The sequence below is a fragment of the Diabrotica undecimpunctata genome, chromosome 9 (assembly GCF_040954645.1).
Source record: "Diabrotica undecimpunctata isolate CICGRU chromosome 9, icDiaUnde3, whole genome shotgun sequence".
NCBI lineage: Eukaryota > Metazoa > Arthropoda > Insecta > Coleoptera > Chrysomelidae > Diabrotica > Diabrotica undecimpunctata.
In genome coordinates this window covers 58,158,037-58,230,125 of record NC_092811.1, presented here as the reverse complement: position 1 = coordinate 58,230,125, position 72,089 = coordinate 58,158,037, and the positions used below count along the sequence as shown (strand labels likewise).

At 33.5% G+C, this 72,089-nt stretch overlaps 2 protein-coding genes across 2 annotated transcripts; both read right to left on the bottom strand.

Annotated features, from left to right (window-relative positions):
• Window positions 1-44,101: 44,101 nt before the first annotated feature.
• On the bottom strand, window positions 44,102-45,989 carry LOC140450873 (uncharacterized). The gene is made up of 2 exons (XM_072544554.1): window positions 44,937-45,989; window positions 44,102-44,662 (listed from the first exon to the last, which is right to left on the bottom strand). The coding sequence occupies exons 1-2, from the start codon at window positions 45,987-45,989 to the stop codon at window positions 44,102-44,104; spliced, it is 1,614 nt and encodes a 537-aa protein (XP_072400655.1).
• A 17,204-nt stretch (window positions 45,990-63,193) lies between these two features.
• Window positions 63,194-66,115, bottom strand: LOC140450872 (protein FAM200B-like). The gene is made up of 3 exons (XM_072544552.1): window positions 65,909-66,115; window positions 65,168-65,597; window positions 63,194-63,342 (listed from the first exon to the last, which is right to left on the bottom strand). The coding sequence occupies exons 1-3, from the start codon at window positions 66,113-66,115 to the stop codon at window positions 63,194-63,196; spliced, it is 786 nt and encodes a 261-aa protein (XP_072400653.1).
• Between the last annotated feature and the right edge of the window lie 5,974 nt (window positions 66,116-72,089).

Here is a 72,089-nt window from a genome sequence, read left to right as displayed (position 1 = left end):
TTGGACGTTCTATATATCTAAGATGTTCTCTTAGTCTAATATTGAAGGATCTGAAGGTTCTACCAATATAGCATGCATTGCAGGTATGGCAGCTCAACTTAGATACTCCGCTATACTCAAGTGAGTTACGTTTATCCGTGTTATTCAAGAAAGTCAATCCTAAATTAGAGGCAGTTTTAAAAGAGATGTTTATGTAGTCATCAAAGACTTTTGCAATCTTATAAGAAAGTTCACGTATGTATGTTAAAGATCTGTAAGGTTTTTGTTCCACCATTTCATTAGAATGTTGTGTATATACTTGGTGTTCTAACATTCTATTTGTCTTTTTATGTAAAATTTTATTCACTAGATTAATTGAATAACCATTATTTATAGCTATTTGTTGAATAATTTTTAATTCTTTATTGAATGATGTTAAAGTTAATGGTAACGATGTTAAACGATTAATGTAACTGTAGAATGCTGCCATTTTGTGTTGAACAGGATGGTGCGAGTCAGCTGGTATAACTGTACCAGTATGAGTTGGCTTTCTATAAATATCAAGGATAATCGTGCTATTGTTTAATGTTAATGTTAAATCTAAGAAATTTAAGCTATTTGAGTCATCTTGAATCTCCAATGTAAATTTTATGGTGTGGTGTAATTGATTAAGGTAATCTAAGAAAGAATGTAGATTATCAAGAGAACCACCCCATACAATAAATGTGTCATCTACGTATCTCGAGTAGAACTTGATGTAATTAGTAAAAGGATTGTTATTCATTATTTTGTTAGATTCAAGATCATTCAAAAAGATATCTGCGAGAATTGGGGATAGAGGGGAACCCATTGCTAGTCCATCTGGTTGGACAAATGTCTCATTGTTGAAATTGAAGAAATTCTGGCTCAGGCAAATATTCAAAAGCTCTGCATATTCAATTATTTGATTAGGAGAATAATTATTATTCCACAAGTCCATAGTAATTATACTTATGACTTCTTGTGTTGGGATATTTGTAAATAAATTAGTGATATCTAAGGATATCAACATGTCACCTGTGGAAAACTTTAATGAAGTTAATTTATTGGCTAAACTTAGATTATTATTAACTATATATTCAAATTTATTATTGTATAATGTTTTAAGGAATTGATTTAAATATGTTGCTAAGGCAAATGTTGGAGAGTTTGAAAAAGATACAACAGGTCTAATTGGGATGTCTTCAAAAATGTTTGTTTTATGTATTTTCAATAGTCCATATAATCTAGGAATAATTGATTTGTTTGGTGAAAGTTTCTTTTTGGTGATAGCATCTAGTACTTCATTACTGTCATTGATTAAGGTTTTAACTTTATTGGTAAAAGATTTAATATTGACTGCTTTAGTTATGAACTTATTGTCATCAATGAATTTCAATACTTTTTTAGTGTAAGCAGAGGTATTCAAGACAACTACTGTATTACCTTTGTCTGCTTTTGTTATTGTTAGATTATTCTCTGTTATTTTTTGATTAATGGATTTTATGACATGTTTGAAGTTGTTATTAAATCTGAAAGCAGCTCTGTGGTTATGAGTATTGTTTGATTTTACCATATCTTTTCTAAATAAAACCTTTATTTATCCCTGATTTCTTCTGTGTGGTCATTTGGGACTGATGTTAAGATACTTTCACATTCTGCTCCAAGTAACTCTAGATTTTTTTAGGTGTTGTTTTCTAGAATCTAGGGGGGGGGGGGTTAAATTTAAATCCCTTTTGGAGCAAGTTGGTCTCATTGGTTGAAAACACAGTTGTTGAGTAGTTAATGAATGGTGCATAAAAGGAATGTTGTGCAGAGGTTGTTGAGTAATCGCCTGGGTCAGAAGAAAAAGATGTATTTGGACTAGGGGTTTGATTGGGTGTTTCGTTCAGACTAGAAGTAGAAAAGGAAGAAGAAAAGTTATTCATTATTTGTTCTGAAAGATTTGAAACAACTATAGAGTTATTATAAGAGCTAGGTATATGTGAAGAATTGTGATTAAGATTATTTGATGTTAGGTCATTATTAGTTTGTGTACTTAAAATTCTATTATTATTGTATTGGTTAGTTTTGTAATGTTTATTTATTTGTTTATTTATTAATTCATTACAGTTTAATAGACTATGTTACCAATTTGTGGGTCTTACCTTGTCTGCTTAAACATTTTATTCATTTATAAAACCACAGACATGTAATATTGGCATAATTACTGTAATTTATATTATTTTATATCACCTACCTATGTTTTATCTTTATTAGACAACACCCTAATATGGGATTATTATTTTCAGCATTTTAACTTTGTATCGTGACCTGAAGATGCTTTGCATATTATAGAAAGCGAAACCGGTCGTCCGATTAGTTAAATTAAATTGTTTGTGAGTAAGTCTAACTTATTATTTCTTTTACCTTTTCAATTAAAAGGTTCAAATCGCGACACAATATGAAATAATTGAACACCAAGTAAACGTGGTGGACTGGCAAATTTCAAACTCAGATTTGTTTTTTCTAACAACCATCTCTAAGTTGCAATCTGCTGATTTTTTTGTTCTGCGCAGCATTTGCTCATAATGAAGTACATATTCTCAGCAATTTGGGTGTATTTATTAAACAATTTCGTGGACAATATTTTACCATTGCACTTTTTAGCAATTTGCTGTTGAAAAAGACGTCTATGCTGGCTTTATAATTGATTTTTAGTCCTTTAAATGTATATCATTTTTACCTTTGTCAATTATTTTCAAACCACTAAAAAAAATTTAAAGTCTTTAAAAAAATCTACCTGATATTGTTCCCAATTAAAGGTCTTCCAAATTGGTTGGCTTTAGACATATGTGAGTAACTTAAAAGATCAAATAATTTGTCCGTCATATCTAGTAACTCCGCTCTGCTACTGGCACTACCAGGAATTGCTCCAAACCGTGTATATACATTTAACCCAATCGCTACTGTTTGTCTGAAGGTTGAATAGCAAATTTAACTTTCATTTTCTCAAAATTGCACTACCGAGCATAAAATTAGGGTCACTCCGTAATTTGAATTTATTTTAGAAATTATTATTCTGTTTTAACTATTTTCGGTTGTAACATAGTTTACTAACGGATTGCTTAAATAAAACAACGTTTTTGTCGTTTAAAGTCTATTAAAAATAATGGAAATGAAGAATTTTCCTTTGATATACTAAATATTGAAAAGGGACAATTTTAATTTGATGTGCTTTTTGTTGAAAAAAAAAGAAATTTTAAGAACTTCAGTAGCGAGTATTCCCTCCTCTGGCAGTGATAACAGCTTGCAAACGACGAGGCATGCTTTGGATCAGATTTTGGATCACATTCTGCGGAAGATTATTCCATTCTTGCACCAATATGTCGCGAAGCTCTCTCGAATTTCTGGGGGCCGGCACATGACTCCGTAAACGTTCTAATAATTTAGGATTGAAACTGTAATAAATCTAATAAACCACTCTAATAAATGCTGTCACCATTGTAGAAGACGTCTGTCTCAATATCCTTATCAATGCATCTACAATTCTTAGGGGATACTTATCCCTGCGAGCGGGGCAAGGCTTACTGGTTCCACTAGCCTGGACTGACTGGTTCCGCCCTCGCGGATTTACAAGAGGGTAGGGAGATTTTGGGAGGAAGGGGATTAAGGACTTCTCGGTCTCAGGTCCTGCAAAGAGTGAGAGGCTATGGGCTTACGTTAGAAGCCGGAGCCCTGCAATAGCGAAAATGTGTATCTCTTCTAGTCTCTACCTGTAACGGCCGGGAATAACAAAAAAACAAATTTCGAGTTTACAATGTATTAAATAGACTGTATACTACAAAATATCAGTTATGACCAATAATGTTTCGATCAGGCGCGAAGGGAGACGAGAAGAGACAAAGCAAGGAATTAAAGGGCGGACAATTCCGTATATTAGATATACCTTGGGTTAGTATATAGATCTTAGTTACCTTTGCGTATTTAGGCTCTGGCTAATGAATACGCCTCCAGTCCTACAGGGATTCGAGATCCGTCAGTTGGAGTACGGCGCTATCGTGAACTTTCGAATCTCCAGTATCCCGGCGAGATAAATAGCGTGCTCACTGGCTGCGTATCGTCCGATCTCCCGTACTTCTCGCGTGGGGCGCTCTAGAGTGCCAACTTCCCACTAGTCCCCGCTGGCCCGCTTGTTCGGTTTTTTATGAACCCGTATTCTCAATTTTCAGTCGTGGTACCAAGGTCGCGTTATTGTTTTTTTGCTGACTGAGTCCCCGTGTTATTTTTCAGCGGAGGTCTATGTTTTTTAAACGTGATTTAAACAACCGTGGTGGCCTGATATTTGAGACTCGTGTAATACATTTAAACTGGGTCGAGTTTTCAATCTTTGTTTAATGTAAAATGTTTACATTAAATATGTTAGTTACTAGCTATGAATTTATTTGTTCTTTAATCAATTTGGAATATGTAATAATTACTTAAATAATTATTACTCTTTACTAGGCTAATTACCCCTTATTTTTCCTTCTTTATTTCCTTGCTATGTTTACATTACAACGTCTCTTCATCTCATCCCAACCCAAACATGTTCTATGGGATTGATATCTGGACTGCGAGCAGGCCAAACATATTGTGTGATTTGAACCTCGTCAAGATATTCAGTAACTATCCTAGCAGTGTGGGGCCGTGCATTATCATGCATAAATGTTGCGTTTTTCGCTTTGCCAAAAATGATATACCGAGACTTGCTAGGGCTCTCGATTTACCAGATATGTACATACACTTTAAACATAATTTCCGAAAATAAAGGTAACATATTAGTGGATTTAGGGAATGTTCCACATTTAAATTATTAAAAATTAAGTGAATATTCTCATGTTAGTATAAAAACGTTCTTGTAAACAATGGAAGTTTTTAATGTAATTAATTTTTGGGCTATAAGAAACATGGGATGTCCACTTGATAATTGTTGCGGGTTTATAGATGGTACAGTCAGACCAATTTGCAGACCTAGCATTAACCAACAACTTTATTACTCTGGACATAAAAGGCTCCATTGCCTTAAGTTTCAATCTGTCCTCTGTCCAGATGGAATTATTATTAGTTTAAAAGGTGCATTTGAAGGCAGGCGGCATGATGCAGGTATCCTTAGAGAATCTGGATTATATGAAGAACTGGAGCAAAATGTCACATTTCCAAACCATCGATTTTGTTTATATGGAGATCAGGCATATGGTTTGAGAGAGTTGTTACTCAGACCATATACTGAACATGAAATTAGAGGAAATCAGCAGAGGCAGCAGTTTAACACATCCATGAGGGGGCTTCGTGTAGCAGTAGAATGGGGTTTTGGTAAAGTGATACAGAACTTTGCATTTTTAGATTTAAAAAAAAAACCAGAAAATTCTTCAAGAAATAGGGAAGATGTATAGTATAGGAGTGCTATTATCAAATTGTCACACATGTCTTTATGGTGGAGAAATACCATCATATTTTGGCATAGATCCTCCATCCTTGAAGAGTATTTGGGTGCAAATAATTAAAGTATGTATTGTCAATATGTATTTTTGAATAATTAAACAAAATATTTTTTATAAATTAAAACCAGATTTATTTAAAATTGCCTCAATTAATTATTTTTTTTGGTTACTAAACAAATCTAGCTGCACCTGCATCTTTTTCCTCTATCCTCTTTCCCATTTTTCAATTGAAATTATTGCCCCTGTAACATTTTTTTCCTCACTTGAAGTGCCAATTGTGAGAAGTGATCACTAGTTCGTAAAGGCCACAGTAATGTTCAGTATTCCCAAAGTAGAAAAAACATTGTATAAAAGATCTTACCTATGATAAGACAAAGCTCAAAGTCAAAGAAATGAAAGAAAAATATATAACAAAAATTGAAAATCAACTAAAGACATATAAAAGAACTAGCTGTGGAAAATATGGATTCACAAGATAAAAATAGTAGGAGTAAACAGCCAAACATCAGAAGTATTTGAAATGAAGAAAGTTGTAAGACAGGAGGACCCTCTGTCAACTACTCTCTATAACATAGTATTGGAAAATGTACTAAGAGATAGTAAAATTCATAGAAAATGAACAATATACCATTTAAGACATTAGTTCTTGACATATGCTGACGATTTGGCTACAGTAACGAGAACAAAGAAAAAAGGTAAAGAGGTAATAATAAAATTCATAATACCATAAAGAGATATGGTTTAGAAATAAATGAAGAAAAAACTACATGGTGATGAGAAATGGCAAAGAAGCAGTAGAAAACCTTGAAATTAGTAGCAGTGCTGAACAAAAAAATCTACAAATTTGAGAACAAAGATAATTTAATTTATCTAGGAGTGAACATAAACAATGAAAATATAGAAAGCAGAGAAAACATTGACAGAATTAAAATCCAAGATACTATCAAGAAAAACAAAGAAAGACTCTACAGAACTGCTATGAGACCATTTATGCTTTATTAGTGCAAACTATGAACACTAAATAAGAACTACTAATGCCAGAGGTATCAGAACGGAAAATGTTTCTCAAAATATACAGAATAAAAAAAACGAGACATGAGTTAGAAAAAATAGCTCAAATTAAAGCCCAAAGAATAAGAAAGCTGGGGCATGTAAAAAGATTTCCTGAACAAATAGAAACAAACAACCGCTGAGAAGAGACCAAACAGGAAAAAAAGGAAAGGGGAGGCCTAGAAAAAATGGATAGAGTAGAAGACAATTTAAAAGAATTTAAGATAGGAAACTAACACAATGAATAGAAGAGTCTGGAATGGAATTGCCAACCAAGCCTTGGGCGTTCGTAAAGGCCACAGTAATGTTCAGTATTCCCAAAGTAGAAAAAACATTGTATAAAAGATCTTACCTATGATAAGACAAGCTCAAAGTCAAAGAAATGAAAGAAAAATATATAACAAAAATTGAAAATCAACTAAAGACATATAAAAGAACTAGCTGTGGAAAATATGGATTCACAAGATAAAAATAGTAGGAGTAAACAGCCAAACATCAGAAGTATTTGAAATGAAGAAAGTTGTAAGACAGGAGGACCCTCTGTCAACTACTCTCTATAACATAGTATTGGAAAATGTACTAAGAGATAGTAAAATTCATAGAAAATGAACAATATACCATTTAAGACATTAGTTCTTGACATATGCTGACGATTTGGCTACAGTAACGAGAACAAAGAAAAAAGGTAAAGAGGTAATAATAAAATTCATAAATACCATAAAGAGATATGGTTTAGAAATAAATGAAGAAAAAACTACATGGTGATGAGAAATGGCAAAGAAGCAGTAGAAAACCTTGAAATTAGTAGCAGTGCTGAACAAAAAAATCTACAAATTTTGAGAACAAAGATAATTTAATTTATCTAGGAGTGAACATAAACAATAAAAATATAGAAAGCAGAGAAAACATTGACAGAATTAAAATCCAAGATACTATCAAGAAAAACAAAAGAAAGACTCTACAGAACTGCTATGAGACCAGTTATGCTTTATTAGTGCAAACTATGAACACTAAATAAGAACTACTAATGCCAGAGGTATCAGAACGAAAAATGTTTCTCAAAATATACAGAATAAAAAAAACGAGACATGAGTTAGAAAAAATAGCTCAAATTAAAGCCCAAAGAATAAGAAAGCTGGGGCATGTAAAAAGATTTCCTGAACAAATAGAAACAAAACAACCGCTGAGAAGAGACCAAACAGGAAAAAAAGGAAAGGGGAGGCCTAGAAAAAATGGATAGAGTAGAAGACAATTTAAAAGAATTTAAGATAGGAAACTAACACAATGAATAGAAGAGTCTGGAATGGAATTGCCAACCAAGCCTTGGGCGTTCACAGCCTGTGAGCTGCGAAGACCCATGAAGAAATAGGAAAGATTTATAGTGTAGGAGTGTTTTTAACAAATTGTCAGAAATATCTTTATGGTAGAGAAATACCATCACATTTTGGCATAGATTCATCATAGGAAGAATATTTGGGTATAAATAATTAAAGTAATAAATATTTTTTAGTATGACCTTTTTAATTATTAAAAAAATATTTTTTATAAATTAAAACTAGATTTATTTAGTATTGCCTCTAGTAATTTTTGCTGGTTGCTAAATAAATCTAGTTGAACTTTCATTTTTTTCTCTTCCATTTCAATACGTTTCTCCCTTTCCCATTTTTCTAATTTAAATTGTTGTTCTTGCAAAGTTTTCTCCCTCTCTTGGAGTGCCAGTTCCCTACTCCGGATTTCATACCACCGATCATTTTTTTTTGTAAATATTCTAGGGTTGATTGCTTTAAACCAACATTCCGTTGTTTTCATGTGGGAGCTACAAATAAATTTATGAAGACATATTTCAACTAGTGAATATGAAAAATAACATACTTAAAATACTCCTTTTGTTCCCTGGTGTATCTTCAATTTTCTGCATCCGACTTGTTCCCGGCTCAACATTATTTATTGGAGCCTCACAATCAATTATTTCCTCATTAACTGTAATATAAAAAATGTTTAAAACAACTTTGTTTAATTTATAGACAGTCTCTAACTTACCATCAATTGTAGATGTGTCATTAAATATATTTATTAATGCATTTTCCCTTGTTGCTATTCCTTGTTAGTGGCTGTTTGTCTGATTTTTACCCTTGACAGAGGGTAAAAGTACAAATTCCCTTGATAATCCAACTATATGGTTTAATAGATCATCCATTTCTGAAACTTCTTCTTCAACTCCTGATCTATAAAAACAAGGACAACTTCAGTGCTTGTATTTAATTTTGTTTATTTAAATGTTTATACAAGAGTACATTAAAAAATACAACAATGTTTACACAATATACAATTAATTATATTTAAAAAACATAAATAAAAATGATGATATTGCATTGTTTTAACTGCTTTTATTTAAATATAAAAATGTGCTTTTATCTTAGTTTTGAATTTTTTTTTATTTTGTTTATACCTTTTAGTTGTGAAGGTAAATTATTGTACATCATAATTTAAATAGTTTTCTCCATATTTATTTGAAAATTTTACTGAAATTAAGTCATTGTCTAGTAAAATGATTAAGGTTATCTCTATATTTCTTAAATAAAAGATTTGTTTGTTTTATTTTTATAATAGATAATAAGCAAATTTTAAAAATAAAATATGAAGTTCCAATAACAAAGAATAATTACTTAAATTATCCAAAGAGTCAAACAAAATATATACTTACTTAATTTGAAGTTTCTGATCCCTCTGGTTAAACTTAGTAACTAAGTTTTACTTACACGATCTTTTATTGCGCGTAGGCTTGCATGTTTCCCAGTTATTTGGAACATATTCATTTGAATCAAACTCCACCTTTCTGGATGCTCATAAGGGTTCTGACCTACGACTTCCTTCAACAAGAACAAATCATCTTCATTGCTGAAGTGAAGTCGTTTCCTACTACATTCCATTATTGATCAAAAAATCAAAACAAATATAATTACAATTAACCACAAATGTGAAAAAAAAAACACGTGCCACATGTACTGATGAAAAGTGGATGTTGATATTTTGCCTATTTTCTATTTTGGTAATCGGGTTCGGGTAAGATCCTCTTGTTCATTCGATAATTTTCGGCTCGATAGGGATGCGTATGAACGTACGTACCAGCCCGTTACGTTAGGTAATACGTATCTAGATACGTTAGTTCAATCATTAATGCGCATGCTTATATGTCAAAAAGATACGTTACGTATACGTATTTGCTTGCATAAAAACTCCCTACTATCCCTACGTTACTGAAACGGAGAGGAGAAACAGTTTCTGCGCATCGCATAACCGTTATTCGATATTTAGATATCTGATGCCGGCATCGGCAACTGGCATCCGATGCCAATAGCCAATATCGTTATTGTAATAACGACCTTGGCACCCAATAAAAATGCATTGTACAATCATCAGTAAGTGAAGCAGAATTCATTGATATAAATTTCATATTCGTAATTATCGTACCCTCTTGTTCAACTAGTACCGATAAAATATAATAAAGAGGAACTCATTTTTTTCTTTTGCATGTTTATTAAATAATAAATGGGAATTGACCATAAGCATTTCAATTATGTAAATTCCTATTTTTTGGTTCCGTCTTAACCCTATATTGCATGAATTTTAAATATGCGAAATAAAAATCTTTTTTTCATTGTATATGGCTTTAATTATGAACATAAATGTTCCCTAATTTAATTTTTGAGTCGACCCCCCTTTTTTTGGAAAATACGGAATGTGTACTGTAAGCAACAATATGCAATTAAACTACATTAGTGAAATAAAAATTTATTATGTGAAAACTTTATTCGGTATGAAAATTCATAAAACAATTAGAAGCTGTAGTAAAACAAAGAAATAATTTACACTTTTGGCATTAAACTTTGGGAGTTCCTTTACAATTAGGATATTTGCATCTTCCTTTCTTTTCAAAATATATAGGCCAATGACCCCTTCCATCTTTTCTAACCTCTGCGCAAGGAATGGGTGCTGTTGCATGGTATTTCTTTTTCTTTTCCTCATATGCTGTGGATACATTTGAACTATATGGACGCCCTCTTTTAGAACCATTTACTTTATTTTTCATACACAGAGTTTGCGCAATTTCTGCCTTGAATTCCAATAGGGGTGATTGTTCATTTTTTGGTATTTTTAAAGCAGTGCAGTCTCTTCTATATAAAAGCCATGCTTGAACAACCATAATGTCAATAAAGTGATAAAAGAATTTGTGGTACCACTTTTTGGACCTAATTGATATTCTGTATAGAGCAATAAGCGAGTCGAGCAAATCAACGCCTCCCATACTCTTATTGTATAAGAGGATAGATGACGGACAATCAATTTCAATATATTGCTTAGATATACGATCCCACCTCTTCTTTTTGCCACATGGATAAGCTCCTGCGTATGAGCTTAGAATTGTAACGCCTTTATTGTCATACCACTTCACAACAGTCAGGAGAGTACCATTGATAATAGTTTTCTGTTCCAGAAATGATCCACGCCCTTGTTTTTTCATGTCTTTGTCCGATATCAAATCACAATCAGCGAGTCTATTTTGCCTTACAGTCCCTACACATTGTATACCATTTTTTGCTAATTCTAATTGCAAGTTGATACTATTGAACCAATTGTCAAAGTATAATTTGTGATTCTGGTGTTTTGGGATAATCTCTGATAACCTGAGGACTACATTACCAGCTGAACCAATATCGGTTAGACTATAAGGTTCTTTTCCAGTATATATTTCGAATTTATACATCAAACCAGAAGTATCAGATAAAACAAAAATTTTGTACCCCCACTTTTACGGTTTTTTTGGGTTATACTGTTTTAGACTGCTTCTTTCTTCGAAAGGAACAATTTGTTCATCTATTGACAAGAAGTCTTCGAGGGAATTGTAGAACATACTTCATTCACTTTAGTGATCAATGGTCTTATTTGTATAATTTTTCATAATCTGGAGACTCTTTAGATGGTTGTTTAGTATTGTCGCTCATATGTAAATTTTTTTTAAAGCATAAAATCTTTTGGATTCCAAAACATTCGTTGTCGTGGTAGTTTATATATAGACATGTAGCATGACATACCAATAAATTGTTCAATTTCATTTTTTGTTACACCAAGTGGCTTATTTGGACTTCATTAAACACTATATAAATTTGACTGCTCTATTAGAGTTCCAATCAACTCGTCATGACTTGAGGTATAAATTTTTGGAAAAACCACTGTTTAAAAATTACACGATCCATCCAAGCTGATTTTTGATTATAATAATCAACGAGCAGTGTTTTTATATTTTAAAAGCCCTCGGATTTTTGGATTTTCCAATGACGGCTAACCTAAGCTTAGGGGTTCATGAGGCATTAGCACAGCATAAAACTGTTATACGGTCTTTGCTTGATTTGAAACCAAAAAAAAAAAAATTATTTTGAAAAATACTTTATACGTAAAAAGAATTAAAGCTAACCTGGTGCATTAGTTTCTGAGCCTGCAACAAGGGTTCTTCTCGGCATTGCTTTCCAATAAAGCCCAGTTTCGTCTGCATTATACACTTGCTCAGGTTTTAGGTCGTGCTCCGTTATGAAATTTTCAAAATCGTAGCAAAATTCTACCATAGCTACATCATCAGCACTTAATTTCTCCCCTTGAACAGCTAATTCTCGTATTCCATGACGTTTTTTAAATCTGTAAAGCCAACCAGAAGATGCCGAGAAGGTGTCTTTAATTTTCAACTGCTCGTGAAACTTTTCAGCTTGCCTAGCACACATAGGTCCTGATATTGGAACTCCCATTTATCTTTTCTGCAAGAAACACTTGGTCATAGCATCATCAAGTTCTCGAAACGTAGACCCTTTTAGAGATTTCCTGTCAGAAATTGCTTTTGCACTGTCCGCTTTAGCTACAAAGCTCTGTAATTCGGATTTTTTCGTCACAATGTCACGAACTGTTTGTTCCCAATATTATATGTTTTAGCCAACATAGCAACACTTATTTTATTTTCAAATTGTTTCAAAATTTCCATTTTTTGCTCAATAGTTAAAACATTGCGTTTACGCTTTTCATTAGCACCCGTACGCTGCATTTTGTGCGCCTGTTTACGTTCAACTAACTTGGGGATTTCCCGAAATGAATGTTTACACGGTGCATTATTCAGCGTTATTAGCATTATTAGTATAATCGGAGTTCTACTGTATTTGTAATATAAAATTAAATTAAAAAAAAGTTCTTCAAATCTTTGAAATGGAAAAAAGTTCGTAATTTTCAGTTAAGAGGAATATAGATTAACTAAAAAAAATAACTCAGGTTTTTAACAAAACTATAAAGTAAACTCCGCAAGGAAACTAAGCTCCTGTAGCTGGCTGTATACCAAGTATCACAAAAAATTTTTGTTAAAATCCTTTATAAAAGGTATATAAATTAAAAAACCCAAACGGGCTATGTCGTGAAGACAAAACGTTTTCGGAATCCATATTCCATCATCAGTGTCCTAAAAAGATTTTAATTTTATCCACTTTAATTAAAAAGAACATGAAGTTTAAATTTTGACCAAGGTTAATACAAAATGTGGTTAATACTTACTAGGTGTACATGTTTTGAGCCACTAAATATCTGGGTAAAAACCCGTTAAAAGTTATATGTTACAATTTAGTTTACATTATTTAGTCTTATATTTTAGAATGTTAAAGTTACCAGTGGATATGATAACATGGCAACGTACGACTCCACATGAAGTTGCTGGTCCTGTATAGGGAGCACGCAAAATAGAATTCTATTTTAGTGACGTCACGTAAAAGTTTCGTTGTGGAAACCATTTTTGAAGCACGCCAAATAGAATACGATAGTAGAAACCGTCATTCGGTAAACATCGTGAACATACTATTCATCTTGAAAATATTGTACGAAATGTTGGTGTTCTATCTAAGATTATTAAAATAAATTGACAGTGGCAGGAAAAACTGAACATATTTTTATTTTTATTTTGTAAACTGTAAAATTGTGTTTAAGTTTTGAACATGGCAAAAAGAGATAATTATGAAATTTCATATGAGAAAAATTATTTTTAGAAATACATACAATGTCCAATCACTTTATTTCATAATTATTAAACAGGACAAATAATCACAAAAAATAATATGTATACATGTATTTACAATACAAAACAGAAACCAACACAAGAAATCCTTAAGTAACTACAAATAATAATAAAAAAATTCCGATTTTCCAACCAGAAATCAGTAAGAACGAGATAATTGTAGAAATGCTAAAAAATGCTGGGAACAAATTGGACCGAAGATGAATTACAGTAAAGCAAGAACCATGACCAATCAACAAAAAGAACTCATAATTACAGTGGCACAAACAAGAATAGAACAAGTAAAAGAGAATATAGGTATATGTAGGACAAATCATTAAATTAAAAAGAAACCCAAGTAGCAAAGCTTAAATGAAAGTTTGCCGGACACATCCTAAGGCAGAATGATGGACTAAGACAATTATACATACATTGGAGACTGTGGAATCACAAAACGAATCAAAAACGAAAACAAATGCGATGATCAGATGACCTAAAGAAACACGCCGGGTCAAAATGGATGCAATTTGCCCAAGACAGAGAGGCATGGAAGGAGGAGGCCTATATCCAAGGATGGATGTTTAGAGCTGTTTAGATAGATAGATACATTTATTTACAATAATAAACATTACTTTTTCAACACCTCAATTATTTGACTACCACTTGAAGCTAAGGAACTTATGTTGGTGTTTATATCCTTAAGCACTTCTAAAAGTTCTTTGTGCATATTAATCATTGTATTATTTGGTATCCTTTTCTGTTTGGTTGTAGATGGCTGTGAAGTAGATTGTTCAGCTATTTGATTTTCTTTTGGTAGCTTAGCTTTAGTAGTAACATTGGAATTAGTCGGGTTTGGAAAACATTGCTGGTTTTTAATTTAGATGTGAAAAAGGTATCTTGTGTAGAGTTAGCCGATATTAAACTGGGAAGTTCCGTAACTGAAATATTAATACTTTTCAGTATTTGATTGCCCAGAGAAGGCATGCTCACACCAGCTATTGAATGTAAATCCTTGGGTGATTGGGGTACAGTGTCAAAAGATTCAGATTCGGGATTAATAGGGTGAACAATGGTAGCAGGGAGATGAGTTGAAGGGTGAACAATGGTAGCAGGGAGATGAGTTGAAGGAATATATGGCTTGGTTTTATTAGGATCAACTTAGGTTTAGCATTTGTATTGTGTCCAAGGCTTACATCTTCCTAAAACAAAATATCTGCACTTATTACAGAAATAAAGTTTACTTACATGTAGTGATGTTAATTATTTGAAATACATGTATTTTAAATATAAATATAAATACAAAATACCTATTTTTATTTTACCTTTTAAATATTTTTTTCGAAATGTATTTAGTATTCTATTTAAAATACTTTATATACATATTTAGTATTTGAGTGCACGAGATGCAAAACTCGCTAATCGACAAAAATTGAAAAAAATAGTTAAGCACGCCATCTTGTTCGTACAATATTTAATTATTATTTTACACAAGTATTTGGAGCAAAACTAGCTTTTTAACACACGAAAATCCGTCCCAAAAATCATGACTTGATGCAAAACTCGCTTTATGCATTGATGCGTGCGATGCAAAACTCTCTATTTGTACGGCGTTCAATCACAGCATCGGATTTTACTCACGTGGTTAGGAAAGGGCATCATGCATGTTGTTTGTTTCCTGGTGTGGTTTGATCGTTTGACTCAGTCGCGTTTTAGCGGTATTCTGAATTGTTTGTTTAACTTGAAGTTTCCCGTTTTTAAAATTATTAAAATGCAAATAGACAGTGAAATATCTGCAGCCAATGATAGTGTTAGTTCTGCAATACAACCTACCCCAAAGAACATGTGTAGAACGAAAATTACGACGGAAAGTAAAAGATAAAAGCTCAAAAGATTAAGGTAATAAAAACGATATCAATTTGTTAGAATATTTTTTTAAAACTGTGTTATTTTAGGCACACTCCGACACATTTACTGGAGTACCCGACCTGTGGACATAACGGTCAGCCAGGTAAGCCGTACTATTGTGCCACTTTAACAATGAGCGAAATTCAAGATTTTCATAGAAAACTGTATGCTTCTAAGGAAAAATGTAGACAAGATAGTTTTATAATTGCAACTTGTGAAGGCCAGAAGTGCAAAAGATCAAAAGTGGAAAAGGAAAAAATATCCATTTTGTATTATGTAACCACTTCTGCTAAAAAAATCCGTGTTTGTAAGACGGCATTCTTAAAAATCACATCCCTTAGTAGAGATCGGATTGAGAGAGTCATGAAAAACTTTGTTTTAAAAGGGAATATACCACGAGAAACAAGCGGAGGTGATCGCATCCTTAATAAAAACTATGATAAAAAGTTAGCAATAAAACATTTCATTGAATCTCTCCAATATATAGAGAGCCATTACTGTAGAAGTAACATCAGTACTCGTGTTTATTTACCATGTGAACTTAATTTTACAAAATTATGGAAAATATACGAATCTAAAGTTCGCGATAATCAACTATATGTTAAATTGGCATTTTTTAGGACATAAATAAATTCTAATTACAACATCGGATTTGCCACCCCAAAAATTGATTTGATCCAAGGAAAAGTTAAAAAACAAAAATATTTCTAGTTCAGAAAAGCAAATTATTATCACCGAGCAACGGATACATAGACTTAAAGCAAAGGCATTTTTTGCCTTATTAAAGCAGTCCCTAGAAAATACAGCGGTTTTTTCGTTTGATTGTCAGAAAAATTTGCCTTTGCCTAAGCTTCGGATCAAGCTAGATATTTTAGTCAACAAATTAACTATTACAAGTTTACGTTAATTCATGGATCATCAGCAGCACAGTTGGTTTCAGAAAATGTTTATTTTTATGTTTGGACGGAGGTGGATTTTCCCAAAAATTCTAATTCGATAGCTTCAGCTGTTTGGGATGTACTGAACAAGTTTAACTTTCCCAATGAAATCGATACATTTCGTTTATTTGCTGATGGATGTGGGGGGCAAAATAAGAATATTATAATGATAACCATGCTTTCTGTTTGGTTCCCACAGCTCCCACAAACATAAAGACCATTAACATAATATTCTTCGTAGTGGAACATTCTTTTATACCACCTGATAGGTTGTTCGGAATGATTGAAAGAGAGGTAAAAAAGAAATCCATTATTTTAAAACCTTCTGACTACGAAGATATTATAGCAAATAAGTCGACAATTAGAAAATTGGGTTTAGATTGGCAGGTGTATGACTGGAAGAATGAAGCACAAGTAAACACCAAAGCACCATCCTCATGGCACTTTCAGTTTAATAAGGCTAAAAGGTTTGTGCTTACTAAAGGGAAAACCAATGCACTAATACGAGGTGAGCCCAATTATTGTGTTGACGTCGGTGAAGCCAAGTCTATTGTTAAGAGAGGAATAAAATTGACACGTATCAATCCTACTCAACTTCCTATTGGCTGCAAACTCAAAGGCGATAAATCGACAATAATTTCTCTTTTCGAAAAATATTATATTATGGAAACACCTGGGAAGAAAATTCTGATTTGGTTTTCTTTAAAGAAAATCTTGTTAACCCTCAAAGGGTGGAAAACCAGACTTCTGTAAACGATGTTGAAGCTGGCTGCAGTGGTTTAAAACCTTGCGATATTAATTTACCAATTTAATGTAATATGTAAATAACTGTTTAATTTCTTTGTGAATAAAATTTGTTCCAAACTATTTATGTAACATTTTTTGGTGCAAAACTCGCTAAATGCATTCTTTGTTCTTCATTTATTTAAAAAATGTGCACTATTTTTTTAAAATATGTTAAAAACTATTAGAGGTGTATATGTTCTAAAGGCACGCTAACATCATTAATTGGTTATTAACAAATATAATGCAAAAAACGTTTTTTGCACTTTTCTCAAATTGACTTTACATGCATTAAGCGAGTTTTGCATCTCGTGCACTCATTTGTAAAATACAAAATGGTTTTATTACATTTTTTATTTCATTTTTCATATTTTTCCACATCATAGTGGTTATCATGTCCCCTATATCAATTGTAGAAAATGCTTATATCCAATGAACCTCTTACTAAACCTTAAACTTTAAGGTTTAGTAAGACGTTTATTGGATATTTAGTAGTGAAGTAGTGTTTTCGTGTTTTTTGCTGTGTGCTCCCAATCCCAAACTTAAACCAAAGAATATAGACTACTTAAACTATTGGTATTGACATAAAGAATCGAAACGATTTTGCAAGGTTGTTACGGGGAGCGGTAAAGGTAATTTCGATACGGCATGCTACCAAATTACCGTTTCAAAACTAGGCGTACTGGTTGCTAGGCAACGTGACGTCACTAAAATAGAATTTTATTGTGCGTGCTCCCGCTTCTGAGACGAAGTGTCTACGGGGACATGATGCTAGCAACTGATTTCAATGACAAAATTGACATGTTAGGGCGGAAGTCCAAAGAAAGCAGTCAGTGTAACTTAATGTCTGTGTCTAAATATGACAGAAGCCAGCAATATATAAAAATTGAATAAGTTAAAATTAAAATAGCCCGTTTGGGTTTTTTAATTTATATACCTTTTATAAAGGATTTTAACAAAAATTTTTTTATAAAGTAAGCTTGATTTAGTGAGACATTTTATGTTGTATCGTCACTCAGGCAAAGCTGACATATTCCATGAATATGTTCAAAGCACATGAATTTTTTGCATTTTATGCATGAAAAGTTCTTTTTGGTAGTACAAAATGCACAACGATCCTTTGTTTGATTTCTTTCTGAAATTGGAGGAGTTACATCTGTGATGCCGCAAATTTTGCGAATTCGACATTTGAGGCTAACTGGCAGATTTGCAGTAGTAACTTTACTTTTAAATAGAGATATATAAGCTCATTTATAAGCTTTCTTAGAAATCTTATAGTTTGCATTGAAGATAACCATTGAATTAATGCCAGATATATTCAATATAGTATAGAATATAACCATTGGCCAACGCTTTGTGCTTCTTGAACAGTTTTAGTTAGCACTATCATTTCGACTCTTATTTTTGTTAAATTGTATAGGGCGATAATTTGTGGTTTATTTTGATTACCCCTACTATAATCAATTGCATCATCATAATGTAGTGAGTATACAAGCAATACCTTTTTATTTTTTTTTTAAATATGAGAAACTATTGTAATATGTTGATTAAAACCAAACACGCTTGAATTTATAGGATGCTTTGGTTTTGTGAATTCAAACGGCAATTCTTCTTTTATTCTTCCTAATGGTTCCCACTGCTGTAATTTTCTTCTCGTATAACTTGTTCACCAACTCGATACTTGTAAACCAGTTATCAATTGTTAGATTCCGGCCTGAATCATAAATAGGTTCACATAGCCGTTGAACAACATCACTAGGTCTGTTACTAACTTGAAAACGTCCTTCATGTTGGTGGACAACATATACCTCTAAATTAGCAGTATAAAACATTTTAGCATCAGAGAGTGCAAAAATTTGTATGACGTACTTGTTCGGTGTTGATGGGATATACTGCCGAAATCGACACTTATCCCTAAATCCTGGTAACATCCCATCAATGGTGACATATTCGGAAAGACTGTATCCACTTCTACAATGAGTTACGAAAGTGTCGAAAAAACTTCGTATAGGGGCCAACTTTTCTTCCTTTAGTCGGTTTTCACGAGTTGCTTTGTCATCGAATCGCATACACCGAAGGAGAAATTTAAATCGTGGGAGCGACATAGTCAGGCAGAACATTTCTATGCTTGATCCATCAGTGTTCCAAAACTCGTCTGGATTCACACGATTACCTTTCAGACGTGCTGCGTAATAAATCAGTCCTATTAAGGCCTGCACTTCTAATATATCAGTGTGTCTAGCATCCGGATCGCGAACAAAGTTATTTCTTATTGAGTCTATATAGTTGTTCGTAGTTTCCACAATCATTTCTAATATAGCGTTATTCACAAAATATGTCCAAATATCACTGGGAGTCTTCAAGTCACGTGTAGGTAATCTCGACATCGGCAAACGTACTACGTCATTTTCTTGTCTTGTTCTAACATTTCTCGGTGGAATAGCCTTTTTCCATCTGATAACTCCATTTTTCCAATAAACGCTAAGTTATTTCTTCCACTTTCTTCTTCCTCGTCTGTCACATCTTGTTCAGATTCACTTCCGCCATCACATTCCTCAATTTGATCGATTTCGTTTTCACTTCCCTAATCGTCAAAATAATTTTCATCGTCGGTAGGAATCATTTCCCATAATTCCAACAAGCGTTTTTGTTCGGCTTCAAAGGACACCTATAAATAAGAATTGACAAAAACTTACAGATAAAATGCAATAATAAGATCCTAATTTTTGCCTGATCTGCAAATTATGCCAACAAATAATAGCTACTCTTAGTCGCTACGGAGTCTCGCACCGAAAATAACTAAAACTCGCACAACTGTACCCAGGCAGGTAAGAATGTACACTAACACGAGTTTGGTTGATAGGGAGAGGTACAGAAAGTGGCGATAGAAAAATATAAATAGTCTTTCTATTACTTTCTAACGGCATCGTTTAAAGAAACTGTCACAAACACACTTAACTCTCCAAAATAATAGTAAGTCTGAAAAATAACAGCCTCACTTCATTTTGGTGTTACGCACCTGATTGCAGGGAGGAGACTGTTGACCACCACCTAAGGGAGTTCAGCCAACTTAAATCACTGTAACGTGTTGTAGTTTATTTACTAAGTTAACACTTGTGTGAGATCACTTGAACAGAGAAATTTCCAAAAGGATTGACTTTAATTCAAACTTAAAAGTTTATAACATGAGCTGCTACTCCCATAAAACTATCACAATTCCGTGACGACCACATATCAGTAGTTATTGTTAACGTTTTGGACAGTTGCCATAATTTCATTAGTTTTATTTAGTCTCCAAATCTTAGTGTTTTTCTATTGGGCAAAGTATAACCGACAGCGTCACAAAATTCTCGAAAACCCTCATCTTCCGGTATGTAGAAAGGTTGAATGTCTTTAAAAATTAAGTTTAAAAGTTTGGTGTCGATAAATATTTGTTGTGTTAGTAACTTTTTAGACACTTAAAGCTACAAGGATTATTGGTCTTCGAGGACAGATCTACGTGATGATTTTATTACATCTTTTATGTCTCGCAATCAATTCAGTTGGTTACTGGGATATATTCATATAAATGATAACAGTCTTGAATCGAAGAAAGGTGAAGTTGGCTACGACAAACTATATAAAGTTCGAGCAACACCTCTACAACCTAAAAGTTACTCTTCCGTAACCAGACAACCAACCACTAGTGTTTTTCCGTCAAGAAATCAAGCATTCGTATTTGATGCAATAGCCAACACTAAAATTGAAGATTACCTTCACAGTTAAAGCCTAAGCCTAAGCTTCTTTCTTTTGAGTAGCCATAGCCATGCATAAACACGTGATTAAACAGTCTGATGATTTGCTTCACATTATTTAAAAGCTTCGTAAAATAATTTTTGATAAATTCACTGAAAGAGATCGTAAAATTTGGACAAGACGGTTAAATAGTCAAATTTGGAGATGTAATAAAGTAATTAAAGACAATAAACTATTAGTTGGAATAGTTAGAAAATTGCAAACTAGCATAGGACATTTTAAGCATTTTAGAAAAATTATTTTAAATTTTAATAATAAGTATGTTGGGTTGGGGCTTAGTTCAAAAATACGCAATAGAGTTAAATGGGAAAATGTCATTTCGTGTTTTGCTAGTCGAATTAAAACCGGGGTAATAGTAAATTTATGTCATAAGGATGTAGGAAGGTTTTTGGCTGATGCTTTTACAATTTTTAGTTGAAAAATTAAAATTATTTAAAAAACAAATAGAATGCTTAAAGTCAACATTGCATTTTGCGGTGAATTCATTAAAAAATCGAATGATAGCGAAAGTTTAGATTTAAAATATTTATACTAAAAATGCTATTATAGATACATCGACTGATTTACATCTTTGTTTTGAAGAAAACATTAAAGATGAAATTTATACAAAGTTGCCTGAATTTGCAGAAAAAGAATCGGGGTCCGCGCTATCTATAGTAATTTCATTTGGGGTTAATATTAATAAAGTGGAAATGGGAAACGGATCATCCTTCATTGACTTGCCAAAAGAGATTAGTAATAAAAAGGCTTGTATTAATGTTCGCAATTTCGATCAGGCATGCTTTTATTGGTCAATAGTTAGTGCTTTGTGTAATGTTAACAAAGATGCTCAGAGAGTGTCCAAATATCCGCATTATTCTTCTATCTTGCAAACGGACAAATTAGAAAGCCCAATGCCATTAAGCAAAATTTCAAAATTGAAAAATTAAACGCCATATCAGTCAATGTTTTTGTATTAAAATTAAATGTAGTTAAGGAAAAACAATTTTTTTGCATAGCTAATGTTAAAGTGTTGCTATATCAACTGTTTTGAGTAGATAAAGTATCACTTTAACCGCAAGGGTAGATAAAGTGACACTTTAACAGCAAAACTTTTTTTTATTCAATAAAGTTTACAAATTCAAACACATTAAGGATTAAAAACAACTGAAATTTTACAATTAACATTATTAGAAATATCTATTTTTGGAGCATCACAACTTGTACTCGTTTGCTTAAACAACACTTGATTCGAGGTACTGGATTGATTTTCTGGTCCGCCAAGTATACACTTGGATACAGCAATCTTATTGCTTATTGACTCTTCAATGTAAGATTTTGCAACAGATGACGATTTCCATCCACATAAACGTTTAACTTTTACTAGATCAGCTCCAGAATTTGCGAACATGGTAGCTGAAGAACGACGGAAACAATGCCCCGTGTACATTTCTGAATTTGCAAGTTTCAAAAAATCTGCAATCTTCTTGGGGATATTATATATAGTGTTAATCCCCACCGGTAGAGTAGTGCACTTTTGCTGTCGGTAATTTACAAAAAACTTACTGTGATGTACGTTTTTTGGGGCGCAAGGCAATATACTTTCTCACAATTTCCAAGAAACTCAGTCCACATTTCTTGTCAGTAATACAAAACGACCTTTCCTGCTTGGTTTTAGTATCAGATAATGAAGCGATTATCACCGATTTTCAGTCGTCCATGTTAAACACTTCTAACTTGTACAATTCATCGGACCTAGTCGCTCCATGCACACCAAAAATCGCAATAACCTTCATCAACAAATAGACGTCATCAGGAGCTTCTGTCAGAAATTTAATAATGTCATCTGACTCCAAGATTTTGGACTTTTTAGCTTTGTATCCTCCACTCAGGTTTTTTAGTAAGGCGGTTAACTTGCTGAATTTAGAAATATCACAATTTTCATTTACCAACAGCGTACGCTTCAGCATCGAATAATACGACCATAATGACCATGGCATCGCTTTCTTCGACTTTTCAGAAAAATAATGTTTCACTCTAGATTTTTGTGGCAACAACAAACTTTCTGCTTCCAACGCTGCATTTTCTACATCTGATGGCAGGTTTTCCTTTTCTTGTGTCAATTCTTTTCCGTCCATTTCGTATTTATTCACTTTGTACACAAAACGTAACCATATTCTCCGCAAAAACCAAAACGTAACATTTGTTGACAAAGTAATTCATATCCCTAGCAATGGAGCAACACAATTGCGATTTTTGTGCCAAAAATTACAATTTTCTTTGAAATTCTATTTTTCACCTGAACTTGAAGTCTTGCTATAGAAAAAAATGTTGTATTGGCCACGACGATAAAATCGCATTATCTTCTCGAGCATAATTAGCGTCTCGATTGACGTCTCGACGCTAAAAAATGCTCTCAAAGATAAAATACAATTTTATCGTCTTGTATAATAAATAACTATTATGAAGTAGTGCCTGCCAGACTGACACCGCAAAAGATGGAAAAGCATGTGAATTTGCTCCTAATACAGGATAAATATTTTCCAAAATTAAACGATTACGATGCTCTTCCAGAAGATGACGATCAGACTGAAATACGCCTTCATTATTGTTGGATAAAAGATTTGGGAAAATTAGTAAAATCACAATTAAATAAAAACACATGTAAAAACTATGTTTGCGATCGTTGTTTAAACTATTTTAGAAGTGAAAGCAAACTAGCAGACCACGAAGAAATGTGTTCAGATATGAATAAATGCAAAATGACTTCCTAAATATGGTCATGTGGCTTTTCGTAATTTTACATACCAACAAACAACTCCGTTTATAGTTTATTCCGATTTTGAATGTCAATTACATAATTTTACGGATTCCAATGTTACATTGAGTAAAAGAGTAAAATATCAGAAACATGTACCTTTTAGTGCAGGTTATTATTTTAAATGTGCTTACGATGACAGCTTATCTTATTTTAAGAGCTATAGAGGTGAAAATTGCATGGAGTGGTTCGCAAAAGAAATGGGCGAAATTTCCACATTTGTAAATTCCAAAATAAAGACAATTGCACCTATGGTCGAGAAGCCTAGCACGAAGGGAGCAACTGTTTGCCATATTTGTGAGAAACGCTTTTTGACTACAGATACAATTGTTGTACAAGTACAAGGATTTGCGCACCAAGCATGTAATTTGAACTTTAAAAAATTGTTTGTCTTTCCCAACGTTTCCCACTATTTTAGTGGTTACGATTCGCATTTTATGATTATAGATCTTTGCAAACATGGACACTTGAGCTTACTTACTGAAAATCCCAGTAGTTGGCTGTATACCATCGTTTAAAAAAACATACAGCAGTTAAAACAATTCACCATTGTATTTAGGTATATAAAATAAACATGTAGTTAAAACTTTTACAAGTGTTGTCAAAATTTATACAGTAGGAGCACAACGTTTTTGATCTAATCAGATCATCTTCAGTGCCTTATGTACTTGAAGCTAACAATGAAATTCGATTTCTATGACATCCATATATGGGTTACATCTTTCCAAACTACAATGGTGAAGTGTTTTAACTTCTGTATGATTTTTTACATTTCATTTACATTACAAACTAATCCAGATCAAATTAAATTACGATTAATTGATTCACTAAGATTTATGGGAGCTTCACTCGACGAATTAGCATCAATTTTAGACACATCGGAAAAGAAGATTTTAAAACGAGAATTTAGTCAATTAGATGATGATACATTCAATTTGCTAACGTGTAAAGGAGTATCTTGCTATGATTACATTGACAGTACAGATAAATTAGAGGAAACTTCTTTGCCTTTAAGTGATCATTTGTATAACAAATTGAGTGATGAGAAGTATCCTTATGCGCAAAATGTTTGGAAGAAATTTAGTTAATTAATTAATTTAATATTCAATACAATAATAAGGAGGAAGTCTAAGCACAGTATGCCCATTACTACAAGCACAGTTGTCAACAACATATTCCCTTTCATACTGTCTACTATGAGCAACCTCCAACAATTGCTTTTTAGTATATGATGCCTCAAAATACAAATCTTTCGTAAATAAAAATTCCTGAATTTGTAATTTATTCCAACTATTATTTGGAGTTTTTTTCATTAATCTTGAATGATATGATGCGTTGTCCATGACAATCACACTATGTTTAGGTAATTTCGGCAGAAGAGATTTTTCAAACCATGATTCAAAAATTAAACTTTCCATATCGTCATTATAATCCAAAGACGCGCCTTTAATTTGTTTTGCAGATAATAATAATGCATCGTCGATCCATCCATTTTCTCCACCGCAGTGTAAAATTATAATCCTCTTTACTTTTTTGGGCGGTATTGAGTTGAAACACTTTTTGTTATTATTTGTCTAACTTTTTTTCACAGTGTCATGAGTGTCATACCAGGTCTCATCTAAATAAACAATATTTCGTTTCATTTTTCGACACGCAGTTATCTGTCTGATATATTTGTTTGTTAACCCAGCGTACATACGTGGATTTTTCTGTAATTAGTACATATGTGGGGTGTGACAAACCCCAATTTCTAAGAAAATCAGAATTTTTTCTGGCAGTTTTTTTATGTTTTCTAATTTCATGGTCCGAAGTGATCACCTAAGGACTAGTTAAGCAAAAAAGAAATAATCAGAACACCTTTATTCAAAAGAAATTAAAAATAAACTAATAATAGACAATTCTCCATAAGCAAAAACCACAACTTAACTGAACAATCTTACCAAAAAATATAAACACCATATGATCAAAAATACAATAGTAAATGAAAATCTAATAGTAAGATAATACAAGGAAAAACTCTGCCCTGTTGTACAGTGAAAGAAAAAAAATTAATCGCTATTTGAATTCATGCAATTTTGACAACTTATGACAGCATGCTCCAGGCACAGTAATGATTCACAGTTTGAACAGAAATATTTAGTTTTCCGATCTCGGCTTCTTGGACATACAGAACATCTTCCCATGAGTTTTGGAATCTTGGGAGGTGGCACTGCAGGGGCATCTTGGCCAAATGTGCAATGTTTTGACGAATACTCCTTGGTATTCTTGGATTATTTTTTCTTTCAGATATGTGGTCCTGGATCAATTCAAAGCCCAACATTTTGATAAACAATCTTCTGGCAAGTTTGAAATCTTGATTGTTTTCTCTGTATATCACCAAAGCATTTATGGCGGCTGTATTCAAGAGAGAAAACACGATCGTAAGAGGCCATCTCCGTGAGTTTATAAATACGTTATATGATTCAGACAGTTCATCCAGTACATCTACTCCACTTTTAGTAAAGTTGTAGAAGCTTATTATTTCTGGTAAATTTTTATCGCCAGTTGCTTCATCAATAGCTCCATCATGGTGCATGGTGGACAACAGTAGGACTTTTTTGATTTTTTTTCGGCACATACGATAAAAGTGTAATATCTTTCTGAAAGCCAAATAAAGATGTCATTTGTTCTCAGATCTGGACTGTCAAAAATTGTGCTGGGATGCATCGTTTGTTCTTTCTCAGCGTGCCTACTGACGTAAGTTTATGCTCGTTCAGCAATTTTATCATTAATTCATAACTAGTGTACCAGTTGTCAAAGGTCACATTTCGGTTGGAACCAGAAATAGGTTGTATTAGCCTCTCTACTATATCTATTGGGGAATTACTAACACTGTAGGGACCTTCTGGCTGTTTTCCTGCATACACTTCCAAATTTAAAACGTAGTACGAACGGGCATCAACTAGGGCTTGCACTTTGATCCCATACTTTGCAGGCTTGTTGGGCATGTACTGTTTGAAAGCACATCTTCCACGAAAAGACTCCAACTTCTCATCTATCGTCACATATTGAGAAGGAGTGTAGGCCTGCTTACAATTTTCAATAAATTTGTCCAGAATTCCACGAACTGGAGCTAATTTGTCAATCGCCAATCTGTCTTTACGATTCTCGATGTTATCGAACCGAAGACAGACCATCAGGAATTGAAAACGATTTATAGACATCGTATTGCGGAATATATCGACACCAGTCCCATCTGTTTGCCATAAGTCTCTCAAATTCTGACGATTAGAATGAAACATACCTGCTAAATAAAGAAGTCCGATAAATGCTTTAATTTCACATTCATTGGTTGGTTTCACCATGCATTTATTTTGATATGCAATTGATTTTTGTTGAATTTTGAGATTGGTCCAGCGCACTATGTCTTCGATCAAAAAACAATTCCCAACAATCTAAAGCACGTTTAGCATTTTTTGCATAATGCTTCACACCCGGCAAATGAGTAATAATGTTCTCTGATCGTGTTCGAACCCGTTTATTATTTGAAGTAAGTTTGTTCCATTGTGTTCCGTCTTTTCCGAGATACATTTCTTCGTTTCTTGGCATCATCATCAATTTCAGCCCATAGAGCTTCAAGCTTTTTCTGTTCCGCTTCGTATGACATGATATTTTAGCTACAAAATTAAACAATTGAATATGCAGATTCAAATAAGTCAAAAATAAAAACTTACTTATAATGTCAAAATTGCAAACGCGAGTACATAGGTGGGGTTTGACACACCCCAGAGCGTTTCAGGCGCGTGTAATTTCACTCACTACCTACAATGTACTGAGGTAACGCCTGACCTGAATTCGATGGTGGGGACATTTTTGGGAAGCTATTGGGGTGGACGTGCGCATAAGTCTGCGTTTGATTTATTTTAAGAGCGATATTTGGGAGCTGGGGTTTGCGAAACCCCACATATGTAGTGCCGGGTTAAAGAAATTATTCTAGTACTTTTCATTAGTGTCTGGCGCTTGTCAGTTTTGTACTTGAAATTATTGGCTTTAAGAAATAATTGACGTGTTGTTACTGAACATGAGAGAATAGCCTTTCCGACTATTTCACAAGGCTTTCAAGAGTTGGAAAAATATTAGCCGCATACATTTGGTATATTGTTCTGGTTATAGGTTCAATTAAGTGCGGTTCTATTTTTCTGAATTTGCCACAATCCTTTCTCTTCTGTCTAGAAGAAGATGTTTCTCCTATAATCTTGTAGCAGGTTGCTTTGGACACTCTGGTTAAAAAACATTTTTCTGCAATTGCCTCTGATTTAGACAATTCAGTACACAGTCCTTAATAAACATTTTTCAGCATACGTTTGGCATCATCAGAAAGGTATAGAAAATGTCGCTTACGTTTTACTACACGCCTTTGTAAATTTTCTAATCGATTAGAGGGTTCCATTGTCATCGAATGCCATAGTCTGTGGACTAGTACGCATTTCGATGCGCATCGCCCTGCCTCGAGTTTTAACATTGGCTCTTGACCTGGAAATCCCTATTTATCGCTCGAACAGCGCATATAAATATTGGCGATTTTCAGGTCAGCCAGGTCAGTCCCTCACGGGCTCTCCGAGAGCTTAGTGCTCTCGGGGCTCTGCTTCCTGCATTTATTTACCATACTCTGTGGCTGAGAATTGTTTCAACTTAACTTGGTGTTTTATTTCGACGAAGAAATTGTCATGTAAGAAATATCTTGCCTTTTTCAAGGCAAGACACCGAAGATAAATATTTTCCAAGTCCATAACCCTAAAATGGACTTAAGTAGGGGAGCTCTCGACAGTATATTCGAAGCCCTCTACAGAGCACCCGGAGACAACAGAAGGTGGTTAGAACCTTATTTGTTCCCCCGAGGTGACACCATTGTCTCTTCAGCTGCAGAATTATTATCGCACCACGGACGCAATATTTTAAAAGTATCAAACGTATAGAAACGTAATCACGTAAAACCGTATCAAAAAAAGTATAAAACGTAAAATGTAAAAAGTTTTCTGTAGGAAGAACACTGACAAAGTCACGACCAAACTCACTTGCAGTTCACTATTTGAAATTTGAATTTAACTGAACGCTGTAGCAGTTCTGATTATACCAAAACTATTCTTGTTTCTCAAAAATCTGTTGGTCATATCCGCAATTTAAAAATAAAATATAAAAATTTGCCTACCTATGTGTTCTCCGTCCGTGCCTTCGACACTGGACGGTCGAAACTTGATACTCTATTTTATTAAGGGTCATAGCTTGACTGGAGTTGTATCTCTCCATTAGAGTAGCAACATTGTGTTCGAGAATACATCTTCGAGCTCTCTCTAGGTAAGGAGATTGACCGAAAAATCTGCCTTCTTCCTTTAGCTCTCGCTCCTTCTGGGTCAGTTTGATAACTAAATATTCAAAAGCCTGAGGATCAACCTTATCAAGCTTTTCAAAATATCTTCTAACTTCTAAGTGGGGGTCATTAGTTAAGATAAAGTACAATAGAGTTCGTCGTTGGGAAATCTTTCGGATACTGTGGAGAACAGGACTTTCCAATTCGATCCTGAGGTCGGCCAAAGCTGTGTCCTTTAGGAAGTCAAACTGGGAATCCATATAATCAAATTCTTTAACTTCCCCTAACTGGACTTGGGAAAAATCCCCCAAAGAGAGAACAGGGATATGAGCCGGAATGGAAGCATTATGAACCCAAATGTTATTGAGACGACAGTACCGGATTCTTGAATGGCATTGGGGCTGAAGAATCACCACGGGCCATCTACCGTGCTTGAGGAAGTATTGGTGTATAAACTCTCTTCATCGAACTGATGAGATAATCTACCTCCTGATAACTGACATGGTTCGGCTGTAGGGTCCTTATTATTACTCCGCAAGCTCTGTCAAATACTATTATAATCTTATCTCAAATGAATAAGACAAAAGATAGCGCATTATGATTTGTCATAACAGCGATATCCGATGTTTTCAGTGGCCGTTGGTCCATGTGGACTTATCAACACGATGAAAACTTCTGATGAAAAAACTGGTTGACTGCCCATATTTTAAAACATTATACCAGGCACGTCTGAATGTTAATATCGAGTGGAATCTTAAAATTTTGTATTATTATACGTCTGAGTCGTTGATAATTTTACAGACCCTTGGTAGAGTACTTTTTCAGTGCCTGATTTTATTACAGATACATATATTTTTACACAGTCTCACGGAAATACGAGGCTACTTTACTATGGCGTATAAATACGGTTTGTGCAGTGTACCAATGCAGTGTATTCAGGACTGTATTTACAATTTTGTGGAAGTAACTATAAATTTGTTGCTGTTAGATTCTTGAAAAATAAAAATAAATTAAATACACAACAATTATCATTATTTTATTTATTATTAGTAATTCTAGCAACAAGGTAAAAAACTACAAACAAATGGTACACAAAACAATCAAATGTAAAATATAAATAAAAATCTGGACTACATTAAAAGGGAAATTAAATTTTTTTTATACAAGCATAGCAACAAGGTAAAAAACTACAAACAAATGGTACACAAAACAATCAAATGTAAAATATAAACAAAAATCTGGACTACATTAAAAGGGAAATTAAAAATTTTTTATACAGTGGTACTTTTCAAAACATGGTGTAACGCATAGAGGCACATTACAGGCTATGCAAGTATAGCGATTATCTTTTCGAATCTTATGCGTTGCATATACAACACAGCGTTGGCCTTTTATTTTCTTCAGAGGCCTGATATTGTGGGAAAATGTCTCTGAATAAGGCGTAATGGTGAACCGCATCTTCCGGTTTACGACTTGTTGAGGCACGAGGTTTGATTGTGTTATGTTCAGCAATAATTTCTTTAGATATTTTGAATGCGGCCCTGGCAAGGTATGGTTCAGTTGTACTGATATTGTACTCCTAGTTTTTAATAAAAACAAGTGGTTTGATTAAATAGTTTTTTAAAATTGAAGTGTTTATCTACTAGATACTACTACGTAAGTCATTTATATGTAATTATTACTTTATTATTGTGAAACGAAAACGTCAAATAATAAATATACACTACCGTACAATCATTTTGTGAGGTTAGCTGCTATAAGTAGCATTCGGGTAGTTTGTCACTTACCAGAGTCGAAGTAAGGCCTTCGCCGCCGTAGCTTAAAATGACTTCACACAATGTAAACACACCATCCAATCTAACCAGTCCAGTAAATCAACGTTCGAATATCACAAACAGTTATGCATCAGCCGCTTCACATTCTTTTCCGAGTAAGAACCAAGCAATTGTATTTAGTTGTATCGATAATGCTAAACTGCAGGATTATCTCATTCCTTTGGGTGCAATCATCAACCCAAAAAATATTATTTTTTCATCTAGATTATCTCATAATAGAATCTGCATGTATTTGGCAAACAAAACCGTAGTAGATAACTTCATGACACAACATGGCTCTATAGAAGTACTTGGCGAAGTTGTAACAGCACGAAGACTTATCTTTCCAGCAGAAAGACTAGTCTTGTCTGGAGTCTGTCCGTCAATTCCTCATCAAGTATTAGTTGAAGAATTACAGAATATCGGTTTAAAGCTTATTTCCCCAATAACATTTCTGAAAATTAGCTCGACTCTTCCCGAATATAGTCACATATTGAGCTTTCGGAGGCAAGTTTATATAAGCCCTATAACATCACCAATTCCAGATTCTATTCTAATAAATTTCGACCAAACACCTTACCGCATATTTTTGTCACAAGGTATACTCACCTGCTTTATTTGCAAAAATACAGGACACATATCATCCCAATGCAATAACAGTTCAGTAACGGAATCAACTCATATTGAGTCAAACAATGAAGTACCAAATCAAACAGCTTCAACAAGTATACTACACAAGGTACCAAACACCCAGCAGTCATCAAGTTATCCATTATCAAATCCGAGCATATCACCTACGCCTACAAATCTCCATGACAAAGAAATTACTAATACTCCTACTCATAGCAACACTTTCAATCAACCTCATTCAGCGGCAATACCGTTTTCACAAACTTCGGAAGCAATATCCTCCAATCTATCAGCTCCTTTTCCATTAGATACAACTGCAGAAAATTCTAATAAAACTGATACACTCCCACAATTTTCTGAAACAACTATTTCAACCAATCTTACAAATAAAACTTCAAGCTCAACTTCTGTCACTACCAATGAGTTTGCTCCAGTACTTCCAAATGTAATAAAGCCACAGCATCTAAGTGAAAACTCTAATAGCAATTTCGAAAACGCAAGTTCTTCCATAAAACACAGTATTGGTGAGATCGACACGCCTCCTTCAGACTCAGCAATTTCATCAGAAATTCTGTTTGCAAAACCCAAACCCTCTACACCAAAAAAACCGCGCTCATCTAAAGTCCCATCTACACGGGAAACCCTTGAAAATTTCATTGATAATCATACGCCACCATTCGTTTTAAATTACCATCAATTGTCCTTACTGATTGATAATGTCCAAGGCTCCCTATTAGCGTCGTTAAAGAATTTACAACTTTTATGGCTGGTTTACTTCATCTTTTACAAAGCAGCTATCAATATGCAAATGATAGATCTACAAAAAGCAAGTTTACAAAACTTCAAAAGAAAATACACAACCATTTAGAGAAAGAGATTTCTGACTTAGTGACTCTTCTGTAGACAATTGTTCAGTATCATCTAACTCTGAATCTGTTAACAACATTCAACTCGATACTTCAATGGAACATTGATGAATTCTTCCATCGTCTCCCTATGCAACAGCTCCTTTTATCTGAATATTCTCCAGATATTATTTGTCTACAGGAGACAAACTTAAAGACCAATCAGTTGTACAATTCAAAAAATTTCACTTGTTTTCGCAAAGACCGTACAGAACTTCTTAACGAGCTTACACTCAAAAAAGCCCTGATCACAACAGATTCCCTTAGCTCTCTAAACTCATTAAAACACATTTTTCCGAAACATCCTTTTGAAAAGTTGCTAAAATACCAGCTTTCCCAAGCTCATGAACATGGAAGAATCGTCCAATTTTTATGGGTTCCGTCACATGTCGGAATAACAGGAAATGAAGAAGCTGACAGGACTACACGAGAGGCAATTTTAAGTGATTTGTCGGAGCCGATAGACAAGTGTGTTTTCAGTGACTTAAAAGCTTATTTTAAAAATAAAGTGTTGTGTTTGTGGCGAAATGAGTGGTCTCAAACTAATTCCAATCTAAATAAAATCAAAAATAAGGTGTCTCAGTGGTTTCCATTATCGCGCAATAGACGTGAACAAATTGCGGTTGCGCGTTTACGTCTAGGACATACAACATTAACGCACTCCTACCTTTTCACAAAGAAATATCCACCTATATGTGATCAGTGTAACTTCCGATTAACAGTCGAACCAAGATGTCAAATGCTCCACCACAGGCTCTAGGTCAAAACTGTTCCTGTGACAATAATAGTGAATTATCTCAGATCCATAAACATTTTGTACAATCTGTAGGTATTTAACTTTGTTATTTATATTTTGTTCAGTCGCTAATAACCTTTTGGTGGATGCGACATTTTTTCTAATAAAAAAAAATTTCTTTAACAAGTGTTAATTGAAAATCTGCAAGTAGAATATTCTTTCCACTGGTAATATTATATTAGACATGAGCATTAAACAAACATAAGTCCAACAGATGAAAAATAACTCCTTATACCACTATATTGACCTTCTGACACATTCAATATTACTGAGAAGCATGTAGGTTTTTTCTACAGTCCCCATATTACAATTATAATCCAGTACATCTTCTGGTTTCTGGATAGAAATATTGTCCTTAGTTTTTTTACCACTATCTTTCATGTTGCTGGAGTGAAGTGCCGTAAGCATTGTAACTGGACGTCTATCTAACCACTTCAGTGCTTGCATATTTTTAGTCTCTTAGCCAACTACTTGACCTTTACGTAGGTTTTCTGTCATGGCTGGCATCAGCGTGGATAGCGCTTATCTAAAAGGTACCAACAACCATTTTGCAGTTTTGAGTAAATTAAGCTTTTTTCTAATTTTTTAGGGGAAATATTGAATTTAGATATTTGTCTTATATAAAAAAATATAATAAAATAGTTTTTTCTCTATTTTGTAGTAAGAAATCTAGTAAGATTTTTCAATTTGTGAAGTGCCAAAGAAGTCGTCCTTCGTCATTTCACATGCAACGAACTTCTTTTTCTTAGAAGAATTCTCGAAGACTTGTTTAAATTCATTAAGCGTATTTGGTATTTTAACGATCTTTCAACTTCTTCAAAATCTGTATCATGTGGAAGAAAGCTATGGCCGGGAATAAAATATTTCAAGTAGAGGTACCGTCATTTCGAAAGGCGTCTAATTTGCATATTATGAGGCATGTCGAAATTGTATAAAAACCGCCTTTGAAGTTGGTGATTGGTTACTGAAATTTTAACTAAACGACAGTGGCGCGCACTATTTAGTAGGTACAGCTAAAACATTATACTGAATAAAGGTGATTTTTTAGTTTTCAATAATTTTGAACATATAACCAACATTTGAAAAATGATCAGTAAGATATTTGATGGGACAAAAATAATAATACCTTCGTAATACGTTTTAAGTGAACAAACAAACTATTTTTATTGTACAAAAGAATTATTAAGTTCTGAATATAGATAAGTTTAACAAAATGGATTTTTAAAATAGCAATTAATTGTCAATAACCAATAACAAAAAGTGTACAAATATTGGCATTTGCAGATGATGTTGATATCATAGCCAGAAGCGAAAGAGAGATGATAAAAGCATTTAATGCGATAGAAAGAGCGGCACAAAACAGTGGCCTAAACATTAATGAAATAAAAACCAAATACATGAAGGTCAGTAAATCGACAGGCCAAAGAAACCTACAGAATCTGACAATAGGAGACTATAACATCGAAAGCGTAAAAAATTTTACATACCTAGGTTCACTAGTTACCGCAGATAACAATGTCAGTGAAGAAGTTAAGAGAGGAATACATATCGCTAATAAAACATATAATGGACTAATTAAACATCTAAGATCTAACAACATCACAAGAAACACCAAATGCAAAATATACAAAACCCTGATAAAACCGGTCCTTGTATATGGATCAGAGACATGGACACTATCGAAAAGCGATGAAAACCTATTAGGCACATTTGAACGAAAAATCCTTAGACACATATATAAGGGGGTAAAGGAAAATGACATATGGCGCAGAAGATATAACTTTGAACTGTACACAGCATACAACGAACCCGAGATCATAACATCCATAAAGATCGGACGTCTGCGCTGGATGGGCCATGTTGAACGAATGTTGGAGACAGAAACACCAAAACATATTATGAGACAAACACCAGTAGGAAGAAGGTCAAAGGGAAAACCCAAACTTAGATACATGGAACAAGTGGAACAAGATCTGAAAACACTTAAGATTACCAACTGGAAAAACAAAGCAAGGAACAGAACAGAATGGCGGAAAATCCTAGAATAAGCCAGGACCCAGAAAGGGTTGTCGAGCTACTGATGATGATGAATTAATTGTCAAGCGTATTTTCCAAAATATCAAATACCAATACAATACCAAAATATTACAGAGTGAGGAAAATTATATGCTAATGAACGGTCCCAATTACATGTACCTCAACTTCTACCTGATTTAATTCTTTTCTTGGAAGCCTCTTAGTGATATAATAAAGTCATGTAAACATAAATATTTCTGTCTTTGGGAAATGCCTAATTTTATGGACCTACCCGATTTAAGACGTTTCTTGGAAATATATATTAGCGATATAATAAAGACTACCGTCAATATTGCTGTCCTTCTAAAATATATCGTCCCCTTAATACTACAATTAGGTAACTCAAAATTTGCTATTTTTCAGGAGAGCAGTTTTAAATTTGAAAAGAAACAAACCGTGCTGTATTACAATAAATGAATTTTTTTCTTACTATTTATAGCAAGAAGTTGAAATAAATCTAACTTCTGATTAATCGTAAGCATTATAAAGCCTTGTTTTAGTTTTTTTTGTTATTGAAAATCAAGATATCTAGTTGTAGCAATTAAAATTTAAAAAAAAATTAAATATACCTAGTTGTCGACGTAGCTATAAGTACAACTTTTTAATACCAAAAAAGAAATTTATTAACATATTTTGATCAAAATATAACAAAAAAAGTAGAAGAACTTAACTAATAATTATAGCCAAAATATTTTTCTTTCACTCGGTCTCACTTATGTCAGATTCACTTGATTCTTCTCTTCCTGTTGCTTTAAAAGGCAGGTTTTCAAAATAATCCTTATTCTCCAGAGGAATTGCGGGAGGTTTGGTATTAAACAATGTCAATAGATCCTTGTATTTTTCCAGAGTAATAGGGATTCTGTCCTTATACAAAGGATTTGGCATTATTGTAGTTATATTTTGAGTCGATTTTGTCCTTCTCTGGCAATTTAAAGTTCTAAATTTTTCGTTAAAGTTTTCTTTAAATTTCATAATGGATAGTTCGCATTTAGAAAAGAACATACAACACATTTTCTGCCATCTTGCTGCCCACTTTCGTCCTTACCTCTGAAAATTAAAATTTTATCCGCATGATTTTTCCAATCCAATATTTGTTCGTGAGTAATGTTATGAATGATGTACGGTTTATCTCCTTTTTTCCGGGCACATCTAGCAATTGTTTTCCAGTCTTGTGGTAAATGTGTTTTGCCTACTCTTTTGAACTCTGTTGAAATGGCTGAGTGCATGGAGTCGCACTCCATTTCACTATGGCCGGAAACTAGAAAGTTTAGTTCAATGCTTTCCAAATGTGGAATATGTTGAACAGCTGCGCACATACTAGCGATGTTTTTATTTAAATTTTGTCCACCACACCTATCACTAAAACACTGAACCTGAGTAACTTGTTCCGACAAAGATTCAAAGTATTGGTATAAACAAGTGGCAATCTCACAGCTGCCTCGTTTTCCTTCAACCTCGGTCCATATGAAGCAATCACCCTGTTTAGACACTGTATTATAAATGGTGATGTTAAATACTTTTAGTCTTTGTTTGTAAAATAAAGCGTTATTTGTTGGGTCATTTGGTACCAAAAGAACTTGTTGAAGATCAAAATTGCAACTTATGAGTGTACCGTTAGAATTTTCTGCTAACTGTCTACTTAATCTCTTTTCATCACGGGCTCTGTTCTTGGCTGCTATGTGAGTGAGATATTCGGTTTCCATAGATACTTTATCGCTTAAGGGGGAGTTGTAGGCTATACAAACCCGGCACTGGTCTTTACGAGGTCGGTAAAAGCCAAGATTATATTCCTCTGAAAATACCTTTCTATAAATGGCAGAGTTAGCTGGTGTTTGATTGTTCTCACCGCATTCTTTCTTGTATAACGAATACATAAGGGTGATGTTAAGGTCTGAGGATAAATATTTCCGTTGTGTTTTTGAACGGCAATAATGTGAACTGACTACAGGGAACTTCTCAATATGGTTTTTTACACTTGCCAGGATAGCAGGTGACGTGATCTTTTTTGTATGTTTTCCCCGATTGTCTACCAAAGTCGTGTTTTCTTCAGTTCTCTTTTTCATAGCTATGTCTACAATTCCTTTTCGAATTCCCAGGGTATTGATAAACATGGTTTTACAAACCTGGATTCTATTCGCATTTTTAGGTAAATAGAATAAAATGGTTTTTTGACGTCTGGATGTTCTACAGTATGCCATTTTTTATCTTTCTTCTCTATATGACCATTAATAAAGTCTCGTTTTCTTTCGTAGGATTCTAACTGGTAATATCTTCGAAAAATCGACAATCTCTCTTCATAGGAAAATTTTTCTGTGCATTTTCGTTTACAGGTAGCTAAACAAGCATCCTTCATGACTACTCCTGGTACCTATTTACCCCTAGAAGGTAAGTATGCTTCGCCGCGTTGTTTTCTTGATTTTGCAATATTTCTTTTCCAGTTTTGTTCATTTCTTTTCCTCTTTCTTGAATTATCTGTCGTAAGAGGCAACTCTTCCATATCATGCAAGTCGTTGTTAATAGTTTGAAAAGTTCCATTTCCGAGAGCAAGTTCATTGTCAGAAGAATCATCAGAGTCCGGATTATATTCCGAGTGATCAGGAGAATAGGGATCAGAGTCTGTTTCCGAATTGTTATAACATTGTTTAGAAGTGGATGGAAGAACCTCAGTATTCTCATCTGAAAATAAAAAATACTTTAGTACTTTTTAAACTAAGTTTAAAGAAATGTTTATATTTTTAAATTTTGCGAATGAAAGATACCTATACGTTTTACAAAAAACAACTATTTAAAAAACTTTAACGAATCTTAAATAGTCTAATAGTTTATTAGTCTTAAACCGCTAAAAAATGTAAATAATGATAACCTAAAACTTTTTAAAAAACAGCGTTTTACAAATTTATTTTCATAGGATTTACTAAATAAGTTCTAAAAATAAGTTCACCATAATATGCATACTCGGCATATTATGCTTATCACATAAAAATAGTATCCTACGGTATCAATTTTATATTTATGTTCAAAAACTAATGAATCGACAAATACCTAACCTATAAAAATAAGCTCTCCCACGATTTTAACAAATTTATTTTTCCAAATAGTATTTAAACACTCACCTTTTGTTTCTGTTAACTGGTCACGTACTAATCTTAATATATATTTGGCTCTTATAGACATTTTTACTTTTGTTTCAAAAAATATTACGAAAAATAAAGCAACGATGTCACTCACAACGTATGCTATGACGAACTGCACAAATAGGTATCTTAAAGAATATCCGGAGGAGGTAACGCATAACACGAGTTACCCGGGCGCACAATTAGGTATGTCAAGTTAAACACTTGCTGCAGCAGAAATTTTTGGCGTTGTCAGTTGCACATTTAGATATTTCAATATGACCACTTTTAGCAACAATTTTTTTTTCGAACTTATGACATAGCTATTAGTGTGTAATTGGATTCTCATGTATAGAATGGGTATAGAACTTACCTAGTTGTAGTATTAAAAAAAGAGTCAAAAATTATATTGGTAACGGTAGATAACTCAAAATCGTAAAATTTCGAGTTAGCTAGTTGTAGTATTAAGGGGACGATATGCACATCTAAATTTGTAAATGAAAACTTATAAAAGATATAAAATGAACTCTATATACATATCATTTAAAAATTCATATACCTAATGTGAATGTTTCAAAGAAGAACAACAAAATCTAATTTAATTTTCTTCTTCCGAAGAACACTCGATGTCACTATCGTCAGTTCCTAAGTTTATTATAATGGGATTAATATCTTTTTGACGGTCTAATTGGACTTCGGATGTTAAATAACTGTCTTTTATTTTAATTGCATGATGACATCGTTTTCTCCACTCATCTAAGGTTATTTCGGAAACTCGTTTTTCCAACAGGTGTCTCACATCTTCCAATTTGAAAGTTATGTTATTTTGTGCGATATTATTTTTAATCTCTATCGGATTTAAATCCGGATGGTATGGAGGTAACCGTAAAGGGGTGTGACCATATTCACGCAAAAGTTCATCGAATTCATACCTTTTGAAACGATTTTTATGGTACTTAATCAACGCATACAATTCTGGTTTAAAACTTTGAGGATTCAATGTTATTGTTTTTAATCAGCCAATCAATCATATCATTTTTTTTTGGAATTACTATTAGGCGCAGGATTCACTTGTACCGAATGGTATGAGGTATTATCGCAAACAACTACTGAGTTAGCGGGTAAATTTGGAATTAGTTTTTCCTTTAGCCATTTGCGGTAACTCGTGGCATTTATGTCTAAGTGGTAGTCACCGGATTTACTACAAATATTAAAAGCGCGTTTGGAATAAATCCCATTTCACCACCAGCATGCACTATTATTAAACGTTAACCCTTCGAAATGTCCATCAGTAACCCTTTACTAGAATTATCATTCCAAGTTTTCGACAAAGTATGTCCACTGTGTATATATGTCTCATCGAGGTAAACAATGGGTCTGTTTTCGTTTCTATAATGTTTGATAAGTCTTAAGTATTTGATTCTCCAAGCCCTTATTTCCGTCTGTTCAACCAACAATTTTCTATTCATATATATAAAATTCATATTTCGAAGAATTCCTCGTAGCGAGGCTTCTGATACTTTAATGTCCAAATCACTCTCAATTTTGTTCTTCAATTTATTAGCAGTAACAATACAATTTTCTGTTTTATGAAAATCGTGTATTATACGCCGAATATCTGTAATTTGATATTCTGGTAAATCTGTCACAGGTGACTTTCGTAAAGGTCTCTTTGAAGAAAATTCAACTTTGTTTTTATTATCTAGAGACCGTTTGCTCTCTTGTAGTATTCTGGATACTGTCCGTACAGAAATGCCTATACCGACGTAAATATAATCAGCGTATAAGTAAAATGTAAGATGCAGTAAGAGAAGATCTGGAGAAAATGGGAGTGAGACAATGGGAAAAAGTGGTACAGGACCGACAAACATGGAAGGCAATAGTAAACGCGGCAAATACTCACGAAAAGTCGTAACGCCATTGATAATGATGATGATGACGTAAATAATAACTCAAAATAATTGGTATGTTGCAGTAATAATTTTTCAAATTTTAAACAGATAACATAGAGAAACAAAAAAGTACAATGAAAAGTAACTCAAAGCGATAGTAGAAAATAAAAAAAATAAATAAGAGCTTTCTACGAAAACAAGAGCCTATGAACTCTTTCTCCACATATGAAAAATGATGACAATCTATTACTAAATAAACTAGCTAGGGGAATAATGACAATTTGCCAAAATTATTTTACAGTAAATGTGGTTATTATTTAAAAAAAATATATGTTAAATAAAAATGAAGTAGCAATGGAAGCACACCATGGAATTGTAGATGATCACATAGTAATAGAACTACCTACAGATCAAGAAGTAGTTAACAAAATAACGAAGTACACGTAATAATAGCTAAAAATAATGACTGTAACGAAAGTGCAGAGAATACGTTATTTAGGACACATCGAAGGAATGAAAAAAGAAATATGTCGAAAATGGTATTCTCGACACACCCAATACAAAAGAGAAGCGAAGGTAGGCAAAATGGGGAACAAGAGCAGAGTATAAAAGATTGACAAATAAGTACCATTGAGAACTAAAAGGAAAAAGTGTTGGAACATTGAATTTGAATATCAAAAATTAATACTAAATGCATTGAAACTCCTTACCTGTTGTTTCAGCAGTCATATGTTTTACCATTAGCAGAGTGTCCATTTTACTTTTCATATTTTTAAAATAATTATACACATTAAATATTATTTGACGACCCTGATCTTTAATAACGCTACGTTTTTTTCCGTCCATTTTCAGCAAGATTGTTTGAAAATAAAATTATCTAATATTTAACACACACACACACACACACACAACTTGTTCTCAAATGCACTGCTGCGCCACTGAGTATTGAAATGATTTACTGTGGCGTGGATTAGGTAGAAATTTCAAATTTTGACCTCTGCCCAGTGCGATAATATGCAAATTAGATGCCTCCCGAAATGGCGGGACCTCTAAATAGTTTTTAAAGAAGAGTGCAGCAAGACAATTTTTATGTTTCAATTTTGCTCATCGAACGAGTCGGATTATAAAATTAGTTGTTTCTTTCCTTCGGCCAAATAATTATCAACAAATTTTTTTAAGCATATAAAGCAGTATGGTGTGTTGGTTGATCCCACATGTACTTCTTCATGATAAAGTGAAAGTTGCCGTTTATAATACACTAAATTAGTTGGTAGTTTCGGTAAACTCAAAAAATTTTCCATATCGTATGTGACAACTTCAAGTTTACGATTACTTTTTACTTGCTCCAAATCCCATTTAATCGTTTTACGTTCATCGTTTGCGTTCAGTAGATAATGTTTATGCTCAGATTTATATTGTCCTTTTAAAAAATCATTATTTTTAATTTTGATGTTGTTATGTAGTAATAACTGGTAATAATAAATGTAGATGGCTCAAATAAACATATATTTCAAAAGAACGTTTTACAAAACATTTACCTTTTACAAAACTCTAATTAATTACATTATATAGGTTATGTACTCAAATACATAGTAACTTGACAAATGACAATACCTATTTTAAACTAAACACAGAAATACAAAAATAACAAAACGCAATTCTTCTTATTCTTAAACATGAATTTCTTACAAATACCTCCTCTTACAAATTCAATCGTTGTGGTGGTTTAATTTCCCTCTTAGGTCTACTACTAACTAACTTAAGATTATCTTTTGCACCAGATACAGTTTTTAACAAAATTTCATTTTCAACCTCTGAAGTATTTTTATCAAAATTTAAATCATTCGAACTTATTTCTGGAATCGCCTCTAGCTCTGTCTCAGGAGTTATCGGTAGTTCTTGCTCTGATTCATTTTGTATAATAACCGGATTTTGCACAACTACATCTAAAGGTTGAGACACATTCTCATTTGGCACAATTACATCTAAGGGATTAGATATATTCTTTAATATCTGGTTCAAATGTCTTTTCCAAACAATGTTTTGATCTATTAACTTACAAAAATAAATTCTATCACCTAAAATCTCATCAATCTCACATTCCACCCAACCTTTTTTATTTGGGTTCCTACAATCTCTACACCAGACTCTCTCCCCTACTTCAAAATGTACATCTCTTTTCCCTTTATAATTCTGTTCTTGCTTATTTGCTTTTTCATTAACTTGCACACCTTTTGGTGCTAATAAATCTAAACGTGTTCTTATCTTTGACTTAAAAATAAAATTTGAGGGAGACAAATGAACCTGTTGTAGCATGAATTGAATTTCCGTAAGAGAAAAGATATCGACACAATAATGTATTTAATGAAACATTTTTGTTTTTTTCATCTAAAAGTGCTTTCCTTAAACCAGATTTAACAGATTTTACCGCAAATCCATTTGATGCTGGGTGAAAAGGTGGTGAAGTCAAAAATTTTACACCATTATTAGTTAAAAAATTACAAAAATTTTCAGAAGTAAACTGACTTCCATTGTCCGTTTCAACAATTCGCGGCAAACCAAATCGGGAAAAACATTCTCTAAAACGATCTATAGTAGCTTCTGTATCAGTAGAACTCATTATGAAAGCTTCAGGCCACTTTGAAAAGGTATCAATAATTATGAGTATCATTTTCCCCTTAATAGGTCCCATAAAATCAGCATGAATTCTTTCATAAAAATAAGTCGATAATTGAGTTTTAATTAATTTAGCTTTGGTGGGCTCTGGTTTTAAATGTCCACAGACCTTACAACCATTAACTATTTGCTCTATATCAGAATCTAGATTGGGCCACCAGAAGTATGAACGCTCATTTGATTTCATTTTAATTATTCCTTCATGATTACTATGAAGTTCCTCAAGCAATTGTTGTCTGAGGCTAGTGGGAATGACTGCTCGATAACCCCACATAATAATACCCTTTTCTATTGAGAGTTCATTCTTTCTAACTAAGAAAGGCTTAAAAATTAAATTTTCAGTATGCTTAGGAAACCCATATCTAATTAAATTATACACACTACTTCAAACTACATCTTTTCGTGTTTCAGAACGTAATAAATTTGAATCAACTGGTAGTAAGTTTTCCACTAAATTGATATATTCAAAATCTGTTTCAATTTCATCTTCACCTACAGGTAAAGGTCACCTTGATACAGCATCAGCTTTAGAGTTATCGACGCCTTTAATAAAGCGAAAAGTATAATTAAAACCAGCTAAAAACAATGACCAACGTTGAATACGCTCAGCAGCCATTTTTGGTAAGCTTTTATGCTCTCCAAAGATAGCTTGCAGAGGCTTATGGTCACTTGAAATTTCAAATTTCTGACCAGCTAAATATTGGTAGAGTTTAGAAACAGACCAATATATAGCTAATGCTTCTTTCATTATCATTGAGTAACCTTGCTCAGCCTTAGTCAACACACGAGAAATATAATAAATTGGCCTCTCTGAACCATCAGCCATTACATGCATTAGAACCGCTCCAATACCATAATCACTAGCATCACAAGCTAAACTAATAGGTTTCTGTGGATCATAGTGAACTAACAATTTGTCTGAAACTAATTCTTTTTTTGCCATTTCACATTCTTTTGTCCACTTAAATTCTGTACCTTTACTAATTAAATTGTATAGAGGCTTCAAAATTCCTTGCAAATTTTGAATAAAACGTGAATAATAGTTTATCATCCCGGCAAATTAGAAATACTATCTCTAAAAAACTCACATTTTCCTGAATTTAACCTGAATCCAGCCTTGTCTAATCTACATAAGACTTCCTCCAGATTTTTTAAATGTTCATCAAAATTCTTACCTGTGACAACTACATCATCTAAAAAATTTACGGTACCTGCACAACCTTGTAAAACTTTTTTTACAATAGCTTGAACTATTGAACAAGCAGGTTTTGTACCATAAGGCAAACGATTTACCTTATAAATACCATATGGGGCACTCCACGATAACAAACGACTGGTATTATCATCTAAAACTAACTGGTTATAAGCATTTAAAAAATCCAATTTAGTAAATTTTTGACCACCCTGTAAAGCAACAAAGATATCATCTATTCTGGGTAAGGGATGATTAAAATCTTTCAAATACTTGTTCACTGTTATTTTATAATTGCCACAAATACGAATATTGCCATTTGCTTTCATAACTGGCAGTAGTGGTGTTCCCCAATTCGAATTTGAAATTTTCTCTATAACCTTTTCAGCTTCTAATTTGTGAAGCTCATTTTTCACCTTCTCACGAAAAGCAAACGGAACTTAACCTTTTGATTCATTTCTAAACTGACTTTTTCATCTTTATAGGAACCCAACTCTTTTTTAAAAACATTTGAAAATTTTGACAACAATTCAGATAACTTATCAGGCAAATCGTTATATCATTTATAGTAACTTCAGAATCTTTCAAAGACAAATTAAATTTATTAATGATATCCCGGCCTAATAAAATTTTCGTAGCTTTTTTAATTATAATCAATTCACACATTTTTGAACAATTGTTTATTGATACATTAACTGAAATCTTGCCTTCAGGTATAACTATTTCTCCTGAATAAGTTTTTAACCTAAGAGAAGTATTCTCCAATGGAACATGACCTAGTTTCTCTTTATAGAATGAATATGGCAAGCAAGAAACTCCTGCACCAGTGTCAAGTTCCATTTGAGTTGACACAGTATCCAGTAAAGCAGGTACACATATTGGCCTTATAGAATTTATTTCTTCCAAATCTAAACTAAACAACTCTAAAGAGTCTTCCACATTCTCTAATAAATAATTTTTCTCCACTTTACCTTTGCAGGCTGCCATTATGTGACCTCTTTTACCACACTTTTTGCAAGTGAATTGTTTATATTTACACTTACTAAAGGTGTGATTTGTTTTATTACAGTAATTACACTTTACCTCTGCCTTCTCTTCTGATTCTTCACTATTTTCTTTTCTTTCCACTCGGGATTCCACTTTTTTTATTTGTTGAAATCTATTAACCTCCACTTTGTTACCTTGTTCCCTTAATGCTGCTTCCTTATTCAAAGCAATTTCCAAAAAATCTTGCAAACTTTTTGAAGGACTTTCTTCACAAAGCCTATCTAGTATTGGCCCTGGCCTCATGCCTACCACAAACTTATCTTGGACCCTGTATAACAATTTGTCACCAAAATCGCATTGTGCTGCCTGGTTTTTAATTTTCAGATACCAATCGTTAACTGACTCTTGTCCTTGCCGTAACAGGTCAAAAATTATCCTCCTTCGATACACCGACAATCTAGGCTTAAAATGAGTACTTAAAAGTTTCATTAGAGTTTCAAAATCTTTTTCCTTGGGCTTCTCTGGGTTGCATAGGTCTCTTAAAACGTTATAAACCTCCTCACTTAGTAATGTGATTAAAACAGCAACCCTTCTAGATTCCTCAATCAAATTAGCACCAAAATATTGTTCTAAACGTTCCTCAAAAACTTCAAAATCGTCACCCTGTTTATAGATGGCTAATGAAGATGGACCGCCCGTATTTACTACGTTAATAATTGGTTGGTAACCCCTGGCACTCTCTTCATTCCTAGACATTTTGAACTATTAAAATGTTTTTTCTTCAAAATATCTGTTCAATTATTTTCCTCGTCGCCAAATAATTGTTATGTAGTAATAACTGGTAATAATAAATGTAGATGGCTCAAATAAACATATTTCAAAAGAACGTTTTACAAAACATTTACCTTTTACAAAACTATAATTAATTACATTATATAGGTTATGTCCTCAAATACATAGTAACTTGACAAATGACAATACCTATTTTAAACTAAACACAGAAATACAAAAATAACAAAACGCAATTCTTCTTATTCTTAAACATGAATATCTTACAGATGTTAAAAGAGTCGCATACGTTGCATGTATCTTTTACAGGAGGTTTGCGCCGTAGGTTAAAATTTGTCATATCTTTGAGCTCTACTGTTTTGCTGTTTTGTGGGTCTCAAGATATGCAATATGGTCTTTGTTAAGTCTAAGGTTGTTCATGTACCCTTTAAGAAGTTCTTGGGTGTTGACTAATTGGAAGAATCTTCTTTGGGTGTCGTGATCACAAATAACAAAAGTTTTGATAACAAATCCTATAACGCATTTGCTTGAAGACATGCAAGGTACACCGATCAGCGGTGGGTTTTACGAAGAAGAGTTGCAGAAAACATGAAACCCTGACATATACCTGGTTGAAAAAGTACTTAGACGAAAATGCCTGTGAAGATGTATGTGAAATGGCTCGGTATGGACAGCAAACATAACAGCTAGATTAACGTTAATGGCACGTAGCGTAACAATCTGCCGCGTAGCAATACATTTTTTGAACAAGAGGTTGTTATTAACCACAAGGAGTAGGGGAATATAAAAGAACTCATGCTTCTGTATCAGTGTCAGTAAAGTCAACATGAGCTTTCAAGATAGTGGGTATTCTTCAGGTGATTGTGAATCTAGCATCGATATGTCTATCACCGAAGACTATAATCAAGAATTAGATAGAGCTTTGGAAAATTATGAGGCTGCCGCCAAATCAGAATTTTTCTAGCTGCTGGCAACTACACGTTATCGGGCTATGAAGTACAATGTGGTATAAGCCCTGCAAAATCATGTATGCCTGCAGTAATTTTATCTCAACAATATAAACCCAACAGAATATGACTTAGCTTATACGAATGGTATTCCTTTATTTCAATCATCACACAAGAACCAATTGATTTTTTCAATCAACTGATGACAACGAGCACCAAACTTTTCCATGCTAAGAATACTGTACTGTTACCTCGATAATTTACGATGACTGTAAATTCATTATTGTCAAGACGCATGGTTTGGAACACTATATGGATAAAGAAGAAGTGAAGCAAATTGTTGAACTTAAAACTAGCGTGATATCGCCTCGTATACAGTTAGAAAATTTGAACTTTTGTGAATATTGTTATAATGTTTTAGATTTTTGTAAAAATACTGCAGATAGTTTAAGCCCCTTGCAAATATTGTATGCGTTTTGTTCTATAATGCCAGATGATATGACAAATAATGCTCTTATGAAATTCGTTTATTTTTATAAAATTAAGGTAATGAATTATTTAAATAAATGATAAAATTACAAATTTGGAATTTTTATTTCATATAAAACATGACATAATAACATGTTTACATATCGCCATTCCAGTGAAACAATGGGGTAACTGTAAAATTATAAATTTTTCAGGGGAGACGAATGAAAATTATTATTTTTTGCAATTTACTTTTAGAGACGTAAATGAATGTCATATGTAGTGATTTTATTGGGAGAACAAGTAAAATATGAACCGTTTTGACTGATACATATCCAAATTAGATAGTGTATGTAGAATACTTTGATTTTGTAATTCGGTCATTATTTTTCCAAAAGTGTATAATTACAACGCAACGTTTTTGTCGATATTTTTATAAGTAATGTATGAAATGTACATTCACAGAAAGTTTAAACGTGATACATGGTACAACTAAATTAATCTAAATAAAAAATATCAACACTATTGAGATCAAAATGATGTACTTAAACTGTTTTGTAAATTCATAAAGGTTAAAATCGGAACTAAACAAGAAAACCCACAACAAAACTTTAAACAATAGATAAAAATGAAATTTAATCAATAACTGATTCAAAGAAATAATAAAAATTTGGAATAATTGAGAAAGTTTTCACATCTAGAATGGGTGTTGCCATTTTATCTTTTAATTCTAGTTTACAAAAATTATTAATTAAGCCTAACTCTTCTTTAATATCGATTTCGCTAAAGGATTCGTTTTCAGAAGAGGAGTCTGACATAAACAAAAATTACTTACCACATCCGTGCTGCACACTGTCTTCCTCGATGGAGTTCACTGGCAAAACTGGGATATTGGTTCTCGATTTTCGCGAAGTGTTGAAACCCAAAGAACTTTCCGCGGTGGATTTTCCCGAAAATCTGTACTAACTCCGCCACTTATAGTTTTCCCGTAGGCAAAACTATTTTTAAAAAATAATTACTTTATTAAAAAATTACAAAATCGAAAAAGATCGTGACAATTTTTATATAAAATTATAATGTTCCTTCTTTCAAGTTTACGAACAGACTGAAAAATATCTATAATAAAAATGCAATGGTAAAATGATAATTAAAAACTTATTACAAAGTTCATTAGAACACAAATCCTGGATTATCATTCTTGGGTGAATGACTAGAACAGGGCCGGCTTCCATAACTCGCGTCTATTTTAACTTAGGTTAAAAAACCAGTGTAGTTTAAAAACATTAAAAACATAAAAACAATATTGATAGGTAAAAACATCACATAATGATTATAATAACAATTATATTTAACTGTTATTGAAAGCACTGAATGTGCGATCCGCCAAATTGATGATTTACGGCATGTTAAAAGTATTATTTGCCAGTCGCCATTATGGTATTCCAACAAGCTGTTCGTAGAAGAACCGGCGCAGAAAAGAACTCAAAAGCTCAACAGGTGGGGAGAGGTGACAGATGCCGCGAAAATTAAACTGGTCGTGTATACTTTTCCACAAAAAGGGTGTATACAATTGAAAATATTTAATAATTTCGTGATTTTAAATTAAAAAATTATTAAACTTCTTTTTCTTTTAATTATTTATTTTAATGGTAGATAAAAGAAAGTATATTTTTTATTTAATTGTATATAATATTGATGTTGCACAACAAGAAAGAAAGTAGGACATTGGCGACAAAAATTGTAAAGGAATTGTTAATCACCCACTTCGTCCATCATCCAATGAAAATTGTAATTTTTAATATATGATATTATATATAAAGGGATGTAATCAAACTAGTGATTATGTGAAATCACTAGAATGTTTACATGTTAATGTGACACACATTACATGAAGTGTGAAACAATACATCAATGTAAGTATTATACTCATCCAAACAACAAAAAGGGAGTTGGTTTCCTTATTGACGTCTGGCTTGAGCAAAGGAGAGACTATTCTTAGTGTTCAGAAAATTCTACTAAGTAGGATTGAAAAATAATTTCAATCATTGCTAGGTAATCTTAGATAACTGTCCCAAGACAATTGACAGTTGAGATAAAAAAAACCAACCTGCCCGTTGAAGACAGGCAGATCTATAATATCATCCAAATAACAAAACATATAGGGCTCGAATTCAGGTCCAAAAATAGCATCAACAAGTCTTTGTTGAATCTGTGCACTATTGCACAAACCAAAGGGAAGAGAAGTGAACTGAAAAGAACCTCTACCAGAAACATTGAAGGCTGTCTTTTTCCTTGAGTCAGGATGAAGTGGGATCTGCCAAAATGCATTTAGCTCCTCTAAGCAATGACAAAATTCTATCTATCTGGGGCAAGGGATAACTATCATGAACTGTAGCTTCATTCAATGAACGACCATCAAAACAAAACCTATACTCTCCTGACTTCTTTTTAACTAACAATACTGGACTTGACCATGGGGATTGTGCTGGTTCGATTACTCCTAAACGTAACATTTCATCTAACTCTTCATGTAGAATTTTATTCATGTATGGGGACAAAGGATATTGTCTTTTCTTAAATGGTTTAGCATCACCTGTGTCAATAACCATTTCTATCTTGTTGGTTCTTCCAATATATTTAGAACTAGAGACTTCTCCAAGAGATTCTACTATTGACTTTGCCATATTTTTCTCAGAAGTAGACAGTAAGTCTACAGAATACAAAGTTTCTATTTTATTCTTCCTTTGTGAAGAATACCATGTTCCATTTTCAAAGTTTAATAACAGCGAGAATTGACGCATCAAATCATTTCCCAAAATGAAACTGTAAGAGACAGAAGGTACAACAAAAAATTTTACCATATGACACACACCATCAGCCTCTACTGGAAGATCAACGGTACCAACAACTGATTTATTGGAACCATCTGCTAAGCGGGCATGCTTAGTAGATGTGGGATTATATTTAGTTTCTTGGGAATTTAGAAATTCAACTCCAGCGGCACCTACAACGGATGTAGATCAACCACTGTCTAAAAGAACTACAAAGTTTCTAGAGAAAATGGAAATACTAACATGAGGACGACTATCAAAATCTTTCTTTTCAAAAATTGGGTTCAATGATGGCCTGTAAGGTCTATTGGTCTTAGACCTATTCGAAATACAACACTTAGGACAAGAAGATATGGTCACACCTTTTTAACCACAACGATAGCAAGATACTGACTTACTACAGTCACGGGAAATATGACCTGGTCTATTACAATTAAAATAAATAATCTTTTTCGGATTTCTGGGAGTTTGATAAGGGGCAGACTGCATTACTGGAGGTGGAGATGAAAAAGATTGCATCATTGGGGTTGAGGGTGAGAAATATTGCATCATTGGGGGTGGGGATGAAAAAGACTGACTTCTTATTTCAGTATTTTCTGGTGGACTGGGTCTATCATTTTCATACATATATTTGGGATTGGGTCTTCTTGAAGAATTATTTTCTCTGTCCTGTCTGTTGACTACTCCACTTTTATCTTGCTTGTTTTGATTATTCACCACATGAACTTGTTCTTTGAGCTTTTCTGAATCATCAGTTGAAATACCTGCAAGACCTTTAGTAGTCTGCAACAAGGGCAGGACATTCTGTTCCAAACGTTTTATAGTCGCTACCAACATTTCTACTGTAGCAAAATCTTGTAGGGCTATCAGAGGAATGTAGTCCACTAAAATATTTTTCCTCATTATTTTCACCTTTTGGGCTTCACTAGGGTAAGTTTCCAAACGTTTAAAAAGGTTTTCCATCACTGCTGAATAAATGGTTATGGATTCATTCCTTTTTTGCTTTCTACTTTTAATTTCATCTAAGAGATTATCATTATAATCTGGGTGCAAAAAAGCAGATTTGAGTAGGGCTACCAACTTATCCCAACTAGTAATTTTATCTCTAACACTCCTATACCAAATAGCAGCATTACCTTAAAATAGTTCAATGGCTGAACGAAACAGGATGTCTTCGGAAATATTCCTAGACCTAGCAGAATCTTTAACTTTTTCTAAAAATGTGGGAAGAGCTTTACTTTCACCATTAAACTTAATATGTAAATCAGAAATAATGACAGGAGTTGAAACCTGTATTATTGGGGCTGAGACTGTACAACTGGGAACTACAGGGATTGAAACTGATCTACTAGTGGATGGTTTTACTAATTCAGCAGATATTTCCTCTTTTTCCAACACATCATCTTTCAATATCAACAAATCATCTTTACACTCATTGACAAACTTTTTTACATCTTCCTCAACATCATTCATAGGAAAATTTTCTAATCTGGTATCTAAATGTGTAGACCTTGTCTCAAATCTAGCAAAATCAGCCTTAGTTGATTGTGCATTTATTGATTGAGCACTACTATATAAATCTTCCATAATGAACTTAATCTCACACAACTCTTTTTCAGGATCTACTACATTATTAACCAAATCGACTAAACTTGAAGACGAAGTGGCCTCCTTGGCCAACAAAGACCTTAACATCTTTCTCTTATCATCAACTGTCTTATTTGGGACATTTTTACCTCTTATGAAAAGCTCATAAGATAACTCTCCTGATTTCAAATGATTAACTTGAGCAGACTTCATTTTTCAAAAATTGAATAAAAGCAAATAAACAAAATAACTAAAATCAAACTCAAAAACTAGTAGAAAATATGACAATTCTAAGAAACAACCTTTTCCATTTATCACCTGATAGTAAGTATCACTTGCACACCCGCTTACTGGAATCCAAAACTCATCCAATTCGCTGCAACTTCTGCTCTTGACTTAGTAATCAGTTGGTAAACAAAAATGAGGTCTCTAACCTGTCTCTTAAAAATTCACACTTCCACTAACAAGGACTAAGAAAATGGTTTTAAACAACATGGACACTAACAAGCAACGTAAACTGTACATACAAGGGAAGACAAAACACTAATAATATTGTAAACTTGACCTTTGAGTGAGCTACACTAAATAAACACCAAGATAAACCAACTTTTGTTCCGAAAACTAAATGAGAGTGCTCCTAGTCAAAACTAAAACAGCATCTGTTGATCACAAATATTAGACCTGTAGTCATTCAGATTTATGTGCATTCTCTTTTATTTTTAAATGTTCTCTGTACAGGCTGAGCAGCACTTTTCTTGCATTCATTTTGCTCACTTGGCTTTACCCTTTACACGGTATATTGCTTAAAAAGAACAACAATACATATGTTAATATACAACAAATACATATGTTGATATACAATAATACATAATAATAATATACAATCCAATAAACAATCACTGTTTGTGAGACACTTGGGGCACTATAAAAAAAAGGTTTCATATACATGGCAGAAACTAGGAAAAAATTGAAAAATATATTGGTTTGGGGGAAAAGAATCTGTCTTACTTATCAACGTTATCTTACTTATCAACCCACGTTGGGCGCCATTTTTGTAACGATACTATTTTGCCTACCATAGGGTAAGATTATGGGGTTAGAAAATTGGGGAATAGAAACTATGCGGATGGAAATAGGGTAAGCAAAATAAACGCTACTTGTGCGAACGGCACTCAGGGTTTGTTAGGAGAGCTGGGGTCGTGGATAAGTAAAAAATATCAAACGGTTTGGATTGGGGCAACTACAAAAATATGAAACAAACGGTCATGAATCTCTTGGGACAAAATAAAAAGAAACAGGAAACACCTCTAGTAATTTATAAAGAGCGCCACTTCAAGGTGCCTAATTATAGCTATTACAACAACTAGTTGTAACTAGGGAAATAATTATCTGAAATGCAAAACATATCTTTTTACATGAAACTCAAAAAAAGGGTTATTTATAAAAATAAACAAAATGTTAAGAAACAAAATTTAAGATTTATTGTAGTGTCACCACAAACAGTTACAAAATAGACAACGCAAAAATATTACAACAAATAGTTGCAAAATACAAAAAAGACTTACATGTGTAATCTGTTTACAAATTCCAGGAGTTGGAGATACTACAAAAACTAACAAAATTTACATGTAAGTTAACCTTTCTTTTAAAGAAAACAAAACAAATCAATATCAAAAATGCTAAAACGGGCTGTCATAAATTAACATTAAATTTAAAACAAAACTGAACAAATACAATGACAGCTAAAAAACAAACCATAAAATTTACTACTTTAAATATTACTATTTTTAAATTTTAACGAAAGCAATTATTGTTAAAACAAAGTCTGTCTTTACTTTAAAATTTAAACACAAATAAGAGTTACCTAGATTTCACAAAAATTACACTTTAAATTCCTGAGGCCAGAAATTGGAGTTGGACTCTCTGGACACGAACACACGAACAAAAGGGACTGTATCTTACACTGTGAATTTGATCGACCATTTGAGGCCGAAGCCGGCACTGGACACAAAACTTATTACTCTGCCTTTTAAAAATCAGGAACAGGTAAAATTACATACACATTATTAACTGCTACTAAAAATTGTTTTACATAACGTAAAACGAAGATTTCCCTGAAAAGGGACAAAAACAGGAAACTACAAATTCAAATTCGACGAGAATTTGGACATAACGCTGGAAACCATATCACTCTTGACTTGACCGCAGCTCCAACAAGACACAACGGAAATTAAGACGTAAATTCTTAATTTGAAAACGCAATATCGGGCGGTTTGAACAAAGAAATATCGAAGAATTTGCGCCTGTGACATAAACAAACAATAAAATGATTTATTATCGACGGCGGCGACGCATAAAGAACGAGAGATTATTTGGGTTTTAAATTGAAAGATACGAATTAAGAAACATTGAAAAAATTCTTCGTTATTATAATGCATACATAAGGGGATTTCAATTTAACACATATACGAGAGGATTCCAATAAATTTCAAATTCTACAAGCTTCAATTACAAAAGAAGGCACTGAGGATGATCGGATCTAGATCGAAAACGTCACGTTATGCTGCTGTATAAATTTTGAAGACACTTTTTAAAAGTTTTAATTATATGTTTTATACCTAAATACAAATATGAAGTGTTTTACTTCTGTATAAGTTTTTTAAACGATGATATACAGCCAACCACTGGGATTTTCCCATTAATTTTTATATTGAATTATATCCTAAAACAGGATAAGGCATTTGGTTTAAGATATTAATTTTTTTATCTGATTTGCTTCTAATTATTCGTAGGTGTTCTATTAGAGTAGAATGAAATCTCTCTATGGATCCTTTAGGTTGGGTACTATTTGTAGTAACATAATCAGTATTTACTTTAAGTATGTCGAAGAATTCTTATACAACAGAGTTTTATATTTCTGTGCCCCGGTCCATAGTTACAAGATCAGGAATTCCATGATGTGTCATGAAGGTTAGAAAAGCTCTTACAATTTGTAACGAGTCCGTTACTTAAATAATCGTTTACCTTTTTTTGTTACTGGAATCTTTTAATTTAATTCTAAATTAAATTCATATTGAAATATTCTTAAACTTAATATTTAAATAACTCCCAGTAAATCTTATTTTCTAAGGTTGGCATTAAACCGCGTCACCAGTGGTAAGATTCTAAAAGTACATCCATTCGACGACTTGTAGAACCTTAACAGGGAGACTTGTCAACTGGATGTGATCGAAGAAAGATCGTTTCGATCAGAATAGTAGCGGCTGGGAAGTGACATTTTTCCCGAATTGAGTTTAAGTTTATTTTATTGTCAAAAGCTGTTCGTTTTAGAAGAAATCTTGAATAAAATCCTTTATAAAAAGGTATATAAAAAACCCAGTTGGGCTATGTTGCATTGACAAAACGTTTTCGGAATAAATATTCCATCATCAGTGTCCTAAAATAGTATTTAACCACTTAATTAAAAAGAACATGAAATGATTTAAGTTTTGACTAAGGTTAATGTAAAAGTGTGGTTAATACTTACTAGTTAATATATGGATGTAGCCACTAAATATATGGGTAAAAACCCTTTAAAAATTATTAAATAAGATTTGATTTACATTATGTCTAATTTACAGTTAAGATGTTAAAGTTACCGTTGGATTGGTAACATGGCGACATATGACTCTACATTAGTTGCGAGTCCTGAGACGGTATGTCTACGAGGACTTTGTCAAAGCAACTGATTGAAATGACAATCTTGGCAGGTTAAGACGGAAGTTATGACAGAGCAGTCAGTGTAACTGTATATGTCTATTTAAGACAGAAGCCAACGTTGTTTAAAATTGTGAAAGTTGAAATAAAATAAAATTATAACAGTATCAACCATCAATGTTATTGTCTTAAATTATGTATGTGAAATGAAATTGTGGTGAGAAAATTATGTGATTATAGTTAGGCAACCAACTATACAGTGTCGAGTGGTGTGATTAAAAGATTCTTATATAAGGCCCTTTATGTTTTAATAACATTTGGTACCTGGAAAATGGAAACTAGACACTGGTGGAAAGTTGGGTTCTTGAAAAAATATAGGAATTGATATATTTAATATGTGAGGATGTTGTTCAATGAATGAAATAAAACTATTATGATATAAAGTTCATGTAAAAATTAACTTACAACTCAATTATATTAGGCCCTGTATGTCAAAAAACAACATTTGGTACCTGGAAAATGTAAAACTTCTTGAGTTGTAAGTTCATGAATATGAATATCTGATTGGATGTTGACAAAGTGAGTGAAGTAGTTATATTTTGTGTGTTGACAAGTATGAAATGGACAAAATTTGATGGTTGAAAGTGGTTTTGTAATATATTGGTCGTAAAGTACTTAACTTATAACTTGAGAAAAAGCCCTATCTGTTATAAAGCAACACTAGGTACATAGGAAGATAAAAGATTAAGTTATAAATTGGTAAGTTGAATCAACTATTGGTCTATATTGGCTATAATAGTAAAATGAAATTGTTGTATGTGGCTCTGTTAAATTTGAGTAAAGAGAATGAAAATTAAGGTGTTTTGAGAAGATTGTGATAAACGGATAGACTACGAAAGGCTGAGGTCCCCAGAGAACCGAAGCCAAACCCTGAGGGAATTGTGTAGAGAAGTAAAATAAGAATTTAATAATATGGAATGGGTGGTGGATGATGGATGATCTGATCTGAATTTGGGAGTGTCGAAATAGAAGCATGGAAAGTATTGGTTATAGTGATTAAGACATGAAGTTTGGGTTGAAAAGAAAAGAGTGGGATAGATAGAAAGTAAGATGTATTGGAAGAAAGGTTTTTAGAGTGAATTAAGGGAGATGAGTATTAGGTGAACTAATAATTAATATGGAATTTAATTGTAGAAGTAAATTGGGGATGTGGGTTAGGAGAATAGTTGGCGATGGAGAGGGAGAAAATCTCGATTGAATGAAACATGACGATTAACGCAATTTGGGCTTTTTTGTTTTTCTTTAAGAATTTCAAGATCTTCGTATAAATCTAATTTGAGGAAATTTTTTTGGGAGATATTGTGGATAAGTGAAACGTCTTCTGGGATATTGAGGGTGTGGTTGTGTTCTTTGAGATGTTGAGAGAAAGTGGAAGTATTTTCTCTTTTTATGTGCTCTAGAGAGCGTGAAGAAAGAGATCTGCATGTTCTACCTATGTAGGTGGCATTGCAATCTGAACATTTAAGTCTATATACTCCACTCCGGTTCATATAGTTGATAGGATCTTTGGAATTAGAAATGTGTTGTCCCAAGTTGTTGGGTACTTTGAAAGAAACATGGGTGTTTTCAACCGAACGTTGGATGAGATTTCGAATATCTCCAGAAAGACTTTCATGGTAGAAAGGGAGTGAAACATAGTTGGGTTTGGTGGTAAGGTCTCTGGGGAACGCAGTCTCCCGCAGGGTCTTAAGGTGTTTTTTGTGGATGAGTTTGTTGATGATGTTGTGATCATATCCGTTGTTGACTGCTATTTGTCTGAGTATATTTAGTTCTTTTTTGTAGTTTGAATCTGACAGTGGAATGCTTTCTAGGCGATGGATGTAACTATGAAAAGCTGCGTATTTATGTGACATGGGATGGTTGGATGAAAATGGAATTACGTGGTCAGTCTGTGTGGGTTTCCTATAGATACTGAAGTCGAAGTGGTCATTTAATCTGGTAATGGTTAGATCAAGAAAATTAATTGACATGGAAGATTCTAGTTCCATGGTGAACTTGATATTGGGGTGAATTTGGTTGATTTTGGAAAGTAAAAGTTCAGCTGAATTGGAATTACCTGAAATGAAGACTAAACAGTCATCAACATAGCGAAACCAGTGTAGTATTTCAGGGTTTTTATGATCTGAGTGGATTCTAAATGATCCATAAAGACATCAGCTAATAGAGGGGAGAGACAGCTGCCCATGGCTAAGCCATCAGGTTGTCTATAGTAATTGTTGTTAAAAACAAGAACTTTGTTTCCTTGTGGATTTTAGAAGAAATCATTTGAGTTATTTTGTTGTTTGTACGAGGATACTTTCAGTTGGGTCACCCTAGCCGGTAAGATGAAATTACAAATAAATTATAAGGAAAAATCCTTCATATCATCCGCCATTGTTAGTAAAATTCAGATCTATTTTAATTTCTTCTTTGATAGGTATTTCATATATTTTATACATGTCATATTTCACCTTATTTCATTAAGGAAAGTGTTTTATACCTAAATAAAAGTGTTTTATACCTAAATAAATTATAAGTATTAGATTCTATATCTATCTCAAATTTTTATTTCCTTTCAAGCGTGAAAGCAAACAATTATTTATTTCAATTTCATACCGTTTAAACCGGCTAATATTTCTTTTTTTTTTCCTATTCTATAATATATAAAGATCATGCTTTCCTTTAAAACTATCTATTTAATATATCCATACATTATAAAAACATTGTCACACCATTCGAAGGTCACTATTTACCGAAAACCATTAAGGTTTTTATTTCAATTTAAGGTCACTTGTTGACATTTCTTGTATCGCCTTTCAAGGTTGATAAACCTTGTGTTTTTCCTTACCTTTTGTACGTACAAAGAACATGAAGTAACACAATTGTTCCTTTTTAGCCTACTCCCAGAATCCAGTTGCAAGTCAGGGGAAGAAAATCTTTTTAGTTTTTTTTTGGGTTGTACTTACTAAGGACAAGGGGAAGAAGTTTTAAGTTCACTGGTTTTTATTGGAAATTTAAGAAGAATTTTAAGTGGACTTATTTGTCTAAGAGTACCTGATACAGTGAATCCAGGTTTGGTGTACCTTTTACCACCTGAGTCTAGTTCTCCACCGGATTATCTTCAAGGGCAACCTACGGAAACCGGCAGGAAGAACTTACTTTTATTTTTGTTTCTCATTCAATTATTTTAAATAACTTTTGCTACGTCATCTTCAAGGTTTTAACTTTTGGTTCCACTTTTAATTTAAATATATATCCTTAATAATAAATACCTTCAATTTTCTTAAAACATTAATCATTGTAATTTAATTTAATTATTTATTGTCTACCAAGGGATGAGGTTATAACTCTCCCTTGAATTTCTCTTTGTTAGGTTATCGTGTGCACACATATCCAGAGAGTTTTCACTTGAAAACCTAAACAATTCTTGAACGAAAACTAAACTATTAGTGAGTAGTATATAATTATATTTATTATTTATACATTATTATTGGGTATAACTTTTGTCACGATTTGAAATTAAGGGGTATATCAGGGGTAAATTGTTTTATAATTATATTCAGGGATTTTACTGTAAATATAGTACATAAGAGGTGGTGGGTAGTATATAAGCATTTAAAATAGTCTGTACCTAAGTTTGGTAATTATTAAAGTTGTGGTTAAAATTTAATATTTCAATTAGTACCTATCTTTCATATTTCAGCAATACAAGATATCTCGGAAGAAAACATTTAACTTACTGGCGCCCAAGCATTCATTAGAGCAACTTTTATCTTTCATCTGTTTATTTCTTGGTGGTTTTCTTGTCATTAGTTCTTATATCTTACGGTCTCTGTAGGGCATGCAAATTGGCCGAATCCTTCTTTGGGTGTCAAGTGGTCATTCTCCTGCATAGTCGCTAGCCAACACTTAATTCTGCTATATTTTAAAATTCATATTTACCCTTTATTTATTTCTTTTACATAATTTATTTCTATCTAATCCCTTCCATCTTCCGTTAATCCACATATTAGTTCGTTGGTGTATCAAGGTACATTTTAGAGTTCACCCTTTTGCTACACTGGATAGAGTCACCCAGACTCCTTAGCACATTTTTGTTACACATTTCAGTAAGGAAACTGTGTGTGTAATCATTACTTTTTGATTTGGTGGATTATGATCATATTTATTTACTTGCCAAATATTAGGGGAGAGTGTTGTACCTTGGGACACTTTTTTTAATGACCTGTAACTATTTTAGGGGAGAGGTGGGATGGTTGATCCCTGTTTTAGTGTTTAAAGATTATGTCAGATTATGTAATAGTTATTTTCTTAATTTCATTAAACAGGTTCATAATGTGGTTGTCTCCTTCCACTGGGTGTTCACCTAGAATCTCTTTCTTGTAGAACAAATAAGGTAAATCAATTTTTGTAAAACACTAGTGCGGTTCAAGAATCCCTGTCCATGAGGGATACTTGATCCCCGTGAGGGGGCTACTTGATCCTTGGGATAAAGTATCCCATCTATGATGCATAGCATAAGTAATTATTGCCAATTATGAAAGGTAATTAAAAACAATGAAACAAATTAAACTACCTACTTTATTAAATAAAAACATAACATACAAAAATAAATTGAGCCAAAAAAGAACAATTATTTAGAAAACATTAGCATCAAATCTATGGTTAAATTTTATAATGTCAGCAGTCCTGGCCGTTTTGCTGACGGACGGCTGCGGCAGCTTTTGTACGTCTGTCCGAACCCACTTCGCTAACGTCTTCTACTGTTGGAAAAGTGAAACAGCTTCCTTCTAGTCCCCTCCGCCTTAAGAATTTAACGTCCAATGTATTTTCTTTCGGGCCCAAAACTTTTCCAACATAAAACTTCATTGTTTTTTTAGTACAAAACTTGACTAAAACGTAGTCGTATGGCTCAGGATCCGTGTCATCAATAAGCTTATCATCTAAAAGGAACTCAGAGCCACCGCTGCTATCTGGAAGGCTGGGAAGATCATCATCCTCTTCATCAGTCGAATCGAAAAGTTGAGTGTTTCTAAGTGTTGGAAGCTTTTTTGCTCTTTTCTTATTGATTGCGGCTTTCTTAAGAGCAAGTTCTTCAATTTCTGCTTTTTTAGGGGTATCAGTTAGGATGCGAGAGCGCCCCCGTTTTCTACCTCGAGAAGATTGGGCACGAGGTGCTGCCTTGGGATAGGGCATGATGTCTTGTGGAGAAAAATGTTTCAGAGACATTATATCCGATGTTAAAGTGCAAGGTTTTAAGGCCCCAGACAACGTTGGTTCTATAGAAATTGATGTACTAGCACTAGGCGTTGGCTGTATTGGATCCAGAACTGATTCCTGAATCAAAGTTCGGTCTGGACGGTCCGTTACAGCGCTGGTCATAAATTCGTCGTCAGTAAATATGTTTGGATTTATCGGCCATATTCCAGATACTTTGAACCCACTTATGATATTTGAAGAAGCCATGGCTCGGGAGACCGCATCTACAAGTAGTTCTGCAATGTCGTAAATGGTAATAGTTCTCCGGGAAAATTTGAGCATAAAATTAGAAGCTGCTTGGGAGTAGTGAGTCTTTAGTGGGCCAAAAACCGCGCGGTCGAATGGCTGCAACTTATGAGAGGTGTGCGGCGGAATTGTAAGAATACGATGCCGTTGTCTCTCGCATAATTTACAGCCTCCAATGAGCAGTGGCTCTCATGGTTGTCCATAGCAATTAAATGTTTCCGTTCTAGGCTTGGTTGAGCGAAACGAACAAAGTGTTCCAAAAACTTCAGAAAACCAGAGCAAGTCATCCATCCACTGAGATATGTTGCTGCATTGCTGCCACGAGGTGCATGGCTTAGGAAAACCTGTCCTGCCAGTTTTTTCTGGGAAGTATCATGTAAGGAGGCATGTGACCCCCTGCAGAATTGATGCCAGTACATACCGTAACCAGTTTGCCTCGATCTGCAGATGTAATTTTGCTCACCTGCTTCGACCCATTCACAGCAATTATTTAGCAGGTTTGTGTACTGTAGCGAGGCCAGTTTCGTCAATATTCCATATACGTTTAGGGGAAACTGGTACCGTGTATAATCATTTGTTAATTGATTAAAGAATGTACCAACTGTGTTACGATTAAAAGCTGAGCTTCGTGCCAAGCTTGTGGCTTCGGGTGTCCTTAATAACAGCGTAGGTCCTTAATAACAAGTGCAAGTTTTAGGTTAAAGCAGTCACAATTGAAATATCAATGTTTTAGTATTTAGTGGATAAAAGTACAAATGTTTCACCTCTTTGGGCAGTATAATTATAAACTAAACGAATTAAAGTTGTTATAACTTACATCGCACGCGTAAAATAAACTTTCAATGTCACAAAATAGAATAATCTCGATTAAAATGTCAAGCGTGTTCTGAAGTAGCAGCCATTTGTCAAAACAAAGTAAACAGTGTGGCCTCTACCCAAGTGGATCAACAGAGCAGTAATATGATATCATTGGTCGCCAAATTTAAATGGGGATCAAGTATCCCACCGGCATCAACTATCCCACCTCTCCCCTACTATTTAACGCATTGAGTTGGGATTTAACATAGCAAATTAGCAATATGTTTTTTAAGCACCAATGTATTTAAAAAGTTAAAACAGATATGTTTAAGACATAAATTTAATCATTTTTAATTTGGTGTAGAATGGACCGAGATACAATTTGGTCATGTACCTTGAACCTCCTAGTATTGTACCTTGGAACATTAATTCAGTTACCAAAATGATGTAAAACGATAGTTATATCACAAATTAAAATGCATAAAAATGAAAATAGTAAATAGGGTTAACATTTTCGACAAGCATAAATAAACTGCTTCTTTCAGATGTAAATTTTATTCAAACGAAACTCGTAAAATTATTTTTATATAAAAAAAGCAAAATTAAACATATTTGTGGTCATTCAATATCATGTTATCCAAAACTTATTCCAAATCTCAACATTTTGAGCTTGACGATTTTAGCTTATGACTTAGCTATTCCACTAACGTGAATTGGAGGGGGTAATTTTGCAATTACATTTTCTTCGAGAAAATTAAAGCTTGTAGTTGCATCAAGTTGCATGTAGTTGAAGAACTTATCGGAGTTTTTATACCGACGTAAATATTTTAGTTCGTTTTCGTCGTCACAACGTACTATTTCAGCTAAATAATAAAGGAACCTTTTTTCCCCTGAACTTTCACTAATACAAAGTCGCCAGCTTTAAATGATAATTTCTTCTTGGTGTCCTTGGAAGTAAAAGTTTTTCTTCTTTTTGATAAACTCTTGCGTAGAATCTCCAAAAACTTGCCTTTTAGTATTTTTAAGAGTAGTTGATTTTACTTTTTTTAAGTGTGATATTTCATATTTTTCGGTAGTGTCTGTCAATATGCGAGATTTCCCTCGTGGTCTTCCTCCACTGACCTTTTTAGGGAGGTTGTTTAGGAAATGAACGTAGCATTTCTGGAGTAACAGCAACAGATGTCGAAGGAGAATTAATTTGGTTTCGGTTATTTAGAATACTACAACAGTTTTCAGTCTGATTAGCTAAAACAACACCTGAACAGGCTACAACATCACATGAACTATTTGAAGTTTTAGATTAAACATCAAAGTTCTCGGTACTTTCAGATTGAGCATTAACACCATTGTTGTTGTTTTCTAGTGGACGATCCGAAACATAAGAGGTGAGAAATTCGTGTTCTCGGAATATGTCTTCATTAAGGGGATAAAGCCCCGATACTTCAAAACCTTTAAGAACATTCGATATTTAATATAACTCGATAATATAAAAAAAAACGCCTTCTTTAACTTAATATCACCTCTGAATAACTTAAAATTTCTTTTCTGATAACTTGAGCCACGTAGCGTTGGTCGTTGAAGGATCACTCTTCTGACCCGTTCGAAGGTTGGATATAAAGTGAGCTCTTACACTTTTAATATCGTCGGCTTCCGTCAGTTCCAAGTTAAGCGGAAGCGGTAGGTAAGCAGTTTGACCAATTGATAATACGATTACATGTATAGTTGGTTGCATACCTTACAGGCAGAATTAAGTTATTTTAAATTTCTCAGTAACGATAAAGTAATCTTATCGTTACAAGCTACTTGTTTGTCTTGATCATTTACCAGTTGAGATAATACGGTTCCTACTGCTACATTACTTGCATCAGTAGTTAATATAAAATCTTTATCAAAATCTTGACACTGAAGTGTAGGTCCATTAATTAATAGATTTTTGCCATCTTCGAAATATTTTACAAACTCTGGAGTGTGTTCTATCTTAGCATCCTTTTTAATCATTTCGTTAATGGTTTAGTTCAGTGGTTCCCAACCTTTTTCCCTTGATCGCCCCCTTAGAGGGGTTTCACCAGTTATGAATACTACAATCGCCCCCCCCCCCCCCCCACCCAATTAAATTGAAACAAATAATGAATCTATACAAAAGGTAAGTATCCATATTTATTTATTTTTACATTTCGTAAAATGATAAATGGTTATATGTGTGTAAAAGAATTGTTAATGGCTTCCTTGGGCCTGGTGTCCCTCACATAATTTCTTTATGTCTGGCTCAATGTTGGTTAATAACAACTTCAAATCCCCTCTTTCAATTATGTCGAGACTATTTCTTTGTCTGTTTTTCAATATACACACAGAACTAAAACCTTTCTCCACTAGATATGTTGTGGGGAATGCCAATAATAATAATTTGATTGCATTCCACAAAATTGGATACACTTCTTTTATCAGCGGCCAAAATCTTTCGTACCCACACTCCCGAAACAAACTTTCAATTTCAACATCATGTCTCAAAGTTTTCTTGAACAGAAGAACATACCGTTGAAACTTCCACGCTCAAAGGATTGATAAACCAAGTTGGCACTTTCAGACTAGTCAAATCTTGGAATCGGGACTGCAGATCTTCTTGCATATTTTCTTCTCTCTCTTCTCTGCATATTTTCTTCAAAAATAGATAGTTTGTCAATGAATGCTCCGACTACTCCCTTCACTTTGGCCATATTTATGTTCTTCCCCTGTAGTTGCAGGTTCATTTCATTTAATTTTTGAAAAATATCTGATAAGTAAGCGATGTCATTTCGCTTCTCTTGTAGTTCTGTACTCAGTGTGGGGTCAGTAGTATTAAGAAATTCAATAACAGTATCCATGAGACTGAAGAACCGCCTTAAGCAATTGCCTTTAGAAAGCCAGCGGACTTCCGTATGTAGTAGCAATGTATTAAATATCTCATCATTTTCTTCACAAAGTGTACGAAATATTCGATCATTCTTTGGTTTTGCATTAATTTTATTTACCGCATCTATGACAAGTCCAAGAGAATCGTGCAACCTCCCACTCAAATTCTTGACAGCCAAATGCTCTCTGTGAATGATGCAGTGAACACACAAAATTCCAGGTACTGCTTGTTTCAGATGTGCAATAAATCCCCAATGGCGTCCTGTCATTGCTGCTGCACCGTCAGTAGCACAGGCGATCATATTTAATAAGAGAATCTCTTTTTCCTCAAAAAATCTCTTAATGACCGCAAATATGGAAGATCCTTTTGTATCAGTAATCAGACTTCCAACAAATAGCATTTCCTCGGCCATTTCTCCATTGTCGTCAATGAATCGGACATATGACAGCAGCAAAGCTGTGCTGTCACTCAGAGTACTCTCGTCAAGTTGCACAGTAAACTCTCTGCTTTTCAATTTGTTGCAGAGAACATGTTCGACATTCGCTCCCATTTCATCAATCCTTCTGGAGACAGTATTATTGCTGAGAGGAACTGCATCTGTTACTTGGCTGGCCTGACTGGGTCCCAACATAGTATCAACTATCTCTTTGACAGCTGGGAGGATGAATTCTTCTCCAATTGTGTGCGGCTTGCCACTTTTTGCTCTTAAGAATGATACCTTGTAGGAAGCAAGTAAACCCTTGTCGTTTTTCTTGGTATCTTTTGCAATCAATGACCCAACAGTAACTCGCCTTTCATACTTTGCCTTGAGCTCCTGTAAACGAAAGAGATACACATTCACTTTAATTATTATAAGTAATGGTAATAAAGTTTAAAAAAAGTTTTCTTTCAGTCTGACTTTTGGTAATAGAACGTAAAATAATTATATGTTGCTAGGTACAGTTACGATCACTAAATAGTTTACACTTTAAATTTTACATTGTAATACTTTTGACGTAAAAGGTGCGTTTAAACGGGGTAAAAATTTAAAAAATAGGCTCCTAGATACGTAAGTCTGTAAACTATTCAATGATTGTAACTGTACATGGAAAAATTACATCCTACAAACAAAAGACTTTTACTCACCGCAAAATATTGGACGGGTCTGTCTGACTTCTCTGGATGAATCCTCTTCAAGTGATCCATAAGACGAGGCGGCTTCATAGATTCGTTTAACAATGATTTTACAAAAATAAGACATAATGGTAGATTCTTATTTAATGGCAATTCGATTAATCCATATTTCAAACACTCCGTTGAGTACTGCCGGCACTTTTTTTCAGGTGCTGACATAGCAAAACAAAAGAGTAATTAATTACAACTTATTGAGAAGGCAAAGAATAAAAACACTATCTCGCAATTCTCAATAAATAATAATTATATTGCCCCGCGTCGACGTCTCTGTCCGAATTCTAACATTGTGACTAATAATGATTCTAATATTGTGACGCCTCGTGTTCGACAAGATCTGTGACTAGACTAGATGTTTGTGTTATTATTACCTGCATTGGTATACATATATTTACTTTTTATTATCCTATGGATATCCGATCGAAAGTATTGTATTTTTTTTCTCTTTTATTTTTCTCAATTACCCATTTCTCGTTTTCCGTATGCTAAACGCCCCCTTATCTCCCCCTTCGCTCTATCGCCCCCCTAAATATCTCCAATCGCCCCCCGAGGGGCGATCGCTCCCAGGTTGGAAATCACTGGTTTAGTTAATCTAGCAAAATCTTTTATAAATCTCCTCTTGCAATCCTAAAAATTCTTTTATTTCACACTTATATAGTTGTATTTTAAAATTATTGGCTTGTAAACGTTTAAAAACTGTTTCCAAATTTATAATATGCTTTTGAAGTGAGGTAGAAAAAATAATTATGTCGTCTTAGTAAACAAGACAGATGTCATCTTGAAGACCTCGCAGAATATCGTCCATAACTCTCTGAAAAGTTGCAGGAGCATTATTGGGTCCGAATAGCATACGAACATATGCATAATGTCCATTCTTAACATTGAAAGCTGTCTTCGGAATATCGTCTGATTGCATCTCAATCTGATGAAAACCACTAGCTAGATCAAGTGTTTTAAAATAGTTGCATCTACCTAATTTATCAAGTGGATCGATAATATTTGGTAGTGGGTATTTGTCTGGAATTGTTTTCTCATTTAGTTTCCTATAATCTACTACAATTCTCCATTTCTTTTTCCTGATGCATCTGCTTTTTTGGTACTACCCAGATAGGCGAGGACCAAGGTGAGTTGCTTGGTCTAATAATTCCTTGTTCTAATATTTTGTTTATTTAACTATTTACTTCTGGTTTATGTACAAAAGGATATCTGTACGATTTACTATAAATCGGTAGTTTATCCTTAGATATTCATATTAGATGTGCGGATTAAATTTTCAACATCAAATTCTTCGATTTCGTCAGCAGGCACTATGTCTGTATGAAATAATTCATGATAATTTTCGTCACAAGGAACAGTATCAATTGGACCGCATTGTGTAATAGCGGATTAAGCGCCAAAATGTAGTTTTGAGATAAATGGGTTTAAAGATTTTAATTTTGTTTTTGGTGCTATTTCTAAAATATAGTAATGACATATTTCATATTTTATAGATTAATGCAAATATAAATAGACTTTCACCTGTTTTTTAAATTTTTTAAAAATAGTTTATATTTTAAAAGTTATTCGATCAAATGTCGCTTAATTCGTTAATGATTTTTTAAGATATGCATGAGTTAAGATCCGAATATCGGATTAAAAGACATATTTGGCGCTTAATCTGATATTTCAAAATCAGAAATGCTTGTTATAATAATGTTTTATTAATTTTTTTACGTTAATACATATAAAAAGTTACATCGTTTACATAGAAAATACACCAAAAACACTTCACTAAGATAAGTCTTCAATATCGAAATCCAATGATCCATTAAAGCCGTCAATGTCATCTTGAATGTCTTCGTTCCCTACGATATTTTCATAGAATTGTTTAGCATCCAATGGGATAAGTTCCAATAATGACATGATGTCATTAAGTTTTGGGATAGAGACAGGTTTTCCATTAGGCCACAAAATTTGAAGTTTGGAGGAATACGAAAATTCTGTAGTTCTTGTTGCATGCCTTTTGACTCGTTTACTTATGTCTACTTCTTGAAAATTTCCGCCGTGATTTTTGCTAAAATATATTTTAAAAGGATTTTCTTTGGAGAGCAGTATTTCTTTAGTTTGAACCCAGTTAATCGAGTTCCATTTATATCTTTCTTTCTATTTACGATATTTTTTAAAATATTCCCAACTCCTTTAAACTCTTCTTTTTGTACCATTTGAACCGTTAATTTGTTTCGTTTTCGGCAACTTTTCATAACGTTTATATAATCGTCTGGAGTGTACAACCGATTTTGGAACTTTAGTGCTGATTTTATGTCCCCAAATTCGGAGTCATTGGGCATAAAACTGTGTCCTGATACTAGAAAGCGCATCGTTTATTTTTTTTTAAGAAGGTATAAGCTCAAGCACAGATTTTAAGAGCATCACAATTTTAATATTGCGGTTTTGTCCTCCGCAACTATCAGACCATAATATCAATTCAGTTATTTGAGGTGTTAAGTTCTCTTGAAAATATTTTAGTAAAACTGAACCTACTTCCTGTGCTTCTTTTCCTGCTGTGCCTTCGACCCAAACATAGCAATATCCTCGCCCAGTTTTCCTGAATGTATACCGCAGTTATAAAGCCACAACTGCCTTTTGTAAAATACAATGTTCGTTGGAATGCGTAGTAGTGGTAGGGTTTTTTCCAAATCAAATGTCAGTACCTCCACATTTTCTTCATTTTTAGCTTTTTGGAGATCTGAATTCATGAGATTTCTAGCCGCTTTTGCTTCATCTTGATGAGTATCTCTCAGTCTCTCAAACTGTTTTTTCTCTTGCTCAGATGTAGAACTTTGAATTTTAACTGCAAAATTATCGCATTTATTGCATGTCTCCTTTTTCAGTCGTTTTCTTTGCAAATTAAAATTGTCATAAAATATGCGTTTATAGGAAGAAAAAGAAACACTATCCTGATGTTCTTCTTTATACAAGTTAAACATTTTGTCTAATGTTACATCACTATTTAAAAAAAGGCGTTCACTTTGATTTCTACAATAATGTGACTTATACTTTGGAAATTTGCTTGTGTGGTCAATAATTCTTTGTCTACGATCTTCAGGCATTTTTCGATGGATAGCTGTCTTTTCTCCTCTGCGATCTTTAATGACATTTGTTGAACTAACTTTTTTTAAGTACTGGTCTACTCTTGCCGAGGATATTCTCAAAGTTTGAATATACATTTTTGAGCATACTTCTCTACCAGCTAGGTGGTATATCCTTGTGTGGGTTCTTTTAGATGTTAGTTTAGCTCTTTTTCTTTTTATAGGCACAACAAAGACGGAAGAAGATATATAGAGGCATTTAGCTTGATAGTTATTAAGTGCCCAAAATTTGTTGAATTCTTGTTGCCTTTCTTCCAAACTTATTTTGTCGTAACATTTATCTTTGCAGCGATAATCTCTAAACTGTCTACCTTCTACCGATTTGCCCTTTTGACTTACATACGGCTTATTGGTTTCGCATAAAACTTTTCGAGATTGCCGGGATTGATTTTCTACTCGTCTCTTGCGACCTTTTCTTGGTCTTCCTTGTTTATATGTCTCCATGATTTCTGTTTCTAATATATTTTCTTTATTTTCATTTCCTTGCTCTCTAGCAGCTTCTGTATGACCTCCATTAGATTCTTCGGAGGATTCTTCATTATTTGCGTGTGTTGTTAAATGATTGTCGTTTTCTAAGCCAAAGGCTTCCTCGTTTGTTTCTTGCACTTGTTATGTACTACTTTTTACGTTTTGTTGGAAGTTTAGCTGAAAATTTTCGGCTGTAACTTGCTCGGATCTAGTAACGTTTGTGTTGTTTTCCATATCAACACTCAAACTTCTATTTCCATGCAATAAATCAAAAGAATGCGGACTCGTTGAATGGTTTGAGACATATAGGCTAGTGCAGGGAATACTCACATTAGAATAGGATATATCCAATAATACTGAGTCCTCAGGTAATTTCTCCTCTCCCATAGAACTGACTTCATTAGGGCAGGTACTTTCATTATTTAATGTCAAGTTTATTGATGCGTTCATTAGAAACTCACTTGCCTCGTATGCTCGTTACAGTAGTTTAAAACACAAGTCATGAGAAATCTTGTGTTAAGCGAAAAGATTTCAGTAAATGACATTCATATCGAAAAAAATACTTCTTATAAGTACTTGGGGCACGAGATACGCATAGGAAGAGATAATCAAACGTGCAAAATAAGCCGACGCATATGACTCAGTTGGGTGGCATTCGGCAAACTGAGATATGTCCTTAACCCTTTCGGTCACGCTTTTTTTAGTGTAATGAAATATATTTTGTTAATAATTCCAAACTATTCCCACTTATGGTACTCTTTTGTAAGGTAATGACTTTTGGTAGGAATATTAGCATATTTTTTAATAAAATAGGGCCCGTTTTTGATGTTGTCAATTGACAAAATTGTGACTAACTGTAATATTTACTTAAACGAAGTTAAAATTCTTGTGTCGTCAATTGACGACACAGTGACTGAAAGGGTTAAGTCAGAACTGCATATTATGTGTCTCAAAATAAAAGCCTAAAATCAGTGCGTCTTGCCAGTACTTACATGTGGTTGATATAGTGCAGAAATTCTAACAGTAACCTATAAAAGTAGTAATAAAATTTGTGTTACACAAAGAGTCATGGAACTCTCGATGTTAGGCATTTCTCGTAGGGATCGGATTACGAACAAGGAAATAAAACGGAGAGCAGGAGTACAAAATGCCATAGAAATAATTATGACCCTTAACTGAAACTGGACGGGGCACGTAGCTAGAATGTCGGATAACAGACGGATACAGCGAATCGTACATTGGAGACCAAGATGCGAAGCATATGGAAGTAGAGGTCGTCCGCCAACAAGATGGTCTGATGACATAAAACGGATCGACAAAAATTGGATGCAAACACCACAAAACAGAAATACATGGAGAAGACTGAGGGAGACCTACATACAGCAGTGGATAGATCGGGGTTGAAGAATGATGATGATGATGAAAGTTTAAAAGGTAGTAAAAAAGGTAGTTTAAATGGACTCACTGTACTTAAATGTAATTATATATAATACGTACCTCCGGCTCCGGTAATAAATTTTCATTCTTTTCCAAGGAAAAAGAGACTGCACTTTTTTCTAAAGCTGTACATATAAGTTTGTAACTTCTAGAACTTTTATTCATAAGGCTTGGATTATTCATTTTGATAGATTAAAAAAGTAGATCTAAGCTAATTATTTTATTATGCACGTCGTGTAACCTGATAAGAAATGACAACACTCTGATTACTTGTTGGTTAACGACTGAGGTACAATGATACAATGATTCAACAGAGCGCGCATTTTGTTTTAAAATAACGAATTACCTGACAAAGAATGTCTTTTAATTCGATACCTTGAACGTTAGACAATATGTTGTGTTTTGTAATAAAGAACTAACCGACTGTTCATGGCGCTTGATTCGTTATTACATTTAAAAGATGCGGATTTTTGTTTATGACAATGGATTATATACCATTATTGGCGCTTGATTTGATATTACAATTTTTGTTGTAAGGGTTTTTAATTCTGTAAAATCAACTTGGCGTTTAATTCGATATTACAAATCCTATTGTGTGATTTTTTTTAATAAAATAAAAAATGTCGCTTAATACAGGCGTTCAAAAACTGCTTTTTTTGAATTTTTTTATCACCAAATCTATTTTTATACATAGATTTGCACCCTAGCTGCAAGATGGCACTATTATCTCGATTTTGAATTTTGGCGGTTAATCCGTTATTACATAACGCGGTCCAATTGGAGCATCTAAGGTGACAAAAATTTCATCTTGAGTTCGGTTATAGATTTTTACTAGAGAAAACCCGTCTTTTGCGTTCGAGAGACATGCAGGGATTTCACATTTTTGAATGTTTTGTTCAGGGATAAATATACATCCTGATTTTAGAGAAACTGGAATTTGGCTACACTACAAGATAAGAGATCCAATTTTTGTTTGAAGATTATTGTTAGGTCAAATTTATAGTATGTTTGTTATAGGTATACTAGAATATGGAGTCGTTAATTGAGAATTTACGAAATCTAACTTATCATTAAGATATTTTATATTATCTAGTCCTAAAAGA

What these genes read in the sequence shown, in the direction of transcription:
- LOC140450872 (XM_072544552.1), bottom strand. Translation starts at nt 66,115, where the DNA reads ATGTCAGCACCTGAAAAAAAGTGCCGGCAGTACTCAACGGAGTGTTTG. An exon ending in GACCCGTCCAATATTTTGCG is followed by an intron (nt 65,598 to 65,908) that starts GTGAGTAAAAGT and finishes TTTCGTTTACAG; the next exon opens with GAGCTCAAGGCAAAGTATGA. An exon ending in GGAAATGCTATTTGTTGGAA is followed by an intron (nt 63,343 to 65,167) that starts GTCTGATTACTG and finishes ATGTTCTTAAAG; the next exon opens with GTTTTGAAGTATCGGGGCTT.
- LOC140450873 (XM_072544554.1), bottom strand. Translation starts at nt 45,989, where the DNA reads ATGTCTAGGAATGAAGAGAGTGCCAGGGGTTACCAACCAATTATTAAC. An exon ending in AAGGCAAGATTTCAGTTAAT is followed by an intron (nt 44,663 to 44,936) that starts GTATCAATAAAC and finishes TTTCGTGAGAAG; the next exon opens with GTGAAAAATGAGCTTCACAA.